General features: G+C 38.3%; 6 protein-coding genes across 8 annotated transcripts; 2 read left to right on the plus strand and 4 right to left on the minus strand.

The window, feature by feature from the left end:
- The first annotated feature begins 4624 nt into the window (after positions 1 to 4624).
- Positions 4625 to 6386, plus strand: LOC114470199 (GTPase activating protein 1-like). Of its 2 annotated transcripts, none has more exons than XM_028458218.1 (2): positions 4625 to 4659; positions 5946 to 6386. In XM_028458218.1, the coding sequence occupies exon 2, from the start codon at positions 5951 to 5953 to the stop codon at positions 6341 to 6343; it is 393 nt and encodes a 130-aa protein (XP_028314019.1). In that variant the 5' UTR covers positions 4625 to 4659; positions 5946 to 5950; the 3' UTR covers positions 6344 to 6386. The 2 variants fall into 2 exon arrangements, with proteins under 2 accessions (XP_028314019.1, XP_028314020.1); XM_028458219.1 differs by lacking the exon at positions 4625 to 4659 and adding an exon at positions 5438 to 5506.
- A 9192-nt stretch (positions 6387 to 15578) lies between these two features.
- Positions 15579 to 16062, plus strand: LOC114470061 (cytosolic phospholipase A2-like). The gene is given in 2 exon segments (XM_028458070.1): positions 15579 to 15742; positions 15745 to 16062. Coding segments are annotated over 2 exon segments (390 nt in total). The 5' UTR covers positions 15579 to 15594; the 3' UTR covers positions 15987 to 16062.
- An 11039-nt stretch (positions 16063 to 27101) lies between these two features.
- Positions 27102 to 30980, minus strand: LOC114470090 (uncharacterized). Its single transcript, XM_028458104.1, has 3 exons — positions 28719 to 30980; positions 27611 to 28600; positions 27102 to 27503 (listed from the first exon to the last, which is right to left on the minus strand). Exons 1-3 carry the CDS (start codon positions 30978 to 30980, stop codon positions 27102 to 27104), a joined length of 3654 nt encoding a protein of 1217 aa, XP_028313905.1.
- Positions 30981 to 31914: 934 nt separating this feature from the next.
- Positions 31915 to 34275, minus strand: LOC114470296 (protein BTG3-like). Its single transcript, XM_028458411.1, has 5 exons — positions 34166 to 34275; positions 33309 to 33484; positions 32954 to 33091; positions 32124 to 32265; positions 31915 to 32028 (listed from the first exon to the last, which is right to left on the minus strand). Exons 2-5 carry the CDS (start codon positions 33479 to 33481, stop codon positions 31957 to 31959), a joined length of 525 nt encoding a protein of 174 aa, XP_028314212.1. The 5' UTR covers positions 33482 to 33484; positions 34166 to 34275; the 3' UTR covers positions 31915 to 31956.
- Positions 34276 to 51784: 17509 nt separating this feature from the next.
- On the minus strand, positions 51785 to 54271 carry LOC114470153 (protein BTG3-like). Of its 2 annotated transcripts, none has more exons than XM_028458167.1 (5): positions 54048 to 54271; positions 53192 to 53367; positions 52837 to 52974; positions 51994 to 52135; positions 51785 to 51898 (listed from the first exon to the last, which is right to left on the minus strand). In XM_028458167.1, the coding sequence occupies exons 2-5, from the start codon at positions 53362 to 53364 to the stop codon at positions 51827 to 51829; spliced, it is 525 nt and encodes a 174-aa protein (XP_028313968.1). In that variant the 5' UTR covers positions 53365 to 53367; positions 54048 to 54271; the 3' UTR covers positions 51785 to 51826. The 2 variants fall into 2 exon arrangements, with proteins under 2 accessions (XP_028313968.1, XP_028313969.1); XM_028458168.1 differs by having other exon boundaries at positions 53983 to 54065.
- An 11819-nt stretch (positions 54272 to 66090) lies between these two features.
- Positions 66091 to 68434, minus strand: LOC114470091 (protein BTG3-like). Its single transcript, XM_028458105.1, has 5 exons — positions 68234 to 68434; positions 67443 to 67618; positions 67088 to 67225; positions 66249 to 66390; positions 66091 to 66153 (listed from the first exon to the last, which is right to left on the minus strand). The coding sequence occupies exons 1-5, from the start codon at positions 68276 to 68278 to the stop codon at positions 66091 to 66093; spliced, it is 564 nt and encodes a 187-aa protein (XP_028313906.1). The 5' UTR covers positions 68279 to 68434.
- Between the last annotated feature and the right edge of the window lie 2994 nt (positions 68435 to 71428).

Consider the following 71428-nt stretch of genomic DNA (forward strand, 5'->3'; position numbering starts at 1 on the left):
TGGCAGACAAAGAGACAAGTACCCTCAAGGAGATCCTAAGAAGGTATCCCAAAGTTTTTGATTGAGAATTGACAGCATGAAAGACAGTGCAGTTAAGTTGACAGTCAAGCCAGCCTGTACACCCAAGTGCCTAAATGCTAAAAGTTGAGGCAGATCTAGACAGGCTAGTAAAAGTGGAGTGCTGGAACCAGTAAGCAAAAGTGAATGGGCTAGACCAAGTGTCCAAGTAATGAAGAAAGACGGTATCCCAAGGATCTGCTGTTTTTAAGGTCACAGTAAATCCAGTCTTGACTGAAGAGCAGTATCTTTTACCGTGAAGTGTATTAAAGCATTTAACGTGTGATATTAAAGGTTTATAGTCCTTTTCAATAAGAATTGATTCCAGAAAAGATGCATGTGTAAAACTATTGGTTAAACAGAGGCCCTAAAACTTCTATGAGTAATCTCACAAGAATTTGGGGGTGCTATGGTTAGATGGTAAAAACAGGCCTTTAGACTCTGTGTCCGACTTGAACCCTCTGGATTGATAAATCGAGGGGCACCTATCTTGACAATTGAAGGGAGTTGTAGGGTTTGGGCCAATGAGAACGTTGACACCGGTGTTGGTCGTAATCAGAAACTTGGGAACCGATTATCTGTTCCAGATACTGTGTTCTGTGATACTGAGCTGATGAGGCCCCAGGCTCAAGTTTCCTTTCTTATGTCTCCACATGATGATAAACTGTTTCTCTGTACTTTCACAAACTAGAACTGGGCTGTTTTCTTATAGGGTGATGAGCTAATGGTAAAGGTGGGAGGACTTATTTTGCATCATATATGTGAACACAGACTGACTAGCTCAGAGTTTTGCATCAATTGGCCAGCAGCTCTCAGCAGGGCTTCATTTTTTGTAACCTGTTTTGACTTTTGATTGTATTAATAAACTGCATATTATGTACAAGCAGTGTCTGGAATAACGGCGTTAAAACTAACGGCATTATGTAACGGCGTTTGTTTTTCAGTAACGGGGCAATCTAACTAATTACTTTTTACGCCGATACAACGCTGTTATCGTTACTGAACGTTAAATGCGGTACGTTACATGCATTGATTGAATAAACTGTTATTCGAAAGTATCCCCGGCTTCTGACTCGAGGAGGCGGGTGAAAAACAAGGTGAGCGAGTATGATTGGCTTATACGGCGTCATGTTTCATGGTAGCCAATCAAAGCCAGTGTTTTTACACATGTGCCAGCAAGAGGAGGCGGGTTAAAAACAAGGTGAGCGATTATGATTGGCTAAGGCGACGTGCCAGCACATGCACACACACACACACCCACACACACACACACACCACACACACACACACACACACACACACCACACACACACACACACACACACACAACCAGATTGGATGAAGCAGCAGAGATGGTGAGTGTGGAGCAGTCTGATGAAGTTGTCATTTTTAAGGTGACGATACAAACACTACTTTAAATTACAGTAATTGTGGTCAAAGGCAAGAACGTGTATGTGAAGTGTTCATTATATCCATTTGACATATAGCAACTTTTTTTTTTTAATAGTAGCGCAAATAGTAACTTTCCTTGGTAATGAGTTACTTTTATTATAAAGTAATTTAGTTACTAACGCAGTTACTTTTTTGAACAAGTAGTTGAGTAACAATAACTAATTACTTTTTTAAAGTAATGTTCCCAACACTGTTTACAAGTCATGGGTCCGAAGACTTTTTCCACACCACCTTTTTGTCATCACTTCCACACCACAAGAAACAACAACCGCTGATCAATTACTTCTTCTCGGGCCTTGCTGGAAGTCAAAAGTTTAGCCAAATTGATTTGTCCCAAGCAGGGAGGAGAGATTCAAGGTAGAAAATGGAAGGGTGGGGAAGAGTTGGTTATTTTAAAGTCAGAGTGAGATGTGAAGTTGAGATCGTTTCTTGGATTGCTGACTTACTATGCAAAATTTGTCCCGAACCTTGCAAACAGATTGAAACCAAACTGTAAACCAAATCAACAAACTGGGAATGGACTGAGAAATGTGAGAAGGCGTTCGAAGACGTGAAGCTTGCCCTCACTAAATCCGAGGTACTTGCTCATTTCGACCCAAAACTGCCGATCCAACTGACATGTGATGCGTCGCCCTACGGGTCGGTCTAGTTGTGTCTCACGTAATGTGTTCAGGAGAAGAGAGACTCATCGCCCTTGCATCCAAAACGTTAAGCAAAGCAGAAAGTAACTTTGCACATATTGAAGTATTTGGAATAAATAAATTCCATCAGTACCTTTTTGGCAGGAAATTCACATTGCTGACAGACCACAGACCACTAACATCCATATTTGGTCCGTACACTGGCATTACCTCAATGGCTGCCAGTCGCATGCAACGATGGGCTCTGCCATTATTGGCTCATTAGTACGAGATCAAGTACCGGAAATCGGATCAGCACCAGAATGCTGACGGGCTTTCCAGACTACCATTGCCCATCAAGCACAGGGAACACACACAAGCTGAGATTTTCTATTTCAAGGACATGACTGCAGCTCCAGTAACCTCTGCTCGTGTAAAGTAACACGCGCACTGACCCTGTTCTTTCTGAGATTTTGGACGTTGTCACTCGTGGTAGGAAAGGGGAGATGACACCAAAGCTACAGCCAAACATGGTGAAAGTGGGGCTAATGGCTTTAAGAGAGAGAGTGATAACGGAACTCCATACTGGACACTTTGAAATGGTGCGAATGAAAGAAATCGCATGCAGGTACTTCTGGTGGCCGGGTTTGGATGCAGCTATTGAAGAAAAAGCCAAGTAATGCTCTGACTGCCAGAAAATGAGAAACCAACCACAGCTTTCCCATTTATATCCAAAAGACAATGCAAAAGGGTTACCCACTGGTCGTGTTCTGCCACGAAGAAACAGACGACCTTCGGACAAATTAACTTTGTAGTTCAGTAACTAACCTGTTTCATTGGGTAAGAATACAACCCAGAGTATAGTTCGGAGTGAGTAGTCTACCCTCTTTCTGTAGTTCAGGCAAAAGTTCTAGCCATTCAGTAAATAAATAAAATTGTTATGAAGAGCTACAAATATTCTGCCATAGCCATGTTAAAAACAAAGTTTAAGACAACTCTAAGCAATTATAATGTATACTTTTTGAAAAGGGTACATCAAAAGTAAAGTGGGAGGGATATGCTATGTATTGCCTTTCGACTTATTGAAGATTGTCCCTCCTGTGTTCCACCCCTTAAGTACGGCACATGCGCTGATACCCAGATGTTGACTGTTGTTAAGCTCGAAGCACTGATTATGTAGCTTTGCCTCAGATACAGTATTATCATGTGTACATTATCTGGTTAAAAAAGGCTATACTTTTAATGCCTCAAATGCAGAACAAATGTATATATTTATTTCTAAAGGTTTGGAAAAATTCCATCAAACAGAGGAATGAGAATACAAGTAGATATTCAACTGCAAATTGGACACAAGAGACAACTTTTGAGCAAATAATTCAACGGCACATTTTGCATTTTTGGTGAAATTATACAGCAAAAATTAACAAGCAATGCCAACAATTGAATGAATATTAATGCCACGTGGAAACCCTGAATCTTATTACTTTCTATAATAAAGTAATCTAAATAATGAAACTCACAAGTTACCAGCTACCAACATACACAAGATAATACTGAGTAAATTACGTCTGTCAATAAATTATAAGATACGTACCTGACACAAAGTGCAATTAGCATATTCTTGTATGTTTTAAGGGAGTTTCTTTCTTGTTTATCCCTGCCAGCTATAACCTCCGTCATTTTCCTGACAAAAGCTTAGTCTTCTCACATTCATGAAGCCTAATGACAGGTATACTCTAAAATCCAAATTTAACTGAACCTCCAGCACAATTTGAACATTCATAGACCCAGCAGGAGACAACCATTTTCACTTTTTTATCTCAAAATTAACTCGTTCCAGCTGCTTCTTCTTCTTCTGATGTTGTTTAATCGCGGTTAAACTCGTTTCAGCTACCCACAGCATGCCAATACAAATGGTGTTGGGTCGGGAAATGCCTGTATGTTGTGACATCATGTAGGAACTATGTATAGTATACATCTGGGTGTTTTTCACCTACTCAATCTTTTCATATTATCTAATGTGAACGCACTACATACTCATTTAGACATCACACTTAGTTTGAGTAGTATGTTAATATGACATTTACAACACAGCCATGATCTTAATTATACTTATAGGTTATAGTAGACAGTATATACTCATTAAGTCTGTTGTGTATAATACGGAGTGGGACATTTCAAACACAGCCCATGTCTGTAATAGAGTTTATTTGCTCCCCCACAGAGATTGCGCCCTAGGCCGCCCCATAGCTAAAAGTGCCACACACGTGAATGGAAAAGTTGGGTAGGCAGAATGTGGTTGTAAATATGTGAGTAATTTATTCAGACTGGGTGGAATGGAATTGCAGGTTTCTCTAACAGACATTAGATGTTCTCGCAGCATGTTGTCGGTGCTCATACTGTGTGTCCGTGTCTTATGTAAGTGTGGGAGAGACACAGGCTGTGTTTGACCTGCTGATAGCAGCTGAGCAGCTTTAAAAGAACTCAGCCTTCAGAGACTCACAGACGTCAGCGCAGACCCTCGGAACAGGTAAACATCCCCATCTCCCGATCTTTCAAACATCTCTTGAGCATCTTTGGAACTCCAACCAAAGGCTTTTCATCTAATCACTAAATGTTGTTTGAATAATTTATATTTTCAGCTTTCAAACATGTTCCTGAGGTTAATTAAAAACTAGATTGTCTACAATGCTCTTCCAAACAGATTCAGAAGATTGGAAAATCCATCTATCAATTTCCAGAAGTCTTCCAAAGATCTTAAATATCTTCTAAACATCTTTGAAGGTCTTCCAAACATTGTTCAAAGAGCTTATATATATTGTTTCTTCCAAGTATATTAAACATCATCCAAACTTACTATAATCTTTCTTGTGCTTCCAAGTATCTTCAGAACATATTCTCAAGAATCATCCAACTATCTCCTAAACATTCATCAGTTTGATACATTGTGCAGAAATATTCCAAACATCATTCAGTTATTACCTAAGCCTTGTTCAAATACATTCCAGACACCATCGCATGATCTGCCGTTTGTTCCACTTCTTTGCAGCATAACAACTAAAAGCAATGTCACCATGTTTGCTGTGAACTCTGGGCTTCACTATCTGACCTGTGTCCAAAGATCTGAAAACTGCTGGGTTCATACCTCACTGATGGATTCTGGACCACATTTATACACCAGCAGCAGAATGTTCATGTCTATTTTGAGGCTGATCAGGAGCCAGTGTAAAGACTTTAAAACTGGATTAATGTGCTCTGACCTCTTTGTTCTGGTTCAGACCCAAGCTGCAGTGTTCTGAACCAGCTGGAGATGTTTGATGAAGACCATTACAATCGTCCAGTCTGCTGGAGATCAAAGCTTCTCTAAATCTTTCTGAGTAATGAAACCTTTCACTCTGGAGATGTTCTTTAGGTGCTAAAAGCTGTTTTTGTAATTGATTTGATCTGATTGACTCAGATCTGACATTCAGCAATCAGAACACCGAGGTTTGGCACTTGGTCTTTAGCTTTTTAAGTTTCGGACTTGGTTTTTAGCTTTTAAAGTTTCAGACTTGGTCTTTAGCTTCTAAACATCGCCAACTGTGTTTGTTTTTAAAAAAAATATTTCCAAAATGTATTTTCTGTCTTCTAAAAGAACCATCTAGTTAAGATCCAAACAAGGTTCAAACACATTCTGGGAATCTTCCAAGCTTCTCTTAAACTACTTCCAAATTTATTCCAGAATATCTTACGAATCTTTTCTCATCATCATCCAATCATTGTTCACAGAATCTTTCCATAGTGGTTTGACGCTGCATTCTCCTCCTCCTCCTATAGAAACCATGGCCTCCTGTCTCCACCTCCTGCTGTTCCTCTGCGGCGCTCCCGTTGCCCTCTCCCAGCTGCGACTCTTTAACCTGCGGGCCAGCGACCTTCCCGACCGGCTGTTGGGAACCACTGACGGGTACGTGGAGGTCTTCCTGGGCTCATCCCCGCTGGGCAAGACATCGGTGAGGTACAATAACCCCAACCCGTGGTGGGAGGAGGAGTTCACCTTCTTCAAGGCTCAAGAAAACAACGTTCTGAGGCTGGAGGTCTACGACAGCGACGTGCTCTTTGACGACCTGCTGGGAACCTGCCAACGCACCCTGAGGGTGGGAACGCACATGCATGACTGTTACCTGAAGAAAGGAGGAACGCTGCACTACACCTACACCCTGACCCCGCAGCAGTAGGAACGCAGCAGGATTTCACAATAAAAGCACCAATAAAAACCCAGTCACGTGTGTCGTGGATGATCATAGGCAGAACACACACACACACACACACACACACACACACACACACACGGTCATAACACTTAGGACGTTGACTCCGTCCACCCGAGAACATCTCCCAGCAGTCACCTCTCACTACGCTCACTAAAGCTCACTATGAGGTGTTTAGGTGATGCGTTAAGCAGGGTTGGATATGGAATCAGAACAGTATCATAATGAATGAACTCTTGCAGGGTTTTTCACGAATGCACATGCTTTGTTTCGCAGTTGTGTATCAGATTCACAACTGCACACACTCTGGTTCACAAATATATGTTTGTTTTGCATCTGTATTTCAAATTCAAAAATGCACACGATCTGTTTCACAAATATTTATTTTATGCAAACTTGTAATATAAATTCTGAAATGCACAAGCTCTACTTCACAAATATTATTTTGAGACACGCGTGTATATAAATCCACAGATAATGCAAATTGCTGAATGTGCATTTACAAACTGCTTCTGTGCTGTGAGAGAAATGTGTGCAGTAAATTTTGAGACTGCCCTGACGTTGCGGGTCAACAAACGTCACCATTGGCTGATAAAAGTGATTGACAGATTCAGCCAATTAGGTGTGTTTGCTTTCAGTCAATCATATGGCTTCATACATTTTCGCCATACTTAATTAAAAATTATAAATTAATATACAGAACGTCTCAAGTTTAGCTTCACAAATAAGGAACAAAAACAAATTCACCAATCTAACTGTTTTTATTATTTCTAATTTCTGTAATGTAAGTTTTGAAAGCTGTATTATGGACCTGCCAAAAAAAATCCAAAATGTAGTTTAGTATGTTTAGCACCCCCTGTAACTTAAAGGAGAGAGTAAAGTTGCTCAAATTAAGCATTATTATTTATGATGTTCTACATGGTATATCATACAACCATAGATGGCAAAAGTACCCAGATTCCTGACTTGAGTAGAAGTAAAGTACCTATGTAAAAAAACGACTTGAGTATAAGTAAAAAGTACTGATCCAAATATCTACTCAAGTAAAAGTAAAAGTACAGGCTCTGAAATGTACTCAAAAATACTTTTAAAAGTAAAAAGTATTTATGTTGCACGATTCACTGGCTGCAAAGCTATTAAACACAGGATAATTTATATGGAATCTGCTTTAGCAATATTATTGTTTGAACAACACTACCTGTCTAGTATCCTAATGTGCTTCACTATATAGTCCTTTAGGCATTTGTATTGTACACATAAGGTTAATACATTACACTTCTGAACATTGTGTACACCCCTGGTTATGACATAAGGCTTCTATGTCATAACCAGGGTGCACACAACAATTTTGATCTGGTTTCTTGGTCGCGCTCATTTTTTAATTTCTGAGTCATGGGTTAGATATTTTTTCTGATAGAATGAAATTCAATACAAAGTTTGCAATTAAATAAAACCTACAGATAACATCTGACTTCATGAAATGTATTAATAGGCTCAGACGCCCACACCAAAAATATTAAAACATATATTGTCATTGATTAGTAAACCTAAAAAGGTAAGCATAGATAGGAAAGAAATTAGACGGTAGATATTTGTTTTAGTGATTTTTACCAGCCGATTTAGGATCGTTATCATAAGAGATGCTAACAGAAGCTAACACAAGAGGAAGATTAACCTTTATGAGGCTTATTTATTTCAAACAGTAATTGGGATTTATTGTAATTGAACTTTAGTAATTGAGAACGAAATTGTAAATGCCTTTCTCAGGATACAAAACAATTGTAATTGGTAAATTGGTCATACTGGTAATATTGGTCACTGTAATCATAATTTAATTGCAAATGAACATGGGTAGTTGAAATCGTAATTGTAACTGAAAAAATTAATTGACCCCAACCCTAGTGGAAGTGGATAAAAGGAACATACAAACCAAAACATGTTTAAATATCTGGCCTATATGGATTTAATGGACATTAAACCATGTAATGAAGCAAGTCCATTACAAAAGACGCATGCATATTATCTTTTTAAAACAAATGTTTATTGATTGTCTTTTCCCATGGTTGTGGACCTGCAACAGAGAGTAAAGTATGAGTGAAATTAAATGTAAAATGTATAATTGTGAGAAATGAACTTACTTTGTATCTCTGGTCTGGTCCCAGGTGTTCCGGCTAAAAGATTCCCCAGAGAGCCGGAGCACCTTAAGAAGGTTCCAGGAGGGACCATTGTGTGAGGAGCAGGAGGGGTGTTTGATTTAAATGTTGTGCTAAATTAGATGTTTTTAATATAGATACAGTTAACTTAATAAAACATATATATTTGGTAGAGGTTATGAAATGTTTTTACATTGTTAGATTTGTAATGTATAGTGTGGAAGAATAAAATTGTTGTTTTTAAGAACTTTCCTGTGCTGCAGAATAGGCTGGGGCTTAATCATCTGTCGGCCTATAAAAGCTGCTCAGCTGCATTGTTGGGAGAGAGTGCTGCATGATGTGAGCTATGGTTGGAGCGCTGCACATGTTTTAACCTTGTTTTTGTCTATTTTTTTGTAAATATTTTTCTAATTTGAAGTCATTAATAAATACACTTTGGTCTGCACCTGGAAACGTGGCCTCAACTCTACTCTGTTCCTCCAACCGCTTAAATGAAATGGCCTACCAATGACAAGTGGTGTCAGAAGCTGGGCCCCATGTCACAGAGTAACTGAGAATGATTAATACAAGAAAAACAGAGCGACTGCAGGTTGTGCCAGGAAGAGCCAGATGAGGGGACATGTGCATCTGCAGGAGACCATGACATCCAGCAACGTTGGAGACAAGTTTGATGAGCTGGCTGTATTGATGAAGTCACTCGCAAAGTCTCAAGCAGTAAGAGACCAGCGTCTGGAAAAAGAGGCAAGTCAACAGAAATTAGTACAAAGTAAGCAGCAGCAAGAGCAGGACACTGCTCCCTCTGTAGACCAAGATGGGGATGAAGAGGAGGATCCAAATCCTTGTGGCCATGCTAGAGTTTACAGGAGAGCAAGGAGTTACAGAGAACCAAAGCTTTATTTACCTTTGGCACCAGATGATGACATTGAACATTTTCTGACTACATTTGAAAGAATGGCTCAAATATGTAGGTGGCCAGGAGATGAGTGGGCTCTCCGCCTAGTAACTTTGCTCACTGGAAAAAGCTTGTAGTGCTTATGTACTCATGACATTGCATGATTCTGAAAATTATGAGAAAGTTACAAAGTATATACTTACAAAGTATGAAATAACATCAGAGACGTACCGTCAAAGATTCAATCCCACAGATATCCTGCCAGATGAAACTCCAAAGGAGCTCTATGTGCGACGAAAGACTATTTGTCGAAATGGGTGAAATCTGAAAATCAACAAAAACAGAATACAACAGAGAAAATGATTTTTGGAACAGGTTTTGAGGATGGTTCATCCAGAACTCGAAGCTTGGATTCGGAGCATGTCCCCCACCCGCGGAGCATGCAGCGCAGCTGGCGGAGCTCTTCATCACAGCCAGGAAAAGATCGGAGTACCCCACATTTGGACATGACACATTCCATGTCCAGAGAAGCCGGGACAAAGAGCATGGACATAGAGACAAAACCCAAAGTAAGTCCAATGGGGTGAATGGGGTTTTGGTCAAGATAGGGCTGCTTTTAAAAATAGACAGTTTACATCTAGCCGGTTTCAACAGTCAAACCCAGCTAACAGTTCATATAACTCGGTAAAGAAGTTAGATGTTACCTGTGTAATGGGATAGGTCACACCCAGTATTCTTGTCCTTTAAACAATAAGACAAAACCCTCTCTTTACTGTGTAGTGCCAAGACCTGCTATGCCCAATCATACTATTCAAACTCGGGGGCCTGCACTTCACCTGTTTTGGTAAATGGCCAGCGCACAACAGCACTTTTAGATACGGGGGATTTCAGTCTGTAGTTTTGTCCAGCTTAGTATCCAGAGATAAGTGGAGTGAGGATAAGGCCAGCATTAGCTGCGTCCATGGTGATGAACATCTGTATCCTACAGCAGAGGTGTATTTAACTGTGGGAGGGCAGACATTTTTAATGCAAGTGGCTTTAGCTCCAAAGTTACCGTTTGATGTAATCCTTGGGAATGATTTGCCCATTCTGTTAGATTTGGTACAAGAAAGTGAAAGTTTACCTGAAAACTTGTCAACAAATCTATCTCAAAATATACCTGTTAATTTACCTGATGAAACTGAGATACAAAATGCCCCACCTACAGCGTATAGCATGGTTATGACTAGGGCCCAGAGTTCAAAAGAGGCCCTAAAACAGTTGCCATTCTTTGGGGAAGATCTTGAACCTGTAAACGTAAAAGCTTTTAAATCTAAAGCACAGAAAAGAAGGGAGAAATTCAGAGTTACTCTAAGTAGATTTGAGGAAAAAACAACTCAACCTACTCAACCAATAGACTTTGAAATCCCATCAGATGTTACAAATTTACAAAAGAATGATCCAACTCTTCAATCCTGGTTTCAGAAAGTGACAGAAGTTGATGGGGTTAAACAGGGAAACCCAGGTGTCTGGAGGGAGCCATGTATATCATTAAAGGGGGTATTCTTTACCAATGCAAAGGAACTGTAGAAGCACTAGTATTACCCCAGCAATTTAGATCAAAAGTAATGGAGCTTGGACACTCAGTGCCATGGGCAGGGCATATGGCTTTCCAAAAACCTTGTGCAGAATTGCAAGCCGATTTGTTTGGCCAGGCATGTACAATCAAATCTCAAAATTTTGTAGTTCATGTGAAACATGTCAACTTACCTATCGCGTCAAGTTCCACGCGCTATGTTGCAACCCCTACCTATTATTGGAACACCATTTGATAGAATTGGTATGGACATAGTAGGGCCATTAGAACGAAGCAGCTCAGGCTATAGATACATCTTAGTGCTGTGTGACTACGCAAGGTATCCGGAAGCTTTCCCCCTAAAGACATAAAAGCCAGAAATATAGCCAACTGTCTATTACAACTTTTCTCCAGGGTGGGAATACCAAAGGAGGTGTTAACAGACTGTGGGACCAACTTTATGTCAAAGTTATTAAAGCAGGTTTACAAGCTGTTGGGAATTAGGGGTATTAAGACCACCCCATACCACCCCCAGACGGACGGGCTAGTGGAAAGATATAATCAAACATTAAAAAACATGCTGCGGAAGTTTGTGTCGCACACAGGAGCAGACTGGGACCAGTGGTTGCTGTATCTACTGTTTGCCTATCGTGAAGTGCCACAAGCCTCAACGGGGTTCTCACCTTTTGAGTTACTCTATGGACGGCAAGTAAGAGGGCCGCTTGATCTCCTCAAAGATTACTGGGAGAATCCATCCCCATCAGGAGACAATGTAGTGGCCTATGTTGTAAAGATGAGGGAAAGGCTTGAGGAAATGTCTGCACTGGCACAGGAATCCATGAAAACTGCACAAAAGAATCAAAAGATGTGGTACGATCGCCAGGCAAGAGAAAGGAGTTTTGAACCAGCCAAAAGGTGCTATTACTTCTTCCCAACATCAGACAAAAACTTCTCTCAAGTGGAATGGTCCCTATGAAATCACAGGAAGTGGGTAAGCTCACATATGAACTGTTTATGCCCGACAGAACCAGAAAACACCAGACGTTTCAACATTAACCTGTTGAAGGATTTTCAGTCTCGCCAGAATCGGTCCCTCAGCTGTTGATCCGTGCTGTACAGGATGAAGAAACCAAAGAAAATTCATACCTGGAAGTCGGGTGAGTCATCTGTTGTGGTCATGTCACATCTGTCTAGCTCTGAGCAGAAGCAGCGGTGAATGCTCTCATAAACCCAGAGCTTTTTAAGGACACTCCTGACTATACGGACTGGGTACACAGCACCATATACGGCTGAAAAAAGAGGCACCTCCCGTCAAAAGAGCTACAGAAGCCAGAACGGTTGGTGCCAACTTTGAAAGAGGAAATAAAACTAATGTTGGAATTGGGCATAATTGAGGTCTCCAGCAGTGAATGGTGTAGTCCGGTGGTTCTGGTACCAAAGAAGGATGGCTCACTACGATTTTGCATTGACTTTCGTTATTTGAATGCTGTTTCATTGTGTGACCCTTATCCAATGCCCAGGATTGACGAGCTGGTGGAGAGAGTGGGACAAGCCAGATACATCACCACCCTAGACCTGAGCAAAGGTTATAGGCAAGTGGCACTTGCTCCAGAGGCTCAGGAGTTGACAGCATTTAAGACTCCATTTGGTCTGTACCAATTTCGAGTTATGCCATTCGGACTCCAGGGGGCACCAGCCACTTTTCAAAGACTGATAGCCTACGTTCTGAGAGATGTTTCAGATTTCTCGGCTGCATATTTGGACGATGTGGTGATCTACAGCCAAACATGGGAGGAACACATGGCTCATTTGGAAAAAAACCCTACAGTACATCCACTCAGCTGGCCTAACCATCAACCCGAAAAAGTGCCGTCTGGCTCAAAGAGAGGTGGAGTACCTGGGGTTTGTGATTGGCATGGCAAACTCAGGCCTCAGGTGGGGAAAATGGAGGCTATTCATTCCTACCCTATTCCGACTACAAAAAAGAGGGTTAGGAGTCTCCTAGGTCTGATTAGCTGGTACAGGAAATTAATTCCTCACGTTGCAGACCGCTCAGCAGTGCTCAATGACCTTACTAAATCCTCAGCCCCTAAAAAGGTAAAGTGGACGGATCAATGTGACCTTGCTTTCAGAGATCTAAAGAAGGCAATGAACCAACACACGCTGCTGCAGACGCCTGACTTCAACAAACCGTTTATTTTACAAACTGATGCATCTGGAGTGGGCCTAGGTGGAGTCCTGCTGCAAGAGATGGACAGTGAGAGGAGGCCAGTCGCCTTTTTGAGCAGGAAACTACTGGACAGAGAGACCAGATATTCTACAGTAGAAAAAGAATGCTTTGCTATGAAGTGGGCGATAGAGTCTCTACGGTACTACCCTGTTGGGGTCGGCACTTTGATCTCAAGACTGACCATCGCACTCTCCAATGGCTTCACAAGATGAAAGATGCCAATACCAGAATCGCTGGTTTGGTACCTGGCCCCTACAACCATACAACTCTACTGTCCTGCTCACAAAGCAGGGAAAACCCAATATGTGGCTGACTGTCTGTCCAGGGTTTCATGAAGACTAGAGGTACTGTGACCTAGGAGAGGGGGGTGGAAATAGTAATGAAGCAAGTCCATACTTGTTTACAAAAGACGCATGCATACTTATCTTTTAAAAACAAATGTTTGATTTGTCTTTCCCATGGTTGTGGACCTGCACAGAGAGTAAAGTATGAGTGAAACTAAATGTAAAATGTATAAATTGTTGAGAAATGAACTTACTTTGTATCTCTGGTCTGGTCCCAGGTAAAAAGCTGCTCAGCTGCAATTGTTGGGGGAGAGTGCTGCATGATGTTGAGCTATGTTTTGGAGCGCTGCACATGTTTTAACCTTGTTTTTGTCCTATTTTTTTTGTAAATACTTTTTACTTGGAAGTCCATTAATAAATACACTTTGGTCTGCACCTGGAAACGTGGCCTCAGCTCTACTCTGTTCCTCCAACCGCTTAAATGAAATGGCCCTACGATGACAAACTACTTTGGATAGTTTGGTACATAAAACAGGACAAGCCGAAAAGTCTTATGGAAAAAGCGGCCCCTCACTGTGCGATAAGTGTGGGAGGAAGTGCAGCAAGGTTGTGTTTGATAAGACTGCTTGATAAACACATCAGGACAGTGAACAGAGCGGGACAGACAACTGAGACACTCACAGGTAACACTCGCTCCATTAAACGGAAAATTATTCAACATTTACTACAAATAGAAAATTGTTTATTTGATGATTGAAGAGGTAAGGTGTGAATAATATATCAAATTTAATGTAATTATTAATATTAAGTTGACTTTTATTCATTCATTGTTATTTCCAGTGTGTGAAGTGCACTTTTATTTTTTCGTTGCTCCTGTAACAACATGAACTTCTTAATGTGGGACAAATAGAGGCGTGAGTTATTTATTGATATCAACGTTTGATATAAAACAACTATAAATACCCACACATTAAAAAAAAAAGGAAGCAGGAGCTCGGGATGAAGTTAAAAAGTTAAGAATAAAAGAAAATAATGTGTTGGAGACTCTGTCGATCTGTCAATGATCAATGAAGTAGTGAATGTCCAAGTGTTTGCATATAGGATTTAGTGTTTCGGTCATTTTACTGATAAAAAAACGTCAACATATTCCTATACAGATACAGTATATACAACCTTGGGGTCAGGACCCCATTTCGGGTTGTGATACACTGGGAGGGGGTCGTCAGATGCCTTTAAGAAACTAAGAATATTTTTACAACTTCAGCCCATTTTGTTTATTTTTAGCCTTTATTGCTCCTTTTAATGTATTTTTGCAACATTACTCCTGTTTTCTGCCACTTCTCCATCAAATTTCAATGCCTTTTCTGCACATTTTTCACTTTTAATCATTTTTCACCATATTTCATGTTTATTTTGCCAACTCAACCACATTCACAATTTGTAATGCTCATTATTTACCAGTTTAAACTAATTATTCCAATATTGACACTTTGAACCCTTTTTTCCTACAACTTTTTCGGTCTGTTTTTGACCCACTTTAATTTGCAACTTTTAACCAATTTTTTGTTTTTTTTAAATCCCAATTACCACCTTTTCCACCATTTTATTTCTGATTAAAACAATGATTTACATCTTTAGGATGACTATATACTATGGTCCAAATAATACTAATTGTCCTGGATAACAGTGGATATTATTCAGATTAATAAATGTGGTTATCACAGATTTAGAAAAGCTCTAATAGATGGACCTGTGTCCAACTGACTGTTCTTCAATGTTCATGTCTGTGTTCAACCACCTTCAGCTACAGTGGGGGTCCCCAGTCTCTAGAACCTTTTTTTTTTTTTTTTTTTTGTGGGTCATGGGTGGAAAAGGTTGAGAACCACTGCTATATTATAATAGATTTACATCTAAATTAAATTAGTGTCTGTCTTTTTCAAAAAACATTGTATTGATCTAGCGAGACCAACATCATGTATCGTATCGTCTACCATAGAGTATGTCCCACCTCTAATGATATAGATTAATTTCCATCCATCATATGAGAAGTCCTTTCTGAGATTGGAATATTCTTGTCGTTGTCTCACAGTCTGCTGTGGAAGCCATGGCCTCCTCTCTGCTCCTCCTGCTGCTCCTTTGCACTGCCTCCGTCTCCGCTCAGCTTCGGATCTTCGGCCTGAGGGCCAGAGGCCTTCCCTCCGACCTGCTGGGAACCACAGACGGATATGTCAAGGTCTTCATTGGCACCACCATCCTGGCCAGACGTCGGTTCGTCACAACAATGCCAACCCGTGGTGGGACGAGGAGTTTGCCTACTTCAAAGTGCAGGAGAACGACCTACTGAGGCTGGAGGTCCACGACGACGACTTCCTGTTCGACGACCTGTTGGGAGTGTGCCAGCGGCCAGTGAAGGAGGGAACGCACACTCACGAGTGTTACCTGGAAAAAAAAGGAACGCTGTTCTACACCTACACCCTCAGTGGGGACAACCAGTGAGACCTGTCTGGGTGGTTTTGCAGGTTTTCCCAGTGATACACACACTGACCAGTCTGCAATAAATGCTGCCAACCAGCTTTTGTTGTCCTTTTCTTCAACACACACACACACACACACACACACACACACACCACACACACACACACACACACACACACACTAACAGAAGTTGTTATTAGGTTTAATCAAAGTTCACTTTAATGTCAGTGTAGCTGAATGCACAAGACACTAGGGCTGAAATGATGGGCTTTCATTCCGATTCATTGGAATTCAAGAGTAAAGTTTATTGTGATTTTAATTTCCTTTTCTTTTTTTTAACCTTGTCTGCACATGCTGTCGAAGGTCATCACTCATACCTGTCAAGTTTTGGATTTGAAAATAAGGAACATTTCCTGGCGCCCACTACGAGCCGTCCCACCCGCCCAACCAAGCTCCAGTATCCCTTATATTATAATATAAGTGTACAAGAAATCTAAAATACCCACTTGTCAACCACTTACTAAATAAGTCTGGTAGGTTGACCTTTATTAACATTAAAATGCTGTTAACATTCCTACTAGGGCTGGGTGATATGGACCAAAACTCATATCTCAATATATTTTCTCAAAATGGTGATATATGATATAAATCTTATTCAAATAAAATCTGACCAAAAAGTCAATTCTGGGTTAAATTTGCTGATGCAAAATGCCACACAGGGACATTTATTAACAAACAGCTGCACAATATGTGCACTCATTAATCATCTAAATGAGCTTTACATGTTCTGAGAAGTAAAAGCGACTCTTAAAACTAGTATTTTGATACATAAGCTATAATATATACATATATTGATATATTACATTTTATCGTTTTCTATATCGCCAAAATAGAAAACTCGATACATCTTGAATCTCGATATATTGCCCAGGCCTAATTCCTAAATTATAAAACAGCCTAAATAAAAACATAAATGTGTATATGAAGCACGTGTTTATTTAATAGACTTACAGTTCATATACAAGTCAACACGTTGCATATTTACTGTTAATTTCACATTGCTTGTCTTTAAGTTAAAGATTAACATTTTATTTTCATTATATAATTTCTGATATTTTTTCATGCTCACTCGTGGTTCTCTGGTATTCACTAATGACTTATTAAACACATTTATTACAGACTTTACATTCTTTAAACACTTTTTTAAAGCAGTGTAAATTTGTGGCGCTTGTGATTGATTGATTTTTTCATGGTGACTTCCGTCATTCCTTCCACTGTGGTAGACGTTAAAATCTCAGTTATTAATCTAACAGAACGTGTAACTGTGTCACATCCTGCTGCTCTTTAGGAAGATAAACTCACTGTCACATTTCACAACGTATTGTATTTAAACGAGTTCTTTGTTTTTTTCGCTGGAACGTCTTCATTCATTCATCTGTTTTCTGTTGTTTCCGGGTTTGGTGCCGCTGTCAGCACTAATCTCGGGAGAAATGATACTCAGGCCGTTTCAGGTGGAAGTTTTCGCGAGGCTAGTGACGGCGTTCAGTTTAGTGAGGAATCTTTTAATTATTACTAAATACTAATAAGGGAAGATAGCGGGAAAGAGGGGTAAAATACGGGAGTTTCCCGGCCAAAACGGGATACTTGACAGGTATGATCATCACTACATGTAGTACAGTCTTGTCTCAACAGCAATGCATGTTTTGTTATTGCAATAAAATAAATGAATTAATTTCATTGCATAATTATGACCATCACCAGCCCTCCCTAAGGATGGGTAAGAAAAACGTTATTACAGTTTTCGCCCATTGCTGGAACACATTTTGCAAAACTTGGCTCATTGTGTCAAAATTCTAAACACAAGCAAATAAGACACAACACTGGGAAATAAACCGTCCACATCTATGTCAAATAGAAACTCTGCTGTCATAACCTAACAATCCTTTGTAAAATATCACCGATGACAAAATGATGACCCACTGCTATCATATGAATACGCTTTCAAATGAGCAGCAACACACTAGTCTACTTAATATATAAAACATTTTCACTGTTTTTATTCAGTTCCACGTGTTTTCACATCAATCAAAAAATGAAACACTCAATTCAAAATCATTACAGTAATGTATATTCAGTGTTTGGAATAACAGCGTTTAAAATAACGCCGTTTGTTTTTCAGTAACGGGGTAATCTAACTAATTACTTTTTACGCCGTTACAACGCCGTTATCATTACTGAACGTTAAATGCGGTGCGTTACATGCATTGATTGAATAAACTGTTATCCGAAAGCATCCTTGGCTTCTGACTCAGCTGTAGTGAGGAGGTGGGTTAAAAACAAGGTGAACGATTATGATTGGTTTAGGCGACATCATGTTTCATGGTAGCCAATCAGAGCCAGTATTTTTACACATGTGCAAGCAAGAGGAGGCGGGTTAAAACCAAGGTGAGCGATTATGATTTGCTAAGGCGACGTGCCAGCACACGCGACACACACACACACACACACACACTGCAGATTGGATGAAGCAGCAGAGATGGTGAGCGTGGAGCAGTCTGATGAAAAGTTGTCATTTTTAAGGTGACGATACAAACACTACTCTAAATTAATTGTGGTCAAAAACAAGGTGAAGTGTTCATTATATCCAGGAGTGAAGACTTTGTCCACATCTGTTGTAAGCAACTCAAATTTAATGAAGCACCTCACGACACACGCATCTAAAAAATCTGAATTATTTGACATATAGCAACTTTTATTTTTTTAACAGTAACGCAAATAGTTACTTTCCTTGGTAATGAGTTACTTTTATTATAGAGTAATTCAGTTACTAACGCAGTTACTTTTTGGAACAAGTAGTGAGTAACTATAATTAATTACTTTTTAAAGTAACGTTCCCAACACTGTGTATTTTACTGTACAGTAAATTCAGTTAAAGCAGAAATAAAACAAAAATAAAAAACAATACCCGACTGTAGTGGCCCTCGGCTCATTCCTCTCCTGTACCACCGTGTAAACCGAATCTTTGACACCACGTTTCATCTGCGAGCAACGAGACATGACAAGCTCCTGCTGGTTTTAAACTATTTTAGTTCTAAAAATAAGAAAAAAGTCACAATGTCTGAAGCACAGTCAAAACACTGTTGCTTCCATCACATAGAACAAACATGACTGACGTAAGTTACATCCAATCACAGTTAAGAGTTAGGAGTGACGTCATAACACGGTCAGCAAATATAAAAAATTATGATAAACTTAAAAATTTAATTCTGAAAAACTTTAATATTTATAGTACTATTATTAAGATAGTATCTTTATGGCCCCTACATTTCCTGCCCCCCAATAATGTTTAGTATTGGAAGGTTAAACAATTGAAACTTAAACATATGCATTTAAACCATGAACTGTCCAACCTAAACATATGTAAGACGGCTTAATTTCCTCATTCCTCTTAGTCTTCTGCAGGCTTCTCTGCCAATGCTGCCTTTTCTAACAAACAGTTTGGTAATGGGTCTTTCCAAGATGCTGGTTTTGGTTTAGATCTTCACTTTGCGCACCAAGCAGCTGGAATCTGGTAGTGTTTCGATTACTCTCCCCATGAGCCAGGAATTGCGTGGAGAAGAACTCTCCACGAGCAGTACAACATCTCCGGCCACAAAGTTTCTTCTTGAACTCGACCACTTCTGACGTTCCAGGGCTCTACACTAACTTTTCCAGTGGTAGCACAGAATTTGGTTGCACCCTTTTTTTGAACGGGGGTGGGGAGAGTGTACAGCATGCTGATGAATAGTTGACATACCTGGCGTACCGTAGTTATTTATGAAGTAAAGATTGACAATGAAAAAAAAAACAACAAGCAGTGGCTGAACTAACAGGTAATTTATTATAAATAATTTTAAAAACCCAAAATAAGCCTTTCAACTCTTCAAAAAAATAAAAGCGAGGGAGGGTTGGAAGCCCCTAATTTCACGCATTATTACCTAGCAAACCAAATTCTATATTTAACAGAATGGTTAAAACCAAAAGAATACCACAACACCTGGCTAGAAATAGAACAGCTAGACTGCAAACATATTAAACTCTCTGATCTCCCTTTTATCACTGTGACCCTGAAACATCATAACTGCTTTAAAAACCCACTGATTGCCTCCACCCTGACTGCGTGGTGGAAAGCCCTGGACATAACAAATGTTCAATTAAAAACTAACATGCTGTCTCCAATCTGGCACAACCCTGACTTTAGAAACAAAAAAACACCACTCTATCTAAAAACATGGGAAGATAGCGGAATTATTCATCTCCAAGACCTCTTCGAAAATGATAAGCTCAGGACATATAACAATCTAACCCAAGCATTCGATATAAATAAAAGTAACTTTCTACAGTACTTACAAGTAACAGAGACAATAAAGAAAACTACTCCACTAGACTTAACTACTTTACAACCTCCAGAACTGGCTATATATATGAAAAAAATTTCAACAAAATCAAAAAAACTCTCAAAAATATACAGAGCGCTCTCGAATACTAACTGTAATTACTTACCAATCGCGAAGTGGGAGGCTGAACTCTCAATCACCCCGAGCACTGATTTCTGGACAGAAATTTGTTGTAATACTTTTAAGATGACAAAAAACACAAACCTTCAGCTAATTCAATACAAGGTCCTCCACAGATCCCACATTACCCAACAGAAAATGCATAAAATGGGCTTCTCAGCAACAGACATCTGCTCTCAGTGCACCCAGAATACAGCGGATTCCTATCTACATGCCTTATGGCTTTGCCCCCCAGTTCAACACTTTTGGATTCTAATCACTGAAAAACTGTCCTCCATTTTGGACTGCAGGATTCCTTTATCTCCAAATCTTTGTTTGATTGGAGACCTGACAATGCTTCAACTTCCAGCAAACCAATCACAATCAATCCTTGCGGCACTAGCCATAGCAAAAAAAACAATATTACTAAATTGGAAAGACAAAAAATCCTTAAACATAAACCAATGGCAAAATCTCCTCACAGAATTTATTTCCATGGAAAAGATGTCTGCTCTCAGAAAACAAAAAAAATCAATGTGCTTTGAGGAGCGTTGGACTCCTTTTTTAATTGCATTAAATCTAAATTTTTTAAAAAAAAAAAAAAAAAAAAAAAAAATAATAATTTTAAAAGATGACGTAACAAAAATGTTTAAATAACAGCAAAGCATAACAGGTTACATGTATTCTCTTTGTTTATATTACAGCAAGGCTGTACTTGAATTAACTTAACAGTAGCATAACCAACTTAGCATCTGCATTGATTCACCCCATGAAATTAAATTCAGAGGGTCCAGCTCTTATAGTGGGGTCTCCTAACCCTCCTTCCCCTGGTCAAGGGTCTGCAACCTTTACAGGGAGCGATTTAACCTCATCTCACCTGGATTAAAGTCCTCCTGGAGCCGAATAAATACCTTCTCAATGAAGACAATACAGTGTATTAAATTATATACAGTTAAAATTATATAGAATAATGTTTCATTTGAATTATATTGATCATGTAAATGGAAACTTAAAAATAGTTTAAAATAAAATTGACATCAAGAAATAAAACAGTATGTTGCATTTTCAAATTCTTACACATCTGTTTTCATGAAAACAATGTTATATAAAGAAGATTTTTTTTAGTTAATGTCTTTGAAAGGCTACAAAAAGTAACTTGAATTTGATAACATGTTCATGTGGTCAACACATGCTAATTGCTCATTTCTTATGGAAGCCCAAAAGAGTCATCATTATGTAACCAATGGGAAGGCAGGGGTAGCAAAGTATATTATTTTATTCATCATCAGCAATTGTAATAAAAATACTTTTATTTCATGATGTGGTTTAAAAGCTTGACATACAAAAATATAATACACTTGACCAAACAAGGTGAAGTTTAGAAAATGAAAATATTAACAAACTTAAGGTTAGTAACTCAAGCAAAAACAACCCAAACGTCAGACAAAGATTAACAAAATCAACTAATCAGCTAAACCTCACTTCATTCAGTTAAAGTGCATGGTGCTACATTTAGTAAACATGATTTGAGAGCTTATTTGAACAGCAGCGGCCAACTGTATAAAAGAACGTAACAATTAGCCTCCTGAACATCTACACTTAATAAAGAATCAGTAAGACAAAAGCTAACTTCCACACTTGGAAACCCGGTTCCCACAGGGGCTCAGGGCACCTCACAAGAGCAGCATTTCCCCCTCTATGCAAACTCCATCGATAGCATTTAGCACCCGACAGTACAGCCTCGGAGCCCCGACCACGTAGACGCTACGGCGTGCACACCTGCTATATGACGGTGGGAAACTACCACACTTTACCGCCTGGTTACAATTAAATAAATTAAAACAACATTTTAAAATAAATACCATTTTGATAAATAATAAACAAATATATAATATGAGTTAAATTAAATAAAAGTTAAATTGTTAAATAAAGTAATATTATTATGAAATACATTTTATTATTCTTAAATATCTATTTCCACAATGGCCTTTTTATTTCATAATGTCGTTTATGTTGACCCATTATTGTCACTTTTAACCATATTTTATGCTTACCTTTGCAAATTTAACCACATTTACGATTTGTCTGTTTAAACTAATTGTTCCAATATTGAGACTTTAATGAACTATTTTTTTTTTTTTTTTACCACTTTTTCAGTCCATTTTTGGCCACTCTAATTTGCAGCTTTTAACCAATTTCTGTGGGTTTTTTTGGTCACCTTTAAACCATTTTAATTTGGATTAAAACAAGGATTTACATATTTAAGATGACAATATAAAATACTGCATAATAATAAAAAAAATTCCTGGATGACAGTGGATATAATTCAGATAGATAAATAAATGTAGTTAGATTCATAGAACAATGGACCATCATTTTGCTGACTTTATGGATGAACACCAAAAATCTCTCCCCTTTATTCCTTCTTATAGACGGCCCTGTCTCCACATGACTGTTCTTCAATGTTCATGGGGGTCGTGGGCTGAAAAGGTTGAGAACCACTGGCCTAATTATACTTAGAATGTGTATGTATTAAATATAATCTGTTTAATACATACACTGAGTACCTGTGTGTGTATCAATACAGAATATACTTAAGTTCTAAAGACAGGACATCAAAAATATGCATGTAATTTGGCTTTCTAATGGCATTTTCCCATATTCCAATTTCTCCTTTCCTTGTAAGTGCAACGTCAAAATCCCTCCCTTGTAATGTTTCTGCTCTTCTTGGGAAAAATGTCATAACGTCCAAGGCACAGGATGACACCTAAGGACCAAAACGTTGGATTTAAATCTAATTTATCCATACTTTCTATGCTAGCAGAAATACAGAGTTGTCCTGACTTGACAATTATGTAAATGTTAATTGTAAGAAGTATCCAAAATGGCGACGCCCAAATTTAAACGGATTATTACACCTGTTTGAGGCTAAAAGTTGATATTAATGACTTCAAAGACATTTTTTAAACAAATTAGTAATAAAAATGTATGATTCACCTTTAGACATTTGTTTTATGCTTAAGTTTTATCATAATTTATAGCATTTTATTGTTTTACTTCAATGTCCAACAAGTTAAAACACTAAAAAACACAAAAAACACTTTTTTTTTGCCGGCCTGACGTCATCTTTGGGTCCAGGTTCTTGCACATACATTGGTTATGGATGCACTGGCATGCCTTGGGCTGTGGGATAAGTTCATATTGGGCTTAACCTTAGACACTTTGATCCCAAATACCAGTTTTAGGTATAACCACCACTGTTCACGGCCACCACCATTATACTTAAGCTGGGTGCTGTGTCACCTGCTTCAATTTCTTCACACTGGTCACCTGACTGGCTGAACTGATTATACAACACAATATGCACAATATGCACAACTATAACATCACATCTCACTCTCACTTTAAAACAGTCAACTCTTCCCCACCCTTTCCATTTCCTACCCGGACTCCCTCTTCCCTGTTCTCTTCTCCCTCACCTAAGTGTAACACTGCCCTCTCTTTTTATATCCTCCTTTTAATAAAGTATTTCTTAATCTTCCTTAGGGAGGGCTGGTGATGGTCTCAGTTATGCAATAAATAAATTAAACAAAACATGCATTGCTGTCTTAAAAAGATTGCACTTCTTGTGGTGTTGACCTTCGTCAGCATGTGCAGACAATAGGGATGTAACAATTAATCATAAGGCAGTTAAAAATCGATTCATAGGTATCACGGTTCACATCGATATTCTGAAAATTCAATCGCAGTACTTTTTTTAAACAGCATATTTATCATTCTCTTGTTTAAAAGTGTTGGCTGCGGGCGGAATCTGCTACTACTTTCTTTCTGGCAGCCTTCTACTCTAAAACATGTTCATAAATGATTCCTTACCCCTTCAGCACCGAAAGAATATCTGTAATATTAAAAGTTACGGTTTTCTATTAGCTCTGTCTGCTAGCGCGTACCATCTATTCTTCACTGCATGAATATTTGCATGCCAACCGACCACTTGGTTACCAGCGCCCTCTGTTGGTCCAAACAAATATCTGACGTGAATACAATGCAATATATTTTTTTAAGTCAAATTGTTAAGGCACAAAAAACATTTTTAGTTGCACTTTTAAAAAGAATAAGAACTATTATGCAGTTTTGAATTGTTTACTATAGAACCAGAATTTAAAATAATAGGATTCTTCTTCATTTGTATTATTCCTTTATTTATTTATTTTATTCAAGATTTATTTGTAGTTAAATTGCATTGTTTTGAATAGTTTATTAAAGGATTGTTTTGACAATGAAAAATGAAAGGAAAATAGAACAGTATTTTTTAGTTTTTTTCCCAATGAAAAAAAAGGAATATTTTTCAGTCATCATTTGTTTACAGGTCCATTTGTACAATAAATTGTGAGAGAATCGTATCGTGAACCCAGTATCGTGAATCAAATCGTATCGGGAGTTGAGTGAATGGTTACATCCCTAGCAGACAAAGTAAAAAAAAATGATAAAAATAACAAAATAATACACTTCTTCTAACCATGTGTAGTATTCTTATTTAAATACACAATTTAATTTAGGTGATACAAACTATAACAGTCTAAATTGCAAAAGACCTTGTCAAAGACGACCAGTATCTAAGCTATAAAAGCTTATTAAAAAAGAAAAGACATAGATCAGCCATTTTTAAATTGTATTTAATGATAACAATGTTCCCATTGATAAGGCCTTTTATTTGGAATGTTAAACATCCAAGATTGAGGAAAACTCTTCTTAATACTATTACTGGGTCACAAATATCAGGTCGATGCTGTAATGGAAACACTATTACTTGGAACCGTCTTCCCCCGTTTGGGTCACCATGGAGTCTCATGTGGACAATAAGATTTCCTTACCTGCAACTATAGGTTCATGATTTCCTCTTGTCTTGTCTTTACCTAGTAATAATATAGTAGTCCATCAGTCTCTCAGAATTTGGTTTTAGTTTAGGATGATTTTTGGTCTCAATTATTTTTCACTTCAAAGTCTGGTTGTTTCAAATCAACGATTTGTTCCTTCAATGACATATAATGTATTTCACATTTGGAACAGAAAAGGTTTAAAATGTTTCGCTGATCTATATTTAGATGGACAATTTGAAAGTTTTTCTTTATTTTCAACCAAATTTTGTATTGCCTTTACTCACTTTTGTCATTTTTTACAGGTTAGACACTATGTGTAGAGTATGACAGCACAAATCCCTCAAAAACCTCCAGATAATTCTGTCGACAACTATTTATCAGTGAAACCAACCTCTAGGGGAGCAATATCGGTTCTGTTCAACTTAATTTAACATTTACAATGTTTTTCTGTTGATGCGTTTAAATATAAATGGGAACACGATTTAAATTCTACCATTACGGATGATATGTGGGAGTCTATCCTTGGCCAGGTTCACACTATATCAATGTGTGCTCGACACATAGTTCATTGTGTGCACTTGTCCAAGGCTAAGTTAGCGCGCATGTATCCGGATGTGGACCCAACTGGTGGAAAGTGTGGTAGCGCACCTGGTACATTGCTTCACATGTACTGGTCCTGTCCTTCATTGGTCAATTTTTGGAACTCAGTTTTTCACACAATTTTCAATGTCCTGCATCACCAAATTAGGCCAGATCCAACCTGTGCTATTTTTGGTGTAGCCCTGGATCTTAACTTGCTAAAAAAGCAGCTCAGAGTGCTACATTTTTCTTTATTATAGGCCAGAGATTTTCTAATGTTTAAGTGGAAAGATTCCACGGCCCCTTCACATTCACAATGAATAAAAGATGTTATGTCCTGTATGGATTTGGAAAACATTAAATACACAGTTCATGGATCTGAAGATAAATTTGATAAATTATGGCGCCCTTTCCTGGATTACTTTGAAAGACCCACAACTACAGCCTCTGAATACCCCACTGACTCCCCCTACCCCCTCTCCTCCTCAAACCCTCTTTATTTTTGTTCACTTATATACTTTTATTTATAGGCATATGAGTTTTATTTTTTAATTTTATTGAAATGTTTTGTCTGTGTAGTTTTTGTTTTGTTTGGCAGCTGGCTACCAGTAAATTTCTGTTTAATGTTTATGAAGTAAAATCAAAGAAAATGTAAAATTGGACATATGTTTATTGTACATTGTTTAAAAAAATAAATAAAAAAAGACCGTTACTGTACATTGATATTGTTAGGGTTTCAAGTCGGACCCCAAAGCGGAGACGGAGACAGGAAAGCTTTGAGAATTTATTTTTACAAAAAAACGAAGTGGCTGAGGTGACGGAGGCTGGCTGGGAGCAGACGGAGCAGGAGCAGGCAGTGAGGCACAGAAGATATCCTGAGCACAGGAGGTAACAGGTAAGTATCAAAAAATCCTCAGTGTTCAAACAAAACAGCTCCAACAGTACCGAGCGTGACGGAATTTTCTGGCAGCATGGAGAGGACTGAACAGAGCTTATATATCAGGCTCATCAACCAGGATCAGGTGTGCCTCGTTGCTGCAGGTCTCAGCCACGCCCCCGTCACTCAGCCCTGCAGAGAAACAAAAAAAAGAAAAAAAAACACAAGGGGGAGGGAAAACAGAACAAACCCTAACAGTACCCCCCCCTCAAGGGACGCCTCCTGGCGGCCGACCCGGCTTAGTGGGATGCCCAGCATAGAAGTCCCGGAGGAGAGCAGGGTCCAAGATGAGGGACCGGGAAACCCAGGAGCGGTCCTCCGGACCGTAACCCTCCCAGTCCACCAAGTACTGGAAGCCACGACCCCGCCTCCGAACATCCAGCAGCCGCCGAACCGTAAAGGCAGGATAATCGTCCACCACCCGGGGGGGTGGCGGGGGCTCGGCCGGAGGGTTGAGAGGACTCGTGGCAACTGGCTTCAGCAGAGATACATGGAATGCAGGATGAACTCTCAACGAAGGAGGCAACTTGAGCTTTACAACCATAGGATTAATGACTCTCTCAATCTCGTACGGACCAACAAACCGGGGAGACAGTTTCTTCGACTCAGTCTGCAGGGGAAGATCACGAGATGATAACCATACTCTTTGGCCAGGCTTGTAGTCTGGCGCTGGAGTGCGGTGGCGGTCAGCAAGCCTCTGATTCCTTGCAGCGGTACGAGACAGAGCTGCTCGAACTTCATGCCAAATCCGCCGAGCTCGCTGTAGATGCCCTTGGATGGATGGAACTGCAACATGACTCTCCTGGCTTGGAAAAAGAGGAGGTTGAAAGCCATTAGCAGCCATAAACGGGGACATACCGGTTGCGGAGGAAACCATGGAGTTGTGGGAATATTCAATCCAAGGGAGGTGGATAGACCAGGAAGTCGGATTGTGAGCGGTGACACATCGAAGGGCTGCCTCCAGGTCCTGATTTGCTCGCTCTGTTTGGCCGTTCGTCTGTGGATGATATCCTGAAGACAAGCTGGCTGTTGCACCAACAGCACGACAAAAAACTCTCCACACCTGGGAGGAGAACTGTGGGCCTCTGTCTGACACAATATCCTGAGGAATGCCATGCAGTTTGAAGACATGCTGAACGAGCAAGTTTGCAGTCTCATAGGCAGAGGGTAACTTGGGTAAAGGGACGAAATGTACAGATTTCGAAAAGCGGTCCACAATGGACAGAATGACTGTATTACCGTCAGAAGGAGGCAGACCGGTAACGAAATCCACCGCGATGTGAGACCAGGGACGGTGTGGAATAGGCAGTGGGCGGAGTAAGCCAGCTGGAGCGCGATGGGACGATTTACTGCGGGCACAGACAGAGCAAGCAGCAACATATTGTTTAGTGTCGGCGGATATAGTGGGCCACCAGAAACGCTCCCGAACAAAGGAGAGGGTGCGATGAAATCCAGGATGACATGAGAGCTTGGACGAATGGCCCCACTGAAGCACCACGGATCTGGCTGAAGGAGGCACAAACAGGCGACCTGGAGGACACCCATCAGGTGAGGGATGGTTAACCAGGGCCTCCTGGACGGTCTTCTCGACCTCCCAGTGGGCTGCCCCAACCACACAAGAAGAAGGCAGGATTGTTTCCACTGGAGGTTCATCCACAGGAGGTGCAAACTGGCGAGACAAGGCATCTGGCTTGACATTTCTGGAACCTGGACGGTAAGTCAAAGTAAAGTTGAAACGACCCAGGAAAAGCGCCCATCGAGCCTGGCGAGAGTTTAGCCTGCGTGCAGAGCGGAGATAAGATAAGTTTTTGTGATCTGTCCATACCATAAACGGTTGCACCGAGCCCTCCAGCCAGTGCCTCCACTCCTTAAGTGCCACAACGACTGCCAGCAGCTCTCTGTTGCCAACATCATAATTTTTCTCCGCAGGGGTCAGTCGTCGGGAATAGAAAGCACATGGATGTAGCTTTTGGTCTGAAACAGAGCGTTGAGAAAGCACAGCTCCAATGCCAGAGTCGGATGCGTCCACTTCAATGACGAATTGTGATGAAGGATCTGGGTGAGACAAGATTGGAGCAGAACAAAATAGAGTCTTTAACTTGACAAAAGCTCCCCCTGCTTCAGCAGACCAGTTGAAAGGCACCTTTATAGACGTAAGTTTGTTGAGAGGTGCAGCCACTTTACTATAGTCTCTAATAAAGCGCCTATAGAAGTTGGCAAATCCCAAAAAACTCTGGAGTTGCTTTCTGTTGGTGGGAGTTGGCCAATCAGCCACGGCCCTTACTCTTGCTGGATCTGCTTTAATCCTCCCCTCTTCGACAACAAAACCAAGGAAACCAACAGAATGTAGATGAAACCCACACTTTTCAGCCTTAACATAAAGTCTGTTCTCCAGAAGACGTTGAAGTACCAGTCGTACATGCTGGACATGTTCCTCTAATGAGCGAGAAAAAATCAAAATGTCATCAATGTATACAAAAACAAAGCGATTCAACATGTCACGTAAAACATCATTAATGAGCGCCTGGAAAACAGCTGGGGCATTAGTTAAACCAAATGGCATAACTAGGTACTCAAAATGTCCAAGAGGAGTGTTGAATGCTGTCTTCCACTCATCACCTTCCTTAATGCGGACCAGGTGATAAGCATTCCGGAGATCAAGTTTAGTAAAAATGGTGGCTTCTTGGAGAGAGCTAAAAGCAGAATCAATTAGGGGAAGAGGATACTTGTTCTTGACCGTTATGTCATTTAGCCCCCTGTAGTCAATGCATGGGCGTAGAGTCCGGTCCCTCTTGTCAACAAAAAAAACCCCAGCTCCAACAGGGGAAGAGGAAGGTCGAATGAGGCCAGAAGCTAGGGAATCAGAAATGTACGTCTCCATGGCCTCCCTCTCAGGCTTGGACAGATTATAAAGTTTACTGGTAGGCAACGGTGCACCTGAGATCAAGTCAATGCTGCAGTCATATGGTCTGTGAGGAGGTAGTGATAAGGCCTGATCCTTAGAAAAAACCTCCTGGAGGTCATGATATTCAACTGGTACCAAGGTCAGATCTATGGGCTTGAGGCTTGCAGGTGTGCTTGCGTTAGGAGGAATGGCTGAATTGAGACAATGATTGTGACAAAATAAACTCCAATTTACTATGGACAGCTTTAACCAGTCTATATGTGGGTTGTGTCGTTTAAGCCAGGGAAGGCCTAAAACTAATGGGGAGGAAGGTGAACTCACGATGTACAAGGATATGATCTCATGATGATTGCCAGAAAGTCGCAAAGAAATGGGAATGGTGCGGTGAGTTACAGTTGCCAGCAGTTTCCCATCTAGGGCATAGACATTCTTAGGCTCAGGGAGAGGCTCGGAGGGAATGTTACACTGGGAAACAAACAAATTGTCAATAAAATTATCATCGGCTCCGGAATCCACTAGGGCTAGCAGGGAAAAAGAGTCTTTAGAGATGGACACTGTACCTTCTAGCTGGATTCGCCTGGAGGGGGGATCCGTGGGAGTGTGGCTCACCAGCGCCCCTCCGCTGGCCGATGAGCCTGGTCTTTTTGGCCGAGCTGAACAGTAAGCAACAAGGTGTCCAGCTTGTCCACAATACATGCATAGTCCGAGGCTTAGCCGGCGCTGACGCTCTTGAGAACTGAGTGTCATCCTGCCCAGCTGCATGGGTTCTTCAGTACTCTGGGTGGAAGTAGCAGGAACAGAAGTGGAGTATGATTGTGGGGGTGGACGAGCTGCGGGTGTTGGCTGACGAGGCTGATTGGTGTAGAGAAGTGGGGGGGGTTGGCTTCTCCTAGCTGCTCTCTCCCTACGCCTCTCTGCTAAACGGTTGTCTAAACGTATGGCTAGGGAAATGAGTTCCTCAAGAGTGGTGGTCTCATCATGGGCAGCTAGCTGGTCCTTAATCTCTTCACTCAAACCCCGGAAGAATACTCCCTGCAAGGCCCTTTCATCCCACCCAGTCTCGGCTGCTAGGATACGGAAATCTATGGAGTAGGTGGTAACTGAACCTGCACCTTGACGTAATGAAAGTAGCCGGCTACTGGCTTCCTTTCCTTGAAGTGGGTGGTCAAACACTCTACGCATCTCATTAGTGAATGAACCCAGAGTATCACATACTGGAGAATTGCTATTGACTAGAGCTACAGCCCATGCTGAAGCTTTACCCGCGAGCAAACTCATAATAAAAGCAACCCTAGCTTTATCAGTGGAATAGGTTAATGGCTGTTGGTTAAAAACAAGCATACACTGGTGTATAAACTGACCACATGACCCTATTTCACCTGAATATCTGGCAGGAGTGGGGATGAAAGGTTCACGAGGTAGGGAATGGTGACTGTCTGGAGGCGCAGGAGCAGATGGAGCCTCAACTTGAGCTGGTGGAGAGTTGGCTGCGGCAATGTGAGTTGTAACTTGGTCAAGACGGCTACTCAACTCAGAAAAATTGCTATTGAGTTGACGGAGTGAATCCACGATCTCATTAAGAGTCTTTTCATGTTGACCAACACGAGTCCCTTGCAAAGCCAAAGCTTGCCTGAATTTTCCCATCTCTGCGGGGTCCATATGGGCCAGAAAATTCTGTTAGGGTTTCAAGTCGGACCCCAAAGCGGAGACGGAGACAGGAAAGCTTTGAGAATTTATTTTTACAAAAAAACGAAGTGGCTGAGGTGACGGAGCAGGAGCAGGCAGTGAGGCACAGAAGATATCCTGAGCACAGGAGGTAACAGGTAAGTATCAAAAAATCCTCAGTGTTCAAACAAAACAGCTCCAACAGTACCGAGCGTGACGGAATTTTCTGGCAGCATGGAGAGGACTGAACAGAGCTTATATATCAGGCTCATCAACCAGGATCAGGTGTGCCTCGTTGCTGCAGGTCTCAGCCACGCCCCCGTCACTCAGCCCTGCAGAGAAACAAAAAAAAGAAAAAAAACACAAGGGGGAGGGAAAACAGAACAAACCCTAACAGATATATTGTTAAAAAAAAGAAAATAAAAAAGACCCTCAAAAGATAATGAGGGGGGCCTTGGCTCTGGTGGAGGAGGCACCGGTAGCTGTGCTGAGGCTATGGAATTTTATGAACCATTCCTGACAGCTTCTTTTTGGGTTCCCAAGCTGGAGCATCTGGATTTAACGCCTGGGGAAGGAAAAGGTTGAAGATCAGTTCAAACATAGAAGCATCAACAGTTTAAGAATAAGTGAGGGGGGTGTGGCTTCTGCTCCCTGGGTTACCTGGCACTTCCTGTTGGTGACGGTGAGGGGGGAGGAACGTGTGCTCCCCTCATCAGATGAACCCGAGTGATAGTCCGATGTCATCTCATCCTTATCGGAGGAAAATGTGGCAATTGAGAAATGGAAATTCTGCTCTCCGTACCTGTGCAACAATAACACACACACACACAAACAAAAACATGTCAGCAATGACAAACCATTTACGTTTAATTTAATAGTATGACCCCAGACACACATATCTGACATGAACATACCAATATCTGACCCCTCCCACATATCAGAATAAATGTTCAAACGGCCAGCCCCCCATTTTACAGGAAAAATATCTTGGAAATGTTTGATATGGTCTCAAAACATGAGGGTTTAGTCTGTGTCATTTGTTTTCATTTGGACTCAAGTTTTGCGCGAAATCCCACCCAGTCATGTGTTTACATAGAGCGAGATTATGATCAAGATTGTGTATGTAACACTCACTATTTATGGAAGAATAATTGCATGTATATGCATGATATTGTCCCAAAACATGCATGTGAGGCATTTCCATGTCATATTGGGACCAGATTTTAAATAAAAAGCAAAAACTAAAAAGGTTTGGATTTAATTTTCTGATTCAGAACATGAATTCCACGATCACAAATAATCAGAGGCTTTAATGTATGTAATTTTTCTTGATTATCAATTAATATTGTATTTTGTAAAACAGACGTCAAATGTGGGCTTGGTTTGACCAGAGTGTATAGTGTTTATGCTCTGAATAAACCAATAAACTAAACCTAGGAATAGAAAGTCTAAAAAACAGTGAAGAATAATTGTGTGTTTTTGTTCCTCACCTGCCACAAACCTCTCCTGGATCCACCCAAAGAGTGATTTCCCAGGGCAGCCCCAGGTCACCGTAGTGAACCCCACTTTCACTGCAGGCACGCAGCAGCTCCTGGTCATATTTGTGGAACGCGTTCACTCTGATGCACCTGAAAAACACACAAGGATCAGCGCTTTTAGCTGCTGAGGCTGACCAGAGGACAGCTAGGGTCACTCCATGTCATTTCAACACATTTTCAGGACATCACATGCACTTTGGTCTTAAAGAATTCTGAAATGTTTACCAATTGTTCCTTAATTATTCATTTATCACACTTTTAAAGAGACGGAATGACCCACAAACCATGGGTGTCCCGCTGAGCGTACCTGTACGCCTGGCCTTTGCTGGGCTTTTCAGGGACCCAGTGTCCCTCAAACTTCTCCTGCAGTGCCACTGTTAGCCTCTCAGCAAACAAATCCATTTTCTCCACCTCCACCTTATTCTTTAATTTCACCAGCCTTTTCAAGAAGGAAACCACCGCTGCAATCTCGTTCCTCATCCTCTATAAGTAAAATAATAAAAACTTATATGATGATATACATAAAACAAATAAAACCAAACTTAGTGTAAAAATGTCAAGAGATAGAAAACCAGAATCCTGACCTAAAATCCCAACCCTATAATAAAATCCACAACATTTTTGTTTGCTTACATGTAAATAACATAAAGTTACTATGAATATCACAAACTGAACAGTTAATCAGATAAATATCAAAAGTTTGATGTAAGAAATCATTATACAGATAGATATTATTTTACATTTCTTTAGTCTTTTGAGTGATCAGCAAACACACACATCTTCTTTCATATCTTTCAGGTGAGATACATTTAAGAATATCATTTTTTTTCAAAGGAAGAGAAACAAACTCTAATTTAACACTTGCCTATTAAATTTACTTTTTATCCATAAAAAAAAAAAATAATAAGACATTTTGAAAAACGTTGCTACAAGTTTCATTGTCTGCACTTATGAATGTAAAATTTGCCAACATTAAAACTGATTTACACACAAAAAAAGTAATTTTATCCTTTGTTTTAAAACCAAACTTAATCTGACAAAACTCAAGTAATTCAATCCTGGAAGAAAAAAAAAAAGTCATATTGCTGTAAAAACTCACACATTGCTCACGGGGAGCCTCTGGTGGTCACAATGTAAAATGCATATTTAAAATATTACACTTACTTTATTTGTTTGTGTCCGTCTTTAGTTATTGACTCAAATGGGGAGAATAAAACATGTAGTTTATCACCAGACTTTGTCTTAGAACTACTTCAGAAGCTGCTTTCATCTTCTGATTAGTTGTGTTTATGACAGTTAAAAACCATGGCAACCGGCGCAGAGTCTGCACATGCTCAGCTGGTTCTAGCTGTGGTAGACACGTGTGTTGTCTGTCGTCTCCATCCGTGCCTGCTTCATACAGTCTACTTAAATATTCCCTGCTAGGTGAGCTGAAAATATTCATGGTGTAACACTGACTGTACTGTAATTGACTGTCATGGAATATACGTTTTAATGTCTTGTTAAGTTGTATTTTGTGAGGGAATGTTACTATCATGCTAATCGCTGTTTAAGCTAATCACTAGTTAGCTGCTGTGCTAAGTAGCTTCAGAAAGGATGGTTATTTATTTTTGTACACAAAGAGCTTCATAATTTAGTTTTGCAGGCCAGCATTTTCATTTATTAATTAAAACAAAAAAACATTTTAAGGACTATATTTTTATGAAACAATATCATTTATTGACTATATAAGCACAAGCTTATTGGATTTGAATCTTTTTTTGCTTTTTTGTTTTGCATTTACTGAGTTTTTTATTTTGATTGGTACATATGTCAGTTTTGTTTTGGTGAGAATAAATGATATGAGGTTGACAGTATTTCTGTTCATAATTTTTTTTTTTATTTGGACTAGTGTTTAGAACTTACAGAAAGAAAAAAAACACTGATCAGTATTGAAATAATGCAAAGTTTTTTTTTTATTCTTTTTTTTTTTTTTAATTATTATTTTTTACATACCTCTACTGCATGGTGTCATACTGAATTATACATTTTCATTGAAAGTTTATATTTTAAAACTGAGGTTCGTGGCCTCTGTTGTGGTCAGTTATTTACTGTAGAAGGCATGGAATACTGTAGAAAAATTATATATATATATATATATATATATATATATATATATATATATATATATATATATATATATATATATATATCAGAGTAGATGTACAGTATGGATGGATGGAGGATTTGGTACAGTAGTATTTTGGAGCCTTAAGATTTTAAAACCGGCTGCTTTAACATACAGTCGGCCTTATTATAATATGTTAAGAAAATTAAGTGTACAGTCCAACATTTTGGAGTAAATAAACATCCTTTAACACGTTACAAAACACTGAACCATTGCTTTAATTAAACCCCAACAGATCGTCTTATTCTGTAGTTATTAGGTGTACTTTCTTAAAGTTGTGCCATTTGTTATGTTATAAATGTTTTGGTAATTGGCTACGTGCACAATATGGCGTCTAATAACTTCCTGTTACAGTTTGTGTGGGCAAGGACTTCCGGTCCCAACGTCCTGCCAATCAACCTGGATTGTTGTTGTTAGTGAACCCATCCAGCGTTGGAAAAAATGAGTATGTTCGGTGTCCAAAAGAGGAGATTGGCCTATAATTATAGTTTCATGATAGGGATGTAACGATTAATCGTAAGGCAGTTAAAAATCGATTCATAGGTATCAAGGTTCACATCGATGCTGTGAAAATTGAATCGCAGTACTTTTTTTAACCAGCAGAGGTTATCCAGAAGTCATGGCGGCGGGCGAAATCTGCTATTACTTTCTTTCTGGCCGCCTTCTACTCTTAAACATATTCATAAATGATTCCTTACCCCTTTAGCACCACAAGAATATCTGTAATATTAAGTGAATATCTGTAAAAGTCACGTTTTTCTATTAACCCTGTCTGCTAGCGTAGCATCTCTTCTTCACTGCACTTAGCTGCATCCCAACCGACCACTGTGTTACCATCGCCCTCTGCTGGTTCAAACAAATATCTGACGCAAATACAGTGCAGACTTTTTTTTTTTTTTTTTTAAGGTCCAATTGTTAAGTCACAAAATACATTTTCAGTTGCACTTTTAAAAAGAAAAACAACTATTATGCAGTTTTGTATTGTTTACTATGGAACCAGAATTTAAATGAATAGGCTTCTTCATTTGTAATATTCCTTTATTTATTTCATTCAAGATTTATTTTTAGTTAAATTGCATTGTTTGAATAGTTCATCAAGGGATTCTTTTGACAATAAAAAAATAAAAGGAAAATAGTACAGTATTTTCTAGTTTTTTTTCCCCCAAAAAAATAAAGGAATATTTTTCAGTCATTTAAGTACAGTCCCATTTTGTAAAATTAATCGTGAGAGAATCGTATTGTGAACCCAGTATCGTGAATCGAATCGTATCAGGAGTTGAGTGAATCGTTACATCCCTATTTTATGATACTCACGATACCCACGGTACCCAGCGGTGCCAATTTGTAACGGTTCCTACTATACTATAAATTCTACACGATGGTATTATCGTGGATTACGATACTACTGGTGCCAGTTTTGCTACATAGTGGCTGCCTCTACTCTCCTTCTGGCTTCTCACTGCACAGTCTAAGCTCACTGCACACTATTCACTTGAAAACATCCCAACATGGCAACCATTGCAACCGAACTCCACAGCTGCTGAATGATTGGTTGTTTGCCTGTTACTGGTGATGTCCGGAGTTATGATAGGCTGTTTCTGCATGCTGGGTGTGGCCGTCTGTTAGCTGATTGGCTGTTCATGTGTTTCTGCCGGCATGAAGGAACTGAAGACAGCTCCGCTTCAACAGGAACTTGCTTCAAAACAAACAACAAGCTAGAGTTCTGTCTCACCTGGACACGCGCACGGCTTACAGTCACAAACACGACACAACTCATGGCAGAAGCTCCGGGCCCGAGCGGCGAGTTTGCCGCGGCGGCGTTGTCGTCAGTCGTCACTAATTTTGCTCAAAAAACCAAACTCCAAAAGTTCATTTGGAACTATTTTGGTTTTATAAGCTCTTGCTTCGGCCCACTCCTTTTGAGCAGAACTTTAACTGCTCAAATAAACAAATAAACTAAACTAAACTAAATTAAACGAGGCAGAGACGGTAAAGCAATAGGAGATCCACTGTGCAGGTGCTGTCACCAGCTATAGGAGCCAAAGGAGGGAATACTTTTTTGTTTGTTTTTTCCACACAGACTCAGAGCAGTCTTTTTTTATTTTTATTTTTTTTTTTATTTACAGAGATATTTGCAATCTACAACCAATATTTACAAATTATATACATACAAAGGAGAGATCACATCCAATCTCATAAAACACCAGTGATGTCATAAAATGCATACAAATATAGTTTTCTCAGGGAATCAGTTCCTGTTTATTGTATTTTATTTTCTATGGTTTATTATGTTGGAGATAAAGCATTATTGTCAAATATATATAGTTTAGTTATTTTTTTTTTTTTGGTCGACTAACCGCGACGTGTGCCATAGTCTTGGTCGACCAACCATTTCCTTGGTTTCCTTGGTTGACTACAGCCCTAGTATTTTTGTTTTGTATGCATTTCTCTCATTTTGTGTTTTTTTTTTGTTGCGCATTAGCAGTAATTTTGCATATTTTTGCTGTTTTGTATAGTTTTCTGTCATTTTAGTAGCTGCCAAAAATTACACCATGTCTGTTGTTTTTGTGTTTGCTTTGTGTGTTGTTAGTCAGTATGTGCATTTTGAGTATTTTGTGTGGGATGTTATGAGTAAACTTGTGTATTTTTGTTTTCATTTTGTGTTTCAGAGTCATTTCTGTTCTCATTTTGTTTTTTTTTTTCTATTTTTGTTGTTGTTTTATTTGTTTTTTGTGAGTAAATGTGTGTGCATCTCATCTGTTGTGCTTTTGTGCAATTTTTTTTTTAATTTCTATACGTTTTGAGTAATTTTGTGTTTTTTGCTGTTTTGTGTCTTTTTGGCCCCATGTCTGATTAGAAACTAACCCAGGAAACATCACATCCTCCCATTTAGACAAAACACATACAAACCAGCCTTAAATCTGAGCAAAATGTTTTATTTGGGTTTATTTTTCGTCTTTGGCTTAAATCCATCCAGTTTGACAAAAATGTACAGCACTTGGACAGGAATATGATACGAAAATACACAAAACCATTACAAAACACACAAAACAACTAGAAAACTATTCACAATTAGGTCAAAAATGCACAATATGACAATTGGGATACAAAAAATTACAACAACAAAACCTCCCACAGATTGACAACAATAACACAAATCAACTGGAAAAGATCTTTAATAGGTATATTCATTATTATTTTACATGCTTGCTTAGTGAACACATTGTAAAGTTTAAACTACATCTTTTATTTTGTAGAGCAGACGTTGGCAACTGGAGGCCTTCAGTCCAGTTTTGAGCAGCTTTCAAATTTAACCCACAAAATGACTCCAAAAATACACAAAATGACAGAATATTGTACAAAATAACAACAATACACAAAATGAAAGAAAAATTCAAGATTCAAAGTGTTTATTGTCATATGTGCAGTTAGAAACACGTTTCCCTGTACAATGAGGGGGGGGATGAATAGTTTGTTAGACTCTGATCACTCATTTAGGAGTCTAATGGCAGAGGGGAAGAAAGAGTTTTTGACTCTGCTGGTCCTGCATTTCACAAATAGACAGAATGAAAAGAAAAATACACAAAATCACTCCAAAAACATACAAAATACACAAAATAAAAGTAAAATATACATGATTATAACAAAAAGACACAAAATCACTCCAAAACTACACAAAAATAAAAGTAAAATATACATGATTATAACAAAAAGACACAAAATCACTCCAAAACTACACAAAAATAAAAGTAAAATATACATGTTGATCATGTGACATGTGATCAGATTCAATCACATGTCTGTGGCTCTGCCCACCATGATAAAAGTATCCTATCTCTGATCTCATTTGATTGGAAAAACACTCATTGAATTTGTATCAAATATCAGTTCTAAATGATGAGTTTTATGAATCCACATCAGAGCTTCGGTGTGTGTGTGTGCGTGTGTGTGTGTGTGTGTGTGTGTGTGTTTTATTATTTTCCTATAACTTCCTGTGTGTGTTACTCTTGTCCTATGCCTGGTGCTCACACAGTTCCAAACAGAGCTCTGCTCTGTGAGGCTTTCTGGGACTTTCCCACATTTGCTTATTGTGTGCAACTGTCAGGGCATTGATGGCTTTCACTCTCACTTCCTGTTTCTCTCTAACTACTAATAAACCATCAGCTGAAGAAATGAAAGTGAAAGGATGCAGAATGAGCTCCTTCTTGAGAATCAGCAGCTTTGATTCAGAAATGGCTCCTTTATTCACTTTGTTTACTGCACCTAATCACTCACCGTGCAGGTGATTTGTTCTTTTCTGTGTTTTGTTTGTTTTTGTTGCAGTTTTTTTTGTGTACTCTTGTTGCTGTTTTTGTGCTATTTTGTTGGGCCCGAGCGCCACGAGCTGGCGAACAGCTTTGTGCTCTCGTAGTGGCCATACTACAAGGGAGGAGGTGGAGCCTATGCGAACGCCACGTGCCCGTCAGTGACAAGGGACCCTTGTCACGTCGTAGATTGGAATTAGTATTTTCCCATAATTATCCCATATTTTAATGTAATAATAATTAAAAGATGTCTTACTAAACTGAACGCCGTCACTAGCCGCGCAAGAACTGCCATCTGAAGTGTCCTGAGTGGCAGTTCTCGCGAGATTAGTACCGACAGCGGCAACAAACCCGGAAACAACTCAGAAAACAGATGAATGAATGAAGACGTTCCAGCTAAAAAAAACAAAGAACTGGTGTAAATACGTTGTGAAATGTGACAGAGTTTATCTTCCTAAAGAGCAGCAGGATGTGACACAGTTACACGTTCTGTTAGATTAATAACTGAGATTTTAACATCTACCACAGTGGAAGGAATGACGGAAGTCACCATGAAAAATCAATCAATCACAAGCTCCATAAATTTACACTGCTTTAAAAAAGTGTTAAAGAATGTAAAGTCTGTAATAAATGTGTTTAATAAGTCATTAGTGAATACCAGAGAACCACGAGTGAGCATGAAAAAATATCAGAAATTATATAATGAAAATAAAATGTTAATCTTTAACTTAAAGACAAGCAATGTGAAATTAACAGTAAATATGCAACGTGTTGACTTGTATATGAACTGTAAGTCTATTAAATAAACACGTGCTTCATATACACATTTATGTTTTTATTTAGGCTGTTTTATAATTTAGGAATTAGGCCTGGGCAATATATCGAGATTCAAGATGTATCGAGTTTTCTATTTTGGCGATATAGAAAACTATAATATTTCATGTATCATATGAAACAAAATACTATAGGAGAACATGTAAAGCTCATTTAGATGATTGATGAGTGCACATATTGTGCAGCTGTTTGTTAATAAATTTTTGCATCAGCAAATTTAACTCAGAATTGTCTTTCTGGTCAGACTTTATTTGATAAAATTATCGAGATTTTTATCGTATATCATCATTTTGAGAAAATATATTGAGATATGAGTTTTGGTCCATATCACCCAGCCCTAGGAGGAATGTTCACAGCATTTTAATGTTAATAAAGGTCGACCTACCGGATTCTAATCACATAATTGTATTTAGTAAGTGGTTGACAAGTGGGTATTTTAGATTTATTATACATCTATCTTAAAATATAAGGGAGACTGGAGCTTGGTTAAGTGGGTGGGACGTCTCGTAGTGGGCGCCAGAAAATTTCCCTTATTTTCAATTCCAAAACTTGACAGGTATGTATCTGATAATGAGTTACATAAAGTTATGGTTAATAAATAAGTCTGATTTCCTATAATTAAACCAGATCAAGCTGATGATTTAATCATTTAGTATATTTAGGTGTAATAATCTCAATAGTTACATTAGACTAATGGGATCAGCTTTGTCTGTGAACACGTGAAATATGATTTAAAAATATTACGTTTTGCAAGTTTGGACGGATTAATAGTGACATTATTATTTATGTTAACATTTATTTCACACAACGTGTGACATGTTTAACTTTTACTCTTCCATAGTAAAGTGTTAAATCTGACCATAAACAAATCGATGGCTCTCTGTGGCTTCATGACAGTAAGACGTGTTTTTTATTTGGTCTGTTCCTTATATGGAGTGGTTAGCATTAGCTCTTAGCCCAGTGTGTCGGTGGGTTAGCTTAGCATAGTTAGCTTTAGTTGAGTTTCCAGTTCATAATTGTTCCTACGGGTTCATCTCTGTCCCCGTGTTTGTGGAACTTTGGGTGGACATGACGGAGGAACTTGAATCGGTTCACTTTGTTGGATGGTTGTCTGGTTTTAACCAAGTAGCGGTCCATGATGTATCGCAGCTCGGCAGCTTCAGGTGACGAGCACCGCCGTGTATGTGTGTGAGCTGGGGGCAGGAGGGGTGGTGCACACAGCGGTACAAGTAGCGGAGGCTTCGCTGCGGAGCTCCCGTAAACAACGTTTTGCTCCAGGGAATAATTAGTTGACAACATACAGGGGCAGTTTTGGCTCGTGGAACAAGGTTTTTATGGGCATTCTTAGCTAAATTGTGTGTGTGTGTGTGCGTGCTTGCGTGCGTGTTTGTCAGATACGTCAGCTGTCAGCCTCTGTTTGATAGCACGCAACTTTAAGTCTCGTCTATTCTACTTTTACAACATACCAGCCGGTATGTTGTAAAATGTAAGTCCTGGATTGTTGGTTCTCCTATTTGTGAAATCAACAATAAAACATGATGGCATCGTGTTGTTTTTAGAAGAAAGAAAAGTTGTGTGCTGATAAAAAAAAATGCAGTTCTCAGGTTGTTTTGAACCGAGCTTGCTCACGCATTCACCTAATTTAGTATGCATACATCACACAGAATGGGTCTATATAACACCGGTATAAATCTGTATGATGGGTGATGTTAAACAGACTCTGGGCGTCTCTGGGCACAAGTTATGAGGGCCCGCCTTCTCCAGCTCCCCTGAGCCGTGGTAGAGGCCCAGCTACCTGAGTCCTATCTCCTACCGGGCCGGGGGCGTGCCGCCCTCCCAGCCCCCCCTGTAGCTCCTCCCCTGTTCCTATGAGCACTGCACTCATATTTATGAAAAATATATTTTATTAACATTTTTTCCCACTTTCAAGACATTTTCACCACTTATAAATCCTTTCCACCACTTTTCCACCTTATGTTAAAGGACAGCAGGTGACATAAGAACATCTCCCATAGTAAAAATACACTACTGATCTGGGGGACTCGGCCGGTGCTCCGACTTGCAGCGTCCCCTTGGTGCCCCAGGCGGCTGGGGATGTGGCCGTCGTCCTTGGGCGGGCTGCAGCCGGTGCTGCTTCTGTTCCAGATCCTTCTGGCCTGGGGTCCGGTTCCTACTGACTTGGGCCTTGGTGTTGGTGCTGTATCCAGAATAATAATAATCTTACTCAACAAGAACTGTTGGAATCAGAATCATTAAAAGCCAAACGATGCCCAACCCTAACAAAGAGGAAACACTCTGCGGTGTGTAGGTGACCAGCCATGTTTTTTCTTGGCAGAAATACTTTTACATTACATTACATTACTTTTTACTGTACATTCAGCTAACATAAAAATCTTGTTTTCAAATATGTAGAATAATTGTGAATTTATCAGTAGCAGTAGTAGTTTTAATATTTTAGTTAATTTTCTGCATGCACCTTTTTTCTCCATCAAATGTAATTAAAATAAACTAAAATTAAAGAAAGAATGTTATTTAACTGTCGAACCTTGTCAAAATTTCATTTAATTATATATTTTTTTCAATTTTAAAAAAAAATGTTTATGGTCTTGGTCTTGGTCTTGGTCTCGGCTCCCGAAAGTCTTGGTCTTGTCTTGGTCTCGGCGCATTCTGGTCTCGGGCAAGTCTTAGTTTCGGGCAAGTCTTGGTCTTGGATAGTGTTTTCTTGAACTCAACACTACCTGTGGATGACATCACAGGGTTAGGAAACGGCCATCACGTTTGCTTTGACTATCAGAGCACTTCCACTATGTGACGTAATACGCTGACGGCTGCGAAGATTAGTGACATCCGCTGTGGTGAAAAACTAAAAATTCTGAAAATGGACTAAAACCACATTTATAACACTTTACGCTGATATAATCTAAAAAAATCACAAGGTTTGAATGTAAATCAAAGGAAAAGAGGTTACCAGGCTACGAGGAATAAAAGTGAAACTAAAAGAACGTCACATTGAGAATGGTTGCTCATACTCACCTTCTGCTCACAAATATGAATTATGTTGAATAAAACATAATGTGGCTACAAATGTCTCTGATTTCTTATTCTTGAACCACAGTGTCTTTTTTATGTCAGTTATAATCTGATAATATGTCTTACATATAATAATATATGGGTTCTAGATTATTTTAAGTTGTTCAAGACATATTATTGCATTGAACTTGAATGATCTCCGTTATTTATCAGTGCTCGGGTGTGCATTTCTCTTTAAATGTTGTCGCCACAAGGAATTGTGGGTCAGAATTATTTCGTCTCCTTTGGTAAGGGATGTATCAGTGTTTCCTAGGCTAAAGGAGGTAAAAAAGGAAACATTGAGCCTCTATTCCTGGGCTTAAACAGAACTCGAACGCTCTTTATCATGGTCCCCATTTAACTCATTCAGTGCCAGCCATTTTCAAAATTTCTAACCCCACTAAATGAGTTAAACAATTCCGGGGATGAAGGAACAGTGGATAATAAAGCAGATAGGAGGGACTGTTCAGACGCAGCCCTGGTGTTTGTAAACACCAGGAGAATCCATCTTGCAGGCAAGGTTACCATATTTGATCCTTGAACTAAAATGAGTTTGACGCAAACAATTCTAGCCTCTGGCAGGCGCCTCCGACACATCAGAGTGAACACAGAAAGACTCAGGAAGAGCTTCTTTCCTCATGCTGTCCTCAGTTAAAAAACATAGATCTGCACATTGCACTTTGACACCTCTGGACAATATAACATTTTTATATTTTTTTATATTCTATACATTCAATTATCATTTTTAAACTATTTTACATTGCTATTTTACTGGACCCTGTTCACTTTGCACTTTGCATATTTTACATGTTGACACTTTGCACTGTTTACAGTATTCTATTCTGTGTTTTATGTTTTGTGCATTCAAAAAACGCTTTTTATTTTTTGCTTTGTGTTATATTTTTTCTGCAAATATGTGCATTACTAAATTGAGTGTTTGTTGTTGCATGGCCTTGCGGGACAGTCTTTTACATTTCACTGCACATCTGTATGAGCATGTGACAAATACAAATCTTGAATCTTGAATCCTGAACACAGGGAAAACGTGCACACTACATGCAGAAAGATCACAGCTTCAGTCCAGGAGTCAAACCCTGGGCCTTCCTGCTGTGAAGCAAAAGTGCCAACTACAGATTTACAATAAATCCTGCCACTGGTATTGTGGTATCATATACCACTGGTATTGGGTGGTATCCTCAAATTATTCATTTTGGTGGCAGAAAAGCTGTAGGTTATGTTAGTTTTCAAATATATTGGGAAATGATGGTGTGATTTTGGTTTGTTGGTTGATTGGTTGTTGGTTGGTTGGCTTGCCTTTAAATTTAAAATGATTCTTATTTCAAAAGTGAACTGATTATCTTGATTGTCAAATATTTACATTTCAAAGAAAATAATGAAGTTTATAACAAAGTTAAAATAACACTTAATCATCTAATAATAACCTAAGGTCACAATGTAATGCCAAATCTCTTTTACCTGCTTATCCTGCTTGATTTCGTCTGATACTTTGACGGCATTTTAAAAAAATCCCCTATATATGCAGTGATTGTGTTTTGCACTATATAATAATAACGTACTGTGAAAATGTCTCAGGCAAGTGAGTAAAAAGGCTGTAAACTAAAGACAGAGATATGCGAGCCACTGCATTGTGCATCTTTTGTAAAAGTGGGCCGGGCCTGCATCCAGGAAAACCAGGCGGCTACGAGGGTGCCCTCTGCTGTAAGGGTGCCAAAGTGCACCCCCCCCAAAAAAAAGACCTGGAGCTCAACGCTTTAAAGACAGTGGAGATGATAGCAGACTTCAGGAAGAACCCAGCCCCCCTCACCCTGGGAGACTCTACAGTGAGCTCTGTGGAGTACTTCTGCTTCCTGGGGACCATCATCACAAAGGACCTCAAGTGGGAGCTGAACATCAGCTCCCTTGTCAGAAAAGCTCAGCAGAGGATGTACTTCCTGCGGCAGCTGAAGAAGTTCAGTCTGCCAACAAAGATGATGGTGAACTTCCACAGCTCCATTATCCAGTTCATCTTCTGCTCCTCCATCACCATCTGGTACGCTGCAGATACGGCCAAAGACAAGGCAAGACTGCAGAGTATCATCCACTCTGCAGAGAAGATAATCGGCTGCAATCTGCCCTCCCTTCAGGACCCGTACGCCTGAGGCGTGCAGGAAAGATGGTTGCCGACCCCTCCCACCCCGGTCATAAACTGTTTCAATCTCTCAGGAAGAAAGTTTCGGTCAATCAGGACCAGAACCTCCAGACACAAAAACAGCCTCTTTCCCTCTGCCACCATTCACATGAAAACAGCCCCATATATCAGATTTTCTACCATCACAAATGTTTTACCAATTCTAAATATATGAAATATATGATCTATTATTGTATCAGTGGCTAAATATATTTTGAAAAGGGTCAAAATGACGAAAAGTAGTGTGGAAATAAAGAAGGTTTGAGATCTAGATTATTCATTCAATACATTTATTTACAAATATACATGTACCATGCAATTATACAAAGAACTAAACAAACAAAGAATAAAAACCAATTACTCCTTCACAGAGGAAGACAAGCAACCTGAAAAATTTTTTTGAAGTCGAGAGAAGAACTTCTTTACTGACACACTCCCTCTCCCTCTCTCTCTCTGGCTTTTTCTCTCTTTCTCACTCTCTTGCTTTCTCTCTTTGGCTTTCTCTCTCTTTCTCACTTTTTCTCTCACTCTCTCTCTTAAAAGTTCAGCACGCCCTGTCCAAAGTCGAGAGAAGAACTTCTGAACTCGTTTCAGGAATCTGCCCGAGAACCTCATAGAGTTGGAGGCGGGGAAGGAGACGTCTTCTGCATTAGGTCCATTGGAAGAGGGAAACAATTTCACAGGAGAACGTGGGACATCCTCAATCCAATCTTCTGATACATGTGTCTCACAATGTCCACATTTGTTGTTTGCAGGAGACAGTGGGGACTCATCATCCCCATTTTCTGTTTCATGTTTCTTACTGTGCCCATCTTGGCCAGATGAAAGAGTAATGTCATCCATTTCTTTAGTAAGAGGAATAATAATAAAAAAAGATTATTTAGAAATTCAATAGAACAACTAGTTGATCACCATGTGCGTGATTGTCTCCACAGTGCAGTCACTCACTATTCTCTGCTGTCTGGCTCCTGGGCTGGCTCAGGTATGACCCTGTGATAAAGGGATGCTGAAGAGCCTCAACAGGAGAGATTCTCAGATCCCCATCCAGATGTAACAACTCTTTTAGGAAGTCGATGAACACCTTCCTGTCTTCCATTTCTTCAGCATCCTCTACTTCAGAGATCTAGATTCAAAAAAAAAAAAAATAAGAGTTAGGTCAATGCACAAGTTCACACCTATCTTACTCATGACATAACAAAAAAAAAAAAAGAATTCGTGAATAAATTCAGCTTATTAACGCATTTCTAAGGTGGGTTGCATTTTAAAGAAGAAATATCTACTAAGTATTTGAACTCAAATACCGTAGAGAACACTTACATAGAACAGGTCATCCAATGATGAGAAATGAGCACGAGATTTGGGCCACTCCTCTGCTTTCTTTTTGTTTCTAAATGAGTATTCTTCTGGTGTCTGTGGAAACACAACAACAATGAAAAGGGTTTAAGAGAAGTTTAGGGCAACAATCAAGGTTCAACAACAATGAAAACTATGTTTTACCAGCAGCCTCCATTGTGTGCCAAATTCATCCTCTTTACAAAAGAATCTCTGGCTGTACATGCCAAAGCGGAGGTGGTATTTCGACGGCATGCCCAGCATCTCCACCATGCACTTCATCTGCAGAAAGAACACACAATTACACACATTAGGGGCAGTTACTCAAGACTTACTATACATGTGGAAAAGAGAACATGTGTTATTAAATGGATGGAGGGATGATGTATAAAAAAAGAAAAGACCTACCATGAGGTATTCACAGTGGATAGGAAAGAGATGATCATTGAGGTAGAGAAAGGCCAGCGTACAGCCCACTCCCCACATGTCAATGGCTCCTGAAAATGGAAGGCCAAGACAAACCTCTGGGGCTCTGCGACGCAAAATGAATGAAATACACTTTAGAAAAATGTTGCTTAGCATTAACTACCAACACTATAATGACAGAGGTTTGTTACAAAAACACAGAAGTCATTCAGGGTGACACCCTCATACCTGTAGCCGATGGGCTGAAAAATCATCCCGGGACAGATGGCAGAGAATGAAGAAGCCATTCCAAAGTCAACCAGCTTCACTCTGACTGGATCCTCGTCTATGTCGGCCAACATAACATTGTCGGGCTTGATGTCGCCATGCATGACCCTTACACACTTTAGTCCCTGCAATGCCACCAACAGCTATAGAGACACAATTAGAAAAGACATGATTAGAATAGTTTCTCTTATTCAGATGTTTAAGATCAGGTTTGCACTTCAAGCTTTCTTAAATCAATTAGCAAGCATTACCATGGGATTAAAACGATTCTTACCTGCTCTGCAATGGGGCGGATATTGTGTACTTTAATGGAACAGACTAGATGGGATAAATCCACGTCCAACAACTCAAAGACAAGGCAGTTATAGCCCAAGTATTGAAATTGTTCATAGAATTTAACCACATTGATGTTGTCTGCATTCAATGAGCCGATGGTCTTCAGCATGGACACCTGAAAGGAAAGAAGCACTATTAGATCACCTTTATATCGCTGTACCTCAACAGTTCATAGTTAAAGTCCTGTTGGAGGCCCAAAAACTTGGAGAGATCCAAACACCCACCTCATCCTCTATGTCTTGCAAAAACTCCTTCTTCAGAATTTTTACCGCCACTGCGCTGCTGCTGTTATCAGCCCAGCACTTTGCCACTTCTCCGAAGCCGCCTTCTCCAATAAATTGGAGGATGGTGTAATGAGTGGAGTTGCTCTGGAGGACCTGCCCTACCATTAGAGGATGTGCTGTTAAAGTGGACAGACAGAGCACATGGTTAGTATTCAGAATTCAAACATTAAGACTCACACAAACAAGGAAATCTCATCCTGTCCTGGAAAATTACTTCATATAAGAAGTCCTGTCAGCATTGACTGCATGTGTAGGACGTCCTCATTTTTTGTTGATACACTCAGAGTATGAGCCATGTTACTTTTCACAGTTAAAAGGTATAGTAGTAGTAGGTAGTAATACATGGTCTCAGTTTTCAAGAGCTCCTCATGCTATATGACATCCATTCTGTAAACATTGAAGTCAAACACTCTTATTTTATGTATTACAAGTACACACCTTTGGGTCTGGAGGCTCTCTCAAACTGTTCCTAACAGCATTAGCTATATCAAATATTTTTCATGATTTGAAACCCGAGTAAATATTTTCTAATAATAATAATTAAATATATTTAAATGTAGTGATTCCCTTCATGACAATGGTACAGTTTTCTTTCATCTTAGCAGATAAAATTTCATCCTCATATTTTGTCTGTATAGTCTGTCTTACCTGTTGAAGCCATTCCTCATTTAGGTTTTCACAGTTTAAGCTTTCAAACTTTACAAAAATGCTAGTTTTACGATTTGATATTCAGAAGAGAGACAGTTCCCAATCTAACCACTAGCACTGAGAGTAGCTACTGCAGTTCTGGTTCTCTTTCATCTCTTCATTATCTTTCATCCTGCAACCATGGCAACCATTGGCTTTCAAGTAAACACATCATGAAAGTTTTTCCTATATTCAGGGCCGGCCCTGCCGCCAGGCAAACCAGACGGCCGCCTAGGGTGCCATTTGCTGGTGGGGTGCCGCATTGCAACCCCCCCCCAAGAAAAAAAAATTTAAAATTTTAAAATGTATAGTACATATGAAACACACCCTTTACAATCACATGTTTTTTTCATAATTAAAATATTAATATTAAAAATCTGGTGGTACATATACTGTATGTATAACGCCAACATATCTGAATCCATAGCAGACTAACTTTTGGCAACAATAAGTATTTAATACTCTTCAGACATCCTGACCTTTTCATCTGAAATGGTTTTCTCATTCTTAAAAGTATTTAATCATTAATAACAATTATTGTAAAACTTTATGCTGCAAGAGAAAATGGGCTGTATATCACACCCTCATATCCAGCGCTAAACCACAACATTGCCTCATGATTCGAACCGTTTCGGTTTGGGTTCGAAAGGCACAGGCGGGAGCAGCACAAAATATACTGTATTTGGTGAAATTTTGGGGAACAATTTGAAGAAAATTGCAGGATTTTGAAAAAATTTACTGTACTTACAACAATATCAGATTTAAATTGACTTTGATTATGTGATATAGGCGTGGAAAAACTGATCTCTGGAAATAATGTGCATCTTCATTGACTGTGTATTTGCAGCTTCTATCCCAGAAAAACAGCTTCTTTTCTAGAGCTGTTGTTTACTGAACGCTCATATGTAAATATCCATGTCCATACCACATCTTGTCTTTTTTATTTTACATTGGCCATTGTGTGTGTGTATATATATATATTCACTCTTTATGAGGGCTGCTATTTTTTTTTTTTTTTTTTTTTTTTTACATTGTTGTGCTTTGTGTAGTGACAAATAAAATGACTCTGATTTGGAGGGAATCAGAGATTCTACAACTAAATTAGGTAGTGATTTACAGCAGTGGGCTGAATCCAAGTCCCCCCTTTGTCTGCATTGAAAAAAAAAACTTAATGCAGTGGTTCCAACCTTTTTTGGATCGTGACCCCATTTTGATATCAAGAATTTCCCAAAAGACATTTTTTTTTTTCAAGAATCATGTTTCAGCTCAGATTAATTTATTTTTACTGCATTTTAGTTGAACTAGATTTACATTTCACAAAGTGAAAGCCATTTTTAAATTGTATTTAATGATAAAAATGTTCCCATTGATGTTAAGAAGGCCTTTTATTTGGAATGTTAAACATCCAAGATTGAGGAAAACTCTTCTTAATACTATTACTGGGTCACAAATATCAGGTCGATGCTGTATTGGAAACACTATTACTTGGAACCGTCTTCCCCCGTTTGGGTCACCATGGAGTCTCATGTGGACAATAAGATTTCCTTACCTGCAACTATAGGTTCATCATTTCCTCTTGTCTTGTCTTTACCTAGTAATAATATAGTAGTCCATCAGTCTCTCAGAATTTGGTTTTAGTTTAGTTTTATTTTTCACTTCAAAGTCTGGTTGTTTCAAATCAACGATTTGTTCCTTCAATGACGGATAGTGTATTTCACATTTGGAACAGAAAAGGTTTAAAATGTTTCGCTGATCTATATTTAGATGGACAATTTGAAAGTTTTTCTTTATTTTCAACCAAATTTTGTATTGCCTTTACTCACTTTTGTCATTTTTTACAGGTTAGACACTATGTGTAGAGTATGACAGCACAATTCCCTCAAAAACCTCCAGATAATTCTGTCGACAACTATTTATCAGTCAAACCAACCTCTAGGGAGCAATATCGGTTCTGTTCAACTTAATTTCACATTTACAATGTTTTTCTGTTGATGCGTTTAAATATAAATGGGAACACGATTTAAATACTACCATTACGGATGATATGTGGGAGTCTATCCTTGGCCAGGTTCACACTATATCAATGTGTGCTCGACACACACTCATTCAATTCAAGATAGTTCATTGTGTGCACTTGTCCAAGGCTAAGTTAGCGCGCATGTATCCGGATGTGGACCCAACTAATGGAAAGTGTGGTAGCGCACATGGTACATTGCTTCACATGTACTGGTCCTGTCCTTCATTGGTCAATTTTTGGAACTCAGTTTTTCACACAATTTTCAATGTCCTGTATCACCAAATTAGGCCAGATCCAACCTGTGCTATTTTTGGTGTAGCCCTGGAGCTTAACTTGCTAAAAAAGCAGCTCAGAGTGCTACATTTTTCTTTATTATAGGCCAGAGAAGTTATAATGTTCAAGTGGAAAGATTCCACGGCCCCCTTGTATGGATTTGGAAAACATTAACTACACAGTTCATGGATCTGAAGATAAATTTGATAAATTATGGCGCCCTTTCCTGGATTACTTTGAAAGACCTACAACTACAGCCTCTGAATACCCCACTGACTCCCCCTACCTCCTCTCCTCCTCAAACCCTCTTTATTTTTGTTCACTTATTTACTTTTATTTATAGGCATATGAGTTTTATTTTTTAATTTTATTGAAATGTTTTGTCTGTGTAGTTTTTGTTTTGTTTGGCAGCTGGCTACCAGTAAATTTCTCTTTAATGTTTATGAAGTAAAATCAAAGAAAATGTAAAATTGGACATATGTTTATTGTACATTGTTTAAAAAAAAATAAAAATAAAAAATAAAAAAGACCATTACTGTACATTGATATATTGTTCAAAAAAAGAAAATAAAAAAGACCCTCAAAAGATAATGAGGGGGGCCTTGGCTCTGGTGGAGGAGGCACCGGTAGCTGTGCTGAGGCTATGGAATTTTATGAACCATTCCTGACAGCTTCTTTTTGGGTTCCCAAGCTGGAGCATCTGGATTTAACGCCTGGGGAAGGAAAAGGTTGAAGATCAGTTCAAACATAGAAGCATCAACAGTTTAAGAATAAGTGAGGGGGGTGTGGCTTCTGCTCCCTGGGTTACCTGGCACTTCCTGTTGGTGACGGTGAGGGGGGAGGAACGTGTGCTCCCCTCATCAGATGAACCCGAGTGATAGTCTGATGTCATCTCATCCTTATCGGAGGAAAATGTGGCAATTGAGAAATGGAAATTCTGCTCTCCGTACCTGTGTAACAATAACACACACACACACACACAAAAACATGTCAGTTCAATGACAAACCATTTAATTTAATAGTATGACCCCAGACACACATATCTGACATGAACATACCAATATCTGACCCCTCCCACATATCAGAATAAATGTTCAAACGGCCAGCCCCCCATTTTACAGGAAAAATATCTTGGAAATGTTTGATATGGTCTCAAAACATGAGGGTTTAGTCTGTGTCATTTGTTTTCATTTGGACTCAAGTTTTGCGCAAAATCCCACCCAGTCATGTGTTTACATAGAGTGAGATTATGATCAAGATTGTGTATGTAACACTCGCTATTTATAGAAGAATAATTGCATGTATATTCATGATATTGTCCCAAAACATGCATGTGAGGCATTTCCATGTCATATTGGGACCAGATTTTAAATAAAAAGCAAAAACTAAAAAGGTTTGGATTTAATTTTCTGATTCAGAACATGAATTCCATGATCACAAATAATCAGAGTCTTTAATGTATATAATTTTTCTTGATTATCAACTAATATTGTATTTTGTAAAACAGACGTCAAATGGGGTGGGGCTAAACATAAGCTTGGTTCGACCAGAGTGTATAGTGTTTATGCTCTGAATAAACCAATAAACTAAACCTAGGAATAGAAAGTCTAAAAAACAGAGTGAAGAATAATTGTGTGTTTTTGTTCCTCACCTGCCACAAACCTCTCCTGGATCCACCCAAAGAGTGATTTCCCAGGGCAGCCCCAGGTCACCGTAGTGAACCCCACTTTCACTGCAGGCACGCAGCAGCTCCTGGTCATATTTGTGGAACGCGTTCACTCTGATGCACCTGAAAAACACACAAGGATCAGCGCTTTTAGCTGCTGAGGCTGACCAGAGGACAGCTAGGGTCACTCCATGTCATTTCAACACATTTTCAGGACATCACATGCACTTTGGTCTTAAAGAATTCTGAAATGTTTACCAAGTGTTCCTTAATTATTCAATTATCACACTTTTAAAGAGACGGAATGACCCACAAACCATGGGTGTCCCGCTGAGCGTACCTGTACGCCTGGCCTTTGCTGGGCTTTTCAGGGACCCAGTGTCCCTCAAACTTCTCTTGCAGCGCCACTGTTAGCCTCTCAGCAAACAAATCCATTTTCTCCACCTCCACCTTATTCTTTAATTTCACCAGCCTTTTCAAGAAGGAAACCACCGCTGCAATCTCGTTCCTCATCCTCTATAAGTAAAATAATAAAAACTTATATGATGATGTACATAAAACAAATAAAACCAAACTTAGTGTAAAAATGTCAAGAGATAGAAAACCAGAATCCTGACCTAAAATCCCAACCCTATAATAAAATCCACAACATTTTTGTTTGCTTACATGTAAATAACATAAAGTTACTATGAATATCACAAACTGAACAGTTAATCAGATAAATATCAAAAGTTTGATGTAAGTAATAATTATACAGATAGATATTATTTTACATTTCTTTAGTCTTTTGAGTGATCAGCAAACACACACATCTTCTTTCATATCTTTCAGGTGAGATACATTTAAGAATATCATTTATTTTCAAAGGAAGAGAAACGAACTCTAATTTAACACTTGCCTATTAAATGTACTTTTTATCCATTAAAAAAATTAATTATACATTTTGAAAAACGTTGCTACAAGTTTCATTGTCTGCACTTATAAATATAAAATAATGCCAACATTAAAACTGACTTACACACACAAAAAAAGTAATTTCATCCTTTGTTTTAAAACCAAACTTAATCTGACAAAACTCAAGTAATTCAATCCTGGAAGAAAAAAAAAAGTCATGTTGCTGTAAAAACTCACACATTGCTCACGGGGAGCCTCTGGTGGTCACAATGTAAAATGCATATTTAAAATATTACACTTACTTTATTTGTTTGTGTCCGTCTTTAGTTATTGACTCAAATGGGGAGAATAAAACATGTAGTTTATCACCAGACTTTGTCTTAGAACTACTTCAGAAGCTGCTTTCATCTTCTGATTAGTTGTGTTTACGACAGTTAAAAACCATGGCAACCGGCGCAGAGTCTGCGCATGCTCAGCTGGTTCTAGCTGTGGTAGACACGTGTGTTGTCTGTCGTCTCCATCCGTGCCTGCTTCATACAGTCTACTTAAATATTCCCTGCTAGGTGAGCTGAAAATATTCATGGTGTAACACTGACTGTACTGTAATTGACTGTCATGGAATATATGTTTTAATGTCTTGTTAAGTTGTATTTTCTGAGGGAATGTTACTATCATGCTAATCGCTGTTTAAGCTAATTGCTAGTTAGCTGCTGTGCTAAGTAGCTTCAGAAAGGATGGTTATTTATTTTTGTACACAAAGAGCTTTATAATTTAGTTTTGCCGGCCAGCATTTTCATTTTTTTTTTTTAAATTTTTTTAATTGAAACAAAAAACATTTTAAGGACTATATTTTTATGAAACAATATCATTTATCTAATTTTTTTTAATATCATGAGCTGAGAAAGGGACTATATAAGCACAAGCTTATTGGATTTGAATCTTTTTTTGCTTTTTTGTTTTGTATTTACTATTTTATTTTGCTTGGTACATATGTCAGTTTTGTTTGGGTGAGAATAAATGATATGAGGTTGACTGTATTTCTGTTCATATTATTTTGTTTTATTTGGACTGATAGTAAACTGCTGTCATAACCCGGAAGTCATCTGCTCCTTGGTTATGTTATGTTATGTTGTGTTGTGTTGTGTTGTTTTATGTTATGTTGTGTTGTGTTGTGTTGTTTTATGTTATGTTATGTTATGTTATGTTATGTTATGTTATGTTATGTTATGTTATGCGTGGTCAAACTTACAGCTTTGAGGTTAGCTTTCTGTTAGCATCTCTGATGATAACAGGTCCTAATTCAGTTGTACTAAATACTTAGAACAAATATCTATCATCTCATTTCTTTCCTATCTATGCAGATATAAGTTTTAATATTTTTGGACATCTGAGCCTTTTTGTGTATACCTCTTGATTACATTTTTTTGTTTTTCAAAGGGGACATATTATGAAAAATCCACTTTTGCAGTGTGTTATAATTGTGACGATTATGGCTTACACCTTATAAAAACCCAAATTAAAATCTCAGAAAATTAGAACATTAAATGAATAAAAATTGATTTAAAATACAGAATTGTCCCCTCCTTCTCCCTAAATAAAAAAAAGAATCCCAAACATTTGATATTCAGCTGACACACACACACACACACACACACACACAAAAACAAGCAAGAAACCAGTTTGCATACATTTTTATCTTAAATCTTGTGTAAAAAAAAAAAAAAAAGATCAGATCAGAGAAACAGTCATTCTCCTTTTCCTTCAGCCAATCATTTTTCCTGTTAACATTTAATCAATAACAGGAAAAGACATTAATAACAAACGCATGTACAAAAACAAAAAAACAACGTCAGTCAATTGGTTCATGTGAAGCACAAAGTTGGAAGGAATAATTTACACACATTAACGCAGAGACAACAAAGTGAGCAGGATTGTAACGGGAGAAGAGAAGGATCAGTGGATATTGGATGTTGGCTGGTTGGATGTTGGCTGGTTGGATGTTGGCTGGTTGGATGTTGGCTGGTTGGATGTGTGACGTGTTCCAGTGGTTAAAAAAAGACCAGTCAGATCACAAGCTCTGAACCACTCGTCCTGAGCCTGAGAGCTGCAGACTGAACACTGAAGGTTAAAAAAGGGATTTTTACTCTCATCATCATCATCATCACCATGCCAACCGCTCTGAGATCATGTTGATAAAACAAACACAAATAGTGTTTAGAACTTACAGAAAGAAAAAAAAAAACACTGATCAGTATTGAAATAATGCAAAGCTTTTATTTATTCTCTTTTTTTTTTTTTAATTATTATTTTTTACATACCTCTACTGCATGGTGTCATACTGAATTATACATTTTCATTGAAAGTTTATATTTTAAAACTGAGGTTTGTGGCCTCTGTTGTGGTCAGTTATTTACTGTAGAAGGCCTGGAATACTGTAGAAAAATTATATATATATATATATCAGAGTAGTAGATATATATATCAGAGTAGTAGATGTACAGTATGGATGGATGGAGGATTTGATACAGTAGTATTTTGGAGCCTTAAAATTTTAAAACCGGCTGTTTTAACATACAGTCGGCCTTATTATAATATGTTTAGGAAATTAAGTGTACAGTGCAACATTTTGGAGTAAATAAACATCCTTTAACACGTTACAAAACACTGAACCATTGCTTTAAATAAACCCCAACAGATCATCTTATTCTGTAGTTATTAGGTGTACTTTCTTAAAGTTGTGCCATTTGTTATGTTATAAATGTTTTGGTAATTGGCTACGTGCACAATATGGCATCCATTAACTTCCTGTCACAGTTTGTGTGGGCAAGGACTTCCGGTCCCAACGTCCTGCCAATCAACCTGGATTGTTGTTGTTATTGAACCCATCCAGCGTTGGAAAAAATGAGTATGTTCGGTGTCCAAAAGAGGAGATTGGCCTATAAATACAGTTGCTCGATACTCAAGATACCCACGGTACCCAGCGGTGCCAAATTGTAACTGTTCCTACTATACTATAAATTCTACACGACGGTATTATCGTGGATTACGATACTACCGGTGCCAGTTTTGCTACATAGCGGCTGCCTCTACTCTCCTTCTGGCTTCTCACTGCACAGTCTAAGCTCACTGCACACTATTCACTTGAAAACATCCCAACATGGCAACCATTGCAACCGAACTCCACAGCTGCTGAATGATTGGCTGTTTGCCTGTTTCTGGTGACGTCCGGAGTTATGATAGGCTGTTTCTGCATGCTGGGTGTGGCCGTCTGTTAGCTGATTGGCTGTTCATGTGTTTCTTCCGGCATGAAGGAACTGAAGACAGCTCCGCTTCAACAGAAACTTTTATCAAAACAAACAACAAGCTAGAGTTCTGTCTCACCTGGACACGCGCATGGCTTACAGTCACAAACACGACACAACTCATGGCAGAAGCTCCGGGCCCGAGCGGTGAGTGTGCCGCGGCGGCGTTGTCGTCAGTGGCATCACTAATTTTGCTCAAAAAACCAAACTCCAAAAGTCCATTTGGAACTATTTTGGCTTTAAACGAGGCAGAGACGGTAAAGCAATAGGAGATTCACTGTGCAGGCGCTGTCACCAGCTATAGGAGCCAAAGGAGGGAACCCTTTTTTTATTTATTTTTTATTTACAGAGATAAAATGCATAAAAATATAGTTTTCTCAGGGAATCGGTTCCTGTTTATTGTATTTTATTCTCCATGGTTTATTATGTTGGAGAAAAAGCATTATTGTCATATATTTAGTTTAGTTTTTTTTTTTTTTGGTCGACTAACCGCTACGTGTGCCATAGTCTTCGTCGACCAACCATTTCCTTGATTTCCTTGGTTGACTTGTTTTGTATGTTTCTCTGTCATTTTGGTAGCTGCCAAAAATTACATTTCTGAAGTTTTTGTGTTTGCTTTGTGTGTTGTTAGTATGTGCATTTTGAGTATTTTGTGTGGGATGTTATGAGTAATCGTGTGTATTTTTGTTTTCATTTTGAGTCATTTCTGTTCTCATTTTGTTTATTTTTCTTTTTTGTTGTTGTCTTATTTGTTTTTTGTGAGTAAATGTGTGTGTATCTTATCTGTTGTGCTTTTGTGCAATTTTTTTCTAATTTTTATATGTTTTGAGTAATTTTGTGTTTTTTGCTGTGTTGTGTCTTTTTGGCCCCATGTCTGATTAGAAACGAACCCAGGAAACATCACATCCTCCCATTTAGACAAAACACATACAAACCAGCCTTAAATCTGAGTAAAATGTTTTATTTGGGTTTATTTTTTGTTTTTGGCTTAAATCCATCCAGTTTGACAAAAAATGTACACCACTTGGACAGGAATATGATACGAAAATACACAAAACCATTACAAAAACACACAAAACAACTAGAAAACTATTCACAATTAGGTCAAAAATGCACAATATGACAATTGGGATACAAAAAATTACAACAACAAAACCTCCCACAGATTGACAACAACAACACAAATCAACTAGAAAAGTATACAAAATTAATTTTGTCATGGGTTTTATTTTGAAGATGTATTTCATTGTTTTGGGCTTTTATTTTGACACCTTTTCTCTCAGCTCAAACAAACAGTAACAAGCCATTATTAAATCTTTTATAACCAGCTCCCTGATCTGGAAACAAGGTTTGTGCTTATGAATGCCTTTGTTTGTTTCTGTTATTTCGAACCTGAACGGATTCATAAGCATTAATATAATTTTTTTGTAACTTTCAGGCTAACATTAGCTTGTTTTTACGGTGTTGCTAACTGATCAACTCAAAACTATCCTCATTTGCTAAAGCATATACCGTATATTAGCGTTAACCCAACAGCTCGGATCAAAGCCCTAAACCTAAAAAATGAGCAAACTAAAAACTAAGATTCTATAGTAGAACACTAACACTATATTCAAACACAATCCACCATCTACACATAGCTCTAATGGGCTGTAATGGGTGAAGTCCAGTCAGACAAGGTTGTGCCGGGTTGCAGTCAACCTCCCACTTCTGAACCTCAATGTATACCCATCACACTGCTTACATACCATTTACACTGACTGATGTCCACCCCATGCTCATTCTCATTCCACTCACACATAGTTTAGCACCAGGTGTTTCCATGCAGGCAGACCTGCTAATACTGTATCATGTTTTTCTGCAGTTTATACCTTCTCCTCGCTCTTCTCTCTCTTTTCTGTTTCAGGTGCTTTGAGATTACATTTGTTGTAGTTAGCGCTATATAAATATAGTTGAATTGAATTAAATTGAATAAATTATTGTAATGGCCAGTCAACCACTCTCGGTGGTGGGCGGGGCTAGAAGCGGTGCTACAGATAGCGTTGTCTGACCCAACTTATGAACTGTTATGTAGAAAGACTATTTCAGACTAAATTCATCAGCTTCATCAGTTGCTCTGTTTATTTCATATCACAGATATTCTAACTCTGTGTTTTTCAACGCCTGAAATGTAAATGCGGTCGCATGAAGTGTCAAGTAATAAATAAATAAAAACCATTACTGATTTAAAATATATTTTAAAATTTAAAATTATTATTTTTTAAATAAAGAAAAACACAAAATCTTAAACAACTGTATTATATACTTTCACTTTGTCAAATATAAATCTAGTTCAAATGAAATGCAGTTTAAATAAAATCAAAAGAAATAAGAAGAAAAATAAATAAATAAATATAATGCAGTATAAAAATATCTGAGCTGGTGAATCTTGTCACTTTTGTGCACTAATCCTGGCTACTCTGTGTTTGTTACACATCATAATATCAATCAATAATGATCACAAACTAATGATATATATAAAAAAAAGTCTTGTGGTATCAAAATGGCTATTTTGCACTGTTCAGTTTCCACTTCTCTGGAATGTTCTACCAAGTGCAGGTTTTTATTTAAATACACAAAAACACATTTGTTTTAGAAAGTTTACCAAAAATCTAAAAAAGCATGAATAAAGCCAGTTAAATTAACTTTGTGCTTTGTGATAAATGCAATCATAATATTCTTTATTCATATTGCACATCATGTTAGCACTCAGTGATGAAATAATAAACACTATTTTGTTGTTTAAGCTCATTTATTGTTTTCATTGATTCAGTCATAAACCAGAATCCATTTAAAATGGAAAAACATAGCTTCTCAAATTTAGATGAATCAAGATTCATTAATTAGATTATTTTTTTCCATTGAGTACCACCACTAATAAACTTATATCGATTCTGTGGTATATTTATTATCTTTATGAACAAGGCTTTAAATATAAAGCGATATTATTTCCCACCACTTCTCTGAGGTGGTGTTCAATCCAAGGAAATGTTTAGGACGCCCTCTGTTGGCCGTGTGGTGGAGCTGCAGGCACAGAATGAGGAACACAGACTCATTCAAATGGTTTTTATTCTTCATCATAGTTTGAACAGCAATATTTACAGGTGAAACAAACAACAGGGCGTCGTTGGGTAGAGACTCCAAAGGTCACAGCCAATCAGAGGCTGAGCCTCACCTCGACCCAGGCTCTCGCCCGTCCTTCCTCCTGATGATGAACCTTCCCAACGGAGACGAAGAAGAGACGCATTTCTTTCCACTGAGGAGAGACGTTGGCATGTCAAATAAACACACACACACTGATGTTTGACCTGTCTCTGTGTTTATCAGCAGAGGTCAGGGTTGGGGTCAATTACATTTTTCAGTAACAATTACATTTTTAATTTCTCATGTTCAAATACGACATTATTTTTATCCTCAGAAAGTCAATTACAATTATGTTCTCAATTGCTAAAGTTCAATTATAATGAATCACAATTACTAAGCCTGAAATAAATAACCTAACAAATGTTAACCTTCCTCTTGTGTTAACTTTCTGTTAGCATCTCTTATGATAACGTCCTAAATCAGCTGTAAAATACACTAAAAACAAATATCTATCATCTAATATGTTTCCTACTGCTTGGTAACCTTGTTAGGTTTAATAATCAATGAAAACATAGGTTTTAATATTTTTAGTGGCATCTGAGCTTTTTTTTACGTGAGTATTAAGCTAGAATTTTTTTTTTAAATAGTAAAATGTGGGAAAGCTTGATCTGTAACATATTTTAATAATGAAATATTAATTGTAATTTTATTATAATAATCCCAGTTTTGCTTTAAATCATTATTGATAATTTTTATAGAATTTTCATGGCAACTTCAATTACAAAGTCAATTATCTGAACTCAGTTACAATTCATTTACAATTACGAGAGCAATGCTATTTTATATGTCCAATTCTAAATATAATTACACGAAAATTGTAATTAATTCTCAATTTCACGATTACAATTATAATTGACCCCAACCCTGGCAGAGGTATGCAGGTTCTCCCTGCATCAGCACTCACATGGTGATCTCTGTTTTAGTGCAGAACATGCTGGGTCGATGGAGGACAGAATCCTGGAGGACTGTCTCTAAGTCCTTCTGGTGGATCATCTGAGCCGGATTTACCAAGCTCCTCCCCGTACACAGACACCTCTCAGACCGAGCGGCCGGATGTCCTGCAAAGGGGAGTTTAAATATCACGTTAATTAATAATAATGTAGAATGTGTTTGATACATCTGATGATAACATGTTTAAAATAAGATCACTCAGAGTCAAACATCCTCCATAGAGCTTTAAATCTTTGGTCAAAAACAAACTGAGAGGAATTTTGGAATTTTCCCCAATGATCACAGGTGGCATTTTTTAATTTTTTAATTTTTTTTTTTTTTTAAATACAAATAAAACAGTCTTTGAGAAGCACTGTCCTAAGGTCTAACTTTGGTGAAAATTTTGTCAAAGTCTAATATTTTTCACGTAATCCTTCTAACAGACAAATGAGCAAACAAATAAGAAAAAGGCAATAATTAGGTAATAGAAGCTGTATATAAACCAGATGAATAAGGCTCCTGGTACCTTCAGCACCATAGACCATCAGAACCATCAGAGCCAGGGCTGTGGACAGCAAAGCAGCAGGTGGAGGAATCATGGCTGTAGATCCTCAATCTAATCTTCTGATGCTGTGAAGCTCAGCTTTTATCCTCTCCTCACGAGCTTTCACTTTTCACTTTCACTTTCCCACACACTTCCTCGTTTCCCGGAATCAGCCCCAGGCCTGAGAGCAGGATAGATCCCTGTGTGTGCGTGTGTGTGTGTGTGTGTGTGTGTTAGAGTTAGAGTTAAGTTTATTTGTCATTGCACATGTTCCAAAGCTACAAAATTACATTTCAGTTTCATCCCGTCCAAGAAAACATGAAAAGACAATCATAACATGGGAGCGCAAGAGCGGGAAAACTGCGGTTCGCTACAAGGGCGGCGCCCCTTATTTAGATGAGAAATGGGATAACAACGATGGGGAGGAAGAAGAGATAAAAAAGGCAAAACTCAAACGAGGCCCTTGTAGAGAGGGGCAGAGTTTGGGATCATGAAAAAAACTCTTCAGCAACATTGCGACAGAAACCAACAAACACAACATTCAATTCAAAACAACAATGAGAATAGAGAAGGTGTTTTGAGATGAGCTAGCCATGGCTGCCAGCCCTACTGTTCCTGGTCAGTTCGATAAGTAATTCAATAGTGTGGCCATATTCTTTGTGACAAACTATCCTCCTCTTAAAGTTCCACGGTGGAATCCATCTGAGAGAGTTTCGTCGTTAACTGCGGCTTCCAATAGTGCTGCCAACGTAATCCAATTTTGCGATAATTCAGGAAAATGCCAGATCCAATCAGCAGAAGACCCGATATCATACATTCTAATCTGGTGGTGGACGTCTTCCACATCCTCAGGACTTGTGAACTCTCCCATTGCCTGTCCTTCTAGTAGAGAAATTTGACCAAAAGCGAAGAAAGACCAGATAATCAATTCCATGATTAGATTCAGGATTGGGATGCTGATAGAGGCTCCTGTTAGATTTAAACAAGACAAAAGAGCAGCAAGCAGGGAAAATGAGGGAGAGGGAAAAATAGTGTCCGTCTCCTCTGAGAGCAATCAGGAAAAAAAAAAAAAAGCGCGTGCGTGTGTGTGCGTGCGTGTGTGTGTCAGATACGTCAGCTGTTTTGGATTAAAACAAGGATTTACATATTTAAGATGACTATATAATATGGTGCAAATAATGAAAAAGTTCCTGGATAACAGTAAATATAATTCAGATAGATAAATAAATGTAGTTAGATTCATAGAACAATGGACCATCATTTTGCTGACTTTATGGATGAACACCAAAAATCTCTCCCCTTTATTCCTTCTTATAGACGGCCCTGTCTCCACATGACTGTTCTTCAATGTTCATGGGGGTCGTGGGCTGAAAAGGTTGAGAACCACTGGCCTAATTATACTTAGAATGTGTATGTATTAAATATAATCTGTTTAATGCATACACTGAGTACCTGTGTGTGTATCAATACAGAATATACTTAAGTTCTAAAGACAGGACATCAAATATATGCATGTAATTTGGCTTTCTAATGGCATTTTCCCATATTCCAATTTCTCCTTTCCTTGTAAGTGCAACGTCAAAATCCCTCCCTTGTAATGTTTCTGCTCTTCTTGGGAAAAATGTCATAATGTCCAAGGCACAGGATGACACCTAAGGACCAAAACGTTGGATTTAAATCTAATTTATCCATACTTTCTATGCTAGCAGAAATACAGAGTTGTCCTGACTTGACAATTATGTAAATGTTAATTGTAAGAAGCGTCTAAAATGGCGACGCCCAAATTTAATCGGATTATTGTTTGAGGCTAAAAGTTGACATTAATGACTTCTAAGACATTTTTTAAACAAATTAGTAATTAAATTTTATGATTCACCTTTAGACATTTGTTTTATGCTTAAGTTTTTTCATTAGTTATAGCATTTTAATGTTTTCCTTCAATGTCCAACGAGTTAAAAGATTAAAAAACACAAAAACCACTTTTTTTTTGCCGGCCTGACGTCATCTTTGGGTCCAGGTTCTTGCACATACATTGGTTATGGATGCACTGGCATGCCTTGGGCTGTGGGATGAGCTCATATTGGGCTTAACCTTAGACACTTTGATCCCAAATACCAGTTTTAGGTATAACCACCTCTGTTCATGGCCACCACCATTATATTTAAGCTGGGTGCTGTGTCACCTGCTTCAATTTCTTCACACTGGTCACCAGACTGGCTGAACTGATTATACAACACAATATGCACAATATGCACAACTATAACATCACATTTCACTCTCACTTTAAAACAGTCAACTCTTCCCCACGCTTTCCATTTCCTACCCTGACTCCCTCTTCCCTGTTCTCTTCTCCCTCACCTAAGTGTAACACTGCCCTCTCTTTTTATATCCTCCTTTTAATAAAGTATTTCTTACCCTTCCTTAGGGAGGGCTGGTGATGGTCTCAGTTATGCAATAAATAAATTAAACAAAACATGCATTGCTGTCTTAAAAAGATTGCACTTCTTGTGGTGTTGACCTTCTTCAGCATGTGCAGACAAAGTAAAAAAAAATAAAAAAAAATAAAATAATACACTACTTCTAACCATGTGTAGTATTCTTATTTAAATACACAATTTAATTCAGGTGATACAAACTATAACAGTCTAAATTGCAAAAGACTTTTCAAAAACAACCAGTATCTAAGCTATAAAAACTTATTAAAAAAGAAAAGACATAGATCAGCCATTTTTAAATTGTATTTAATGATAACAATGTTCCCATTGATGTTAAGAAGGCCTTTTATTTGGAATGTTAAACATCCAAGATTGAGGAAAACTCTTCTTAATACTATTACTGGGTCACAAATATCAGGTCGATGCTGTAATGGAAACACTATTACTTGGAACCGTTTTCCCCCGTTTGGGTCACCATGGAGTCTCATGTGGACAATAAGATTTCCTTACCTGCAACTATAGGTTCATCATTTCCTCTTGTCTTGTCTTTACCTAGTAATAATATAGTAGTCCATCAGTCTCTCAGAATTTGGTTTTACTTTAGGATGATTTTTGGTCTCAATTATTTTTCACTTCAAAGTCTAGTTGTTTCAAATCAATTATTTGTTCCTTCAATGACATATAATGTATTTCACATTTGGAACAGAAAAGGTTTAAAATGTTTCGCTGATCTATATTTAGATGGACAATTTGCAAGTTTTTCTTTATTTTCAACCAAAATTTACATTGCCTTTACTCACTTTTGCCATTTTTTACAGGTTAGACACTATGTGTAGAGTATGACAGCACAATTCACTCAAAAACCTCCAGATAATTCTGTCGACAACTATTTATCAGTCAAACCAACCTCTAGGGGAGCAATATCGGTTCTGTTCAACTTAATTTTATATTTACAATGTTTTTCTGTTGATGCGTTTAAATATAAATGGGAACACGATTTAAATACTACCATTACGGATGATATGTGGGAGTCTATCCTTGGCCAGGTTCACACTATATCAATGTGTGCTCGACACACACTCATTCAATTCAAGATAGTTCATTGTGTGCACTTGTCCAAGGCTAAGTTAGCGCGCATGTATCCGGATGTGGACCCAACTAATGGAAAGTGTGGTAGCGCACCTGGTACATTGCTTCACATGTACTGGTCCTGTCCTTCATTGGTCAATTTTTGGAACTCAGTTTTTCACACAATTTTCAATGTCCTGTTTCACCAAATTAGGCCAGATCCAACCTGTGCTATTTTTGGTGTAGCCCTGGATCTTAACTTGCTAAAAAAGCAGCTCAGAGTGCTACATTTTTCTTTATTATAGGCCAGAGAAGTTATAATGTTTAAGTGGAAAGATTCCACGGCCCCTTCACATTCACAATGAATAAAAGATGTTATGTCCTGTATGGATTTGGAAAACATTAAATACACAGTTCATGGATCTGAAGATAATTTTGATAAATTATGGTGCCCTTTCCTGGATTACTTTGAAAGACCCACAACTACAGCCTCTGAATACCCCACTGACTCCCCCGACCCCCTCTCCTCCTCAAACCCTCTTTATTTTTGTTCACTTATTTACTTTTATTTATAGGCATATGAGTTTTATTTTTTAATTTTATTGAAATGTTTTGTCTGTGTAGTTTTTGTTTTGTTTGGCAGCTGGCTACCAGTAAATTTCTGTTTAATGTTTATGGAGTAAAATCAAAGAAAATGTAAAATTCGACATATGTTTATTGTACATTGTTTAAAAAAAAATAAAAATAAAAAATAAAAAAGACCATTACTGTACATTGATATATTGTTCAAAAAAAGAAAATAAAAAAGACCCTCAAAAGATAATGAGGGGGGCCTTGGCTCTGGTGGAGGAGGCACCGGTAGCTGTGCTGAGGCTATGGAATTTTATGAACCATTCCTGACAGCTTCTTTTTTGGGTTCCCAAGCTGGAGCATCTGGATTTAACGCCTGGGGAAAGAAAAGGTTGAAGATCAGTTCAAACACAGAAGCACCAACAGTTTAAGAATAAGTGAGGGGGGTGTGGCTTCTGCTCCCTGGGTTACCTGGCACTTCCTGTTGGTGACGGTGAGGGGGGAGGAACGTGTGCTCCCCTCATCAGATGAACCCGAGTGATAGTCTGATGTCATCTCATCCTTATCGGAGGAAAATGTGGCAATTGAGAAATGGAAATTCTGCTCTCCGTACCTGTGCAACAATAACACACACACACACAAAACATGTCAGTTCAATGACAAACCATTTAATTTAATAGTATGACCCCAGACACACATATCTGACATGAACATACCAATATCTGACCCCTCCCACATATCAGAATAAATGTTCAAACGGCCAGCCCCCCATTTTACAGGAAAAATATCTTGGAATTATTTGATATGGTCTCAAAACATGAGGGTTTAGTCTGTGTCATTTGTTTTCATTTGGACTCAAGTTTTGCGCAAAATCCCACCCAGTCATGTGTTTACATAGAGTGAGATTATGATCAAGATTGTGTATGTAACACTCGCTATTTATGGAAGAAAAATTGCATGTATATGCATGATATTGTCCCAAAACATGCATGTGAGGCATTTCCATGTCATATTGGGACCAGATTTTAAATAAAAAGCAAAAACTAAAAAGGTTTGGATTTAATTTTCTGATTCAGAACATGAATTCCATGATCACAAATAATCAGAGGCTTTAATGTATGTAATTTTTCTTGATTATCAATTAATATTGTATTTTGTAAAACAGACATCAAATGTGGGTGGGGCTAAACATAAGCTTGGTTTGACCAGAGTGTATAGTGTTTATGCTCTGAATAAACCAATAAACTAAACCTAGGAATAGAAAGTCTAAAAAACAGAGTGAAGAATAATTGTGTGTTTTTGTTCCTCACCTGCCACAAACCTCTCCTGGATCCACCCAAAGAGTGATTTCCCAGGGCAGCCCCAGGTCACCGTAGTGAACCCCACTTTCACTGCAGGCACGCAGCAGCTCCTGGTCATATTTGTGGAACGCGTTCACTCTGATGCACCTGAAAAACACACAAGGATCAGCGCTTTTAGCTGCTGAGGCTGACCAGAGGACAGCTAGGGTCACTCCATGTCATTTCAACACATTTTCAGGACATCACATGCACTTTGGTCTTAAAGAATTCTGAAATGTTTACCAATTGTTCCTTAATTATTCATTTATCACACTTTTAAAGAGACGGAATGACCCACAAACCATGGGTGTCCCGCTGAGCGTACCTGTACGCCTGGCCTTTGCTGGGCTTTTCAGGGACCCAGTGTCCCTCAAACTTCTCCTGCAGCGCCACTGTTAGCCTCTCAGCAAACAAATCCATTTTCTCCACCTCCACCTTATTCTTTAATTTCACCAGCCTTTTCAAGAAGGAAACCACCGCTGCAATCTCGTTCCTCATCCTCTATAAGTAAAATAATAAAAACTTATATGATGATATACATAAACAAATAAAACCAAACTTAGTGTAAAAATGTCAAGAGATAGAAAACCAGAATCCTGACCTAAAATCCCAACCCTATAATAAAATCCACAACATTTTTGTTTGCTTACATGTAAATAACATAAAGTTACTATGAATATCACAAACTGAACAGTTAATCAGATAAATATCAAAAGTTTGATGTAAGAAATCATTATATAGTTAGATATTATTTAACATTTCTATAGTCTTTTGAGTGATCAGCAAACACACACATCTTCTTTCATATCTTTCAGGTGAGATACATTTAAGAATATCATTTATTTTCAAAGGAAGAGAAACAAACTCTAATTTAACACTTGCCTATTAAATTTACTTTTTATCCATAAAAAAAATAATTATATATTTTGAAAAACGTTGCTACAAGTTTCATTGTCTGCACTTATAAATGTAAAATTATGCCAACATTAAAACTGACTTACACACACACAAAAAAGTAATTTTATCCTTTGTTTTAAAACCAAAGTTAATCTGACAAAACTCAAGTAATTCAATCCTGGAAGAAAAAAAAAAAGTCATATTGCTGTAAAAACTCACACATTGCTCACGGGGAGCCTCTGGTGGTCGCAATGTAAAATGCATATTTAAAATATTACACTTACTTTATTTGTTTGTGTCCGTCTTTAGTTATTGACTCAAATGGGGAGAATAAAACATGTAGTTTATCACCAGACTTTGTCTTAGAACTACTTCAGAAGCTGCTTTCATCTTCTGATTAGTTGTGTTTACGACAGTTAAAAACCATGGCAACCGGCGCAGAGTCTGCGCATGCTCAGATGGTTCTAGCTGTGGTAGACACGTGTGTTGTCTGTCGTCTCCATCCGTGCCTGCTTCATACAGTCTACTTAAATATTCCCTGCTAGGTGAGCTGAAAATATTCATGGTGTAACACTGACTGTACTGTAATTGACTGTCAATGTCCTGTTAAGTTGTATTTTCTGAGGGAATGTTACTATCATGCTAATCGCTGTTTAAGCTAATCGCTAGTTAGCTGCTGTGCTAAGTAGCTTCAGAAAGGATGGTTATTTATTTTTGTGCACAATTTAAGGACTATATTTTTATGTAACAATATCATTTATCTAATTTTTTAATATCATGGCTGAGAAAGGGACAATATAAGCACAAGCATATTGGATTTTAATCTATTTTTGCTTTTTTGTTTTGTATTTACTATTTTATTTGCTTGGTACATATGTCAGTTTTGTTTGGGTGAGAATAAATGATATGAGGTTGACTGTATTTCTGTTCAAAATATTTTGTTTTATTTGGACTGATAGTAAACTGCTGTCATAACCCGGAAGTTGTGTTTTGTTATACGTGGTCAAACTTACAGTATACAGTATATATATATCAGAGTAGATGTACAGTATGGCTGGATGGAGGATTTGGTACAGTAGTATTTTGGAGCCTTAAGATTTTAAAACCGGCTGCTTTAACATACAGTCGGCCTTATTATAATATGTTAAGAAAATTAAGTGTACAGTCCAACATTTTGGAGTAAATAAACATCCTTTAATTCATAAATGATTCCTTACCCCTTTAGCACCAAAAGAATATCTGTAATATTAAGTGAATATCTGTAATATTAAGTGAATATCTGTAAAAGTCACATTTTTCTATTAGCTCTGTCTGCTAGCATAGCATCTCTTCTTCACTGCACTTAGCTGCATCCCAACCGACCACTGTGTTACCATCGCCCTCTGCTGGTTCAAACAAATATCTGACGCAAATACAGTGCAGACTTTTTTTTTTTTTTTTAAGGTCCAATTGTTAAGTCACAAAATACATTTTCAGTTTCACTTTTAAAAAGAAAAACAACTATTATGCAGTTTTGTATTGTTTACTATGGAACCAGAATTTAAATGAATAGGCTTCTTCATTTGTATTATTCCTTTATTTATTTCATTCAAGATTTATTTTTAGTTAAATTGCATTGTTTGAATAGTTCATCAAGGGATTCTTTTGACAATAAAAAATAAAAGGAAAATAGTACAGTATTTTCCCCCCAAAAAATAAAGGAATATTTTTCAGTCATTTAAGTACAGTCCCATTTTGTAAAATTAATCGTGAGAGAATCGTATCGTGAACCCAGTATCGTGAATCGAATCGTATCGGGAGTTGAGTGAATCGTTACATCCCTATTTCATGATACTCACGATACCCACGGTACCCAGCGGTGCCAAATTGTAACGGTTCCTACTATACTATAAATTCTACACGATGGTATTATCATGGATTACGATACTACTGGTGCCAGTTTTGCTACATAGTGGCTGCCTCTACTTTCCTTCTGGCTTCTCACTGCACAGTCTAAGCTCACTGCACACTATTCACTTGAAAACATCCCAACATGGCAACCATTGCAACCGAACTCCACAGCTGCTGAATGATTGGCTGTTTGCCTGTTACTGGTGAGGTCCGGAGTTATGATAGGCTGTTTCTGCATGCTGGGTGTGGCCATCTGTTAGCTGATTGGCTGTTCATGTGTTTCTGCCGGCATGAAGGAACTGAAGACAGCTCCGCTTCAACAGGAACTTGCTTCAAAACAAACAACAAGCTAGAGTTCTGTCTCACCTGGACACGCGCACGGCTTACAGTCACAAACACGACACAACTCATGGCAGAAGCTCCGGGCCCGAGCGGTGAGTTTGCCGCGGCGGCGTTGTCGTCAGTGGCATCACTAATTTTGCTCAAAAAACCAAACTCCAAAAGTTCATTTGGAACTATTTTGGTTTTATAAGCTCTTGCTTCGGCCCACTCCTTTTGAGCAGAACTTTAACTGCTCAAATAAACAAATAAACTAAACTAAACTAAATTAAACGAGGCAGAGACGGTAAAGCAATAGGAGATCCACTGTGCAGGTGCTGTCACCAGCTATAGGAGCCAAAGGAGGGAATACTTTTTTGTTTGTTTTTTCCACACAGACTCAGAGCAGTCTTTTTTTATTTTTATTTTTTTTATTTACAGAGATATTTGCAATCTACAAACAATATTTACAAATTATATACATACAAAGGAGAGATCATATCCAATCTCATAAAACACCAGTGATGTCATAAAATGCATACAACTATAGTTTTCTCAGGGAATCAGTTCCTGTTTATTGTATTTTATTTTCTATGGTTTATTATGTTGGAGATAAAGCATTATTGTCAAATATATATAGTTTAGTTATTTATTTTTTTTGGTCGACTAACTGCGACGTGTGCCATATCTTCGTCGACCAACCATTTCCTTGGTTTCCTTGGTTGACTACAGCCCTAGTATTTTTGTTTTGTATGCATTTCTCTCATTTTGTGTTTTTTTTTTGTTGCGCATTAGCAGTAATTTTGCATATTTTTGCTGTTTTGTATAGTTTTCTGTCATTTTGGTAGCTGCCAAAAATTACACCATGTCTGTTGTTCTTGTGTTTGCTTTGTGTGTTGTTAGTCAGTACGTGCATTTTGAGTATTTTGTGTGGGATGTTATGAGTAAACTTGTGTATTTTTGTTTTCATTTTGTGTTTCAGAGTCATTTCTGTTCTCACTTTGTTTGTTTTTTTCTATTTTTGTTGTTGTCTTATTTGTTTTTTGTGAGTAAATGTGTGTGCATCTCATCTGTTGTGCTTTTGTGCAATTTTATTTTGTAATTTCTATATGTTTTGAGTAATTTTGTGTTTTTTGCTGTTTTGTGTCTTTTTGGCCCCATGTCTGATTAGAAACTAACCCAGGAAACATCACATCCTCCCATTTA

The sequence above is a fragment of the Gouania willdenowi genome, chromosome 9 (genome assembly GCF_900634775.1).
Source record: "Gouania willdenowi chromosome 9, fGouWil2.1, whole genome shotgun sequence".
NCBI classification, from domain to species: domain Eukaryota; kingdom Metazoa; phylum Chordata; class Actinopteri; order Blenniiformes; family Gobiesocidae; genus Gouania; species Gouania willdenowi.

What these genes read in the sequence shown, in the direction of transcription:
- LOC114470199 (XM_028458218.1), top strand. Translation starts at nt 5,951, where the DNA reads ATGGCCTCCTGTCTCCACCTCCTGCTGTTCCTCTGCGGCGCTCCCGTT.
- LOC114470090 (XM_028458104.1), bottom strand. Translation starts at nt 30,980, where the DNA reads ATGCGTAGAGTGTTTGACCACCCACTTCAAGGAAAGGAAGCCAGTAGC. An exon ending in GCTCGGTGCAACCGTTTATG is followed by an intron (nt 28,601 to 28,718) that starts GTATGGACAGAT and finishes CTTACCGTCCAG; the next exon opens with GTTCCAGAAATGTCAAGCCA. An exon ending in AGTTCGAGCAGCTCTGTCTC is followed by an intron (nt 27,504 to 27,610) that starts GTACCGCTGCAA and finishes CTTCCCCTGCAG; the next exon opens with ACTGAGTCGAAGAAACTGTC.
- LOC114470296 (XM_028458411.1), bottom strand. Translation starts at nt 33,481, where the DNA reads ATGAGGAACGAGATTGCAGCGGTGGTTTCCTTCTTGAAAAGGCTGGTG. An exon ending in CCAGGAGAGGTTTGTGGCAG is followed by an intron (nt 32,266 to 32,953) that starts GTGAGGAACAAA and finishes ATTGTTGCACAG; the next exon opens with GTACGGAGAGCAGAATTTCC. An exon ending in TCACCAACAGGAAGTGCCAG is followed by an intron (nt 32,029 to 32,123) that starts GTAACCCAGGGA and finishes TTCCTTCCCCAG; the next exon opens with GCGTTAAATCCAGATGCTCC.
- LOC114470153 (XM_028458167.1), bottom strand. Translation starts at nt 53,364, where the DNA reads ATGAGGAACGAGATTGCAGCGGTGGTTTCCTTCTTGAAAAGGCTGGTG. An exon ending in CCAGGAGAGGTTTGTGGCAG is followed by an intron (nt 52,136 to 52,836) that starts GTGAGGAACAAA and finishes ATTGTTACACAG; the next exon opens with GTACGGAGAGCAGAATTTCC. An exon ending in TCACCAACAGGAAGTGCCAG is followed by an intron (nt 51,899 to 51,993) that starts GTAACCCAGGGA and finishes TTCCTTCCCCAG; the next exon opens with GCGTTAAATCCAGATGCTCC.
- LOC114470091 (XM_028458105.1), bottom strand. Translation starts at nt 68,278, where the DNA reads ATGCATTTTACATTGCGACCACCAGAGGCTCCCCGTGAGCAATGT. An exon ending in AGGCTCCCCGTGAGCAATGT is followed by an intron (nt 67,619 to 68,233) that starts GTGAGTTTTTAC and finishes TTTTACTTATAG; the next exon opens with AGGATGAGGAACGAGATTGC. An exon ending in TCACCAACAGGAAGTGCCAG is followed by an intron (nt 66,154 to 66,248) that starts GTAACCCAGGGA and finishes TTCTTTCCCCAG; the next exon opens with GCGTTAAATCCAGATGCTCC.